This window comes from Astyanax mexicanus, chromosome 13 (assembly GCF_023375975.1).
Source record: "Astyanax mexicanus isolate ESR-SI-001 chromosome 13, AstMex3_surface, whole genome shotgun sequence".
Classification (NCBI taxonomy): Eukaryota; Metazoa; Chordata; class Actinopteri; order Characiformes; family Acestrorhamphidae; genus Astyanax; species Astyanax mexicanus.
The window spans coordinates 21,211,525-21,283,613 of record NC_064420.1 but is presented as its reverse complement, the minus strand read 5'-3'; the positions used below and the strand labels follow the sequence as shown (position 1 = coordinate 21,283,613).

General features: G+C 38.1%; 1 protein-coding gene and 1 pseudogene across 2 annotated transcripts; both read right to left on the bottom strand.

Annotated features, from left to right (window-relative positions):
- Window positions 1–36,595: 36,595 nt before the first annotated feature.
- On the bottom strand, window positions 36,596–49,199 carry LOC103034400 (cytochrome P450 2J4). Of its 2 annotated transcripts, none has more exons than XM_022685732.2 (9): window positions 48,979–49,199; window positions 46,448–46,607; window positions 46,182–46,334; window positions 43,609–43,769; window positions 43,209–43,382; window positions 42,254–42,395; window positions 38,575–38,762; window positions 38,333–38,474; window positions 36,596–36,810 (listed from the first exon to the last, which is right to left on the bottom strand). In XM_022685732.2, exons 1-9 carry the CDS (start codon window positions 49,171–49,173, stop codon window positions 36,620–36,622), a joined length of 1,506 nt encoding a protein of 501 aa, XP_022541453.2. In that variant the 5' UTR covers window positions 49,174–49,199; the 3' UTR covers window positions 36,596–36,619. The 2 variants fall into 2 exon arrangements, with proteins under 2 accessions (XP_022541453.2, XP_022541454.2); XM_022685733.2 differs by lacking the exon at window positions 48,979–49,199 and adding an exon at window positions 48,865–48,951.
- Window positions 49,200–58,870: 9,671 nt separating this feature from the next.
- LOC125780538 (cytochrome P450 2B4-like) lies at window positions 58,871–70,956 on the bottom strand (annotated as a pseudogene).
- Between the last annotated feature and the right edge of the window lie 1,133 nt (window positions 70,957–72,089).

Below are 72,089 nucleotides of genomic sequence, written 5' to 3'. Positions count from 1 at the left end.
TGATAATGACAGAGCTGATGGTGAGATTCTTGCTAATAACTAAATTCAAAGTGTGTCCTCGGTTGTGAGTGGGCTTATTTACACGCTGTGAGAATCCAAAAGTGTCAAGTATTGCTAGAAATTCCTTAGCCAAGCTGTCCTTTGGATTATCTATGTGTATGTTAAAATCCACAGTGATCAGTAGAGATTGTACTAAAAAGTTCAGAAAAGTCACCAATTAAACTTGCCAAGTATTTTGGGGGTCTGTAAATGGTTACTAGAAGTATTTGAGGTGCCCCCTTAAGTAGTGTGCAGAGATATACAAATGAAGAACACTCCCCAAGTGTAACCTGTTTGCACTGAATTTTTTTTCAAGAGAGTAGCGACTCCACCACTCCTTTTCACTCTGGATATATGATAAAACTGAAAGTTAAGAGGAGCTGTTTCAATAAGAACACTTAAAATTCCTCTTCCAGTGGCTTACTCAATTATTTTGTGTAAATGCTATACAATTAACTGTATTTATTTATTTTTATTACAGTTTGGCTCAGAAACTATTCCTAATATAAGGTGTGATGTTTGTGGGCACCATTTAATTAATTTGGAACTATTCTGGGCTTTAAAATTGCCAATAACATTTATTTTAAAACTTTTAACGACACTATTAAAAGTCTGAGCTTTGCAATAGAAAAAACAGCAATTCAATAATGAAACATCTTTGTACTAGAAATGTGTGAATATAAAAAAAACCTTTGCATCAAGCAAAAGGTTGTTTAATTCTTTCTAAATTTCTTCACACTCATACATCTCTCCTACAAACATTTTAGAATAAACAGCATTTGGGTGTTTTTGAGGTCCACTGCGTCATCCGTGTCGCTGGCTTTGAACAGGTTTTTTTTTTTTTGACTTTCATAATAAAGCTTAAGAAACGAGCCAAGGTTTTATACTGTGGAGACAAAACAAGATCACAATTACACAGAAACCATCCCAGTATGTTCACAATAAACATTTCCATACATTAGCTCTATTTCAAGGTTGACATACCTGACAGACAGAGCTAAGTAGGGCTGTAACGATTAGTCGATATAATTGAAAATGTTGATTATTTGAACTTGTCGACTACAAATTTCATTGTCGACTTATGGTTAATTTGTTACAGTAACAGTACCACATTACACAAAGTGCTGGGGACAGAAGCAAAATGGGAGATGGGTAAATGGCTCTCTTACACAGTTTACACTCAATGTAGTCTGTGTCTCCAAAAGTGCCCAAACACAACAGAATACATATTTAATCACTAAATATATCAGAACTTTCAATGTTTAAACAACATTCAGACATTTAAATGCCTTTTAATGTTCAGCTGTTTCTATCATTTTTAGAGATGGAGAACATGGCACAAGTAATAATCATTTACTAATCGACTAATCAAAAAAATAATAATCATATTAGTCGACTAACAAAATAATCTTTAGTTGCAGCCCTAGAGCAAAGTGTTACAAACCTGCATGCACTTTGAGTGGTTGTCACCATAACGAATCCTCGTGGCCATGTGTTCACATGTGTTCTTCAATGTCCATTTTCCACATCCTTTATTATATATAGCTGTAATATTGCTTGCCATATCTTCCCATGATCTGGGCTGAACTACAGGGCCGTGCCTTCCATCTTCCATATAGTTGAAGATCTCGTATTTCTTTTTTAGAGTTCCAAAAACACAGCTTTTTTTTCCTACACACATACATACATACATACATACACACATACACATATAGTTTATTTGTTTACAATATACAATATAAAACAACAACAGGAATGACAATAATTTTAGAAAAACATCTAATTTCATATACAGTTCGCTACTCTGCTGTAACATTTAAATTTTACACCAAAAGAAGCAATAGTAGGCTATAGAAGCAATATTTTACCACCTGTTTAGCTTTTGTTCAACTGCTACTTGTCCAAGACTTCCGAACACCACAATATAGCTAAAATCTGCAGTATACTCTCTCTGGAAGATGCTGAGAAGCTGGTGCATGCATTTAGAACCTCGGCTACTGCAACGCGTTGTTGGCTGGAAGTCCACATAAATTACTCCATAAACTCCAGCTAGTTCAGAATGCAGCCGCGAGAGTGCTTACCAGAGCTAGAAAGTTTGATCATTTTACTCCTATTCTTTCATCCCTACACTGGCTACCTGTTAAATTTCGTATAGATTATAAAATACTTCTCCTGATGTATAAATTCCTCAATGGTCTGGCCCTGTATTATCTAGAGGAACTCCTTACTCCTTACAATCCGCCACATTCACTCCGCTCCCAAGACGCTGGCCTGTTATTAGTCCCGCGTATTAGAAAAAACTTTCTTTTATAAAGCTCCCCAACTTTGGAAAAGCCTCCCTATTAACATACGGGACTCAGACACACTCTCAATCTTTAAATCTAGACTCAAAACATTTCTATTTGCTCAAGCTTTTGAATAATGAATCATCTCAATCTATGTAATTTTTCTCCTACTGTTGTACTTCTAATTATTCCTCTTAAAGCTTATCCTGTATTCCTCTTACAGTTTATCCTTACAGCTGTTTTTACATTGGTTCTGAACCCAACTTTACGCGCCCCACGCATGTGAGTTACAGCAGAACCGAACTTCTGAGGATTAAGGACAGTTTGGTCAGTAAAACAGCAACTATGGACAATAATATCCGAGCTACACTGGGCGAGCTACAGCTACTCCTTGCTCTGGTGTGGGGGAGCGGATCGCTGCAGACAAAGGGCAGGAGGAGGAGGCGGTGCGAGCGGCGTCAGAAGAGAGGCAAACGTGCTGGGGTGCTAGCCAGACTAAAGGCTAATGCTAACCGACCCCTGATTCCATCGCTTTTTCTCTCTAACGTCCGCTCTTTGGATAACAAGCTGGACCTGCTGCGGCTGAGGATGAGTGTTGGTAAACAGCCACTGCTCCGAGGCGACAGAACAGCTGACTGTGAAGTGTCGCCCTCACTATCTGCCTCGTGAGTTTTCGCCGGTGTTCGTGATTGCTGTTTACATAGCACCGGATGCTAATGCTAACAACGTGCTGAATGAGCTTCATGACAACATCAGCTCGCTTCAGAACAAGCATCCGGACGCGCTCTACGTGGTAGCGGGGTATTTTAACCACGTATAACTGAAGAACACACTGCCGAGGTTTTACCAACACGTGAACATCCCAACTCGAGGTAATAACACGCTGGACCGTGGACCGTGAAACACGCTGGACCGTGTTTACTCCTCTGTGAAAGACGCCTACAAAGCCTTCCCCCGCCTCCACCTCGGGCTATCAGACCATCATGATGGTCATGACCTCCATCATGATGGTCCCCGCATACCACCCCCCGTTGCGACGCTCCAAACCCACACAGAAGACCATCACTGTGCTGCAGGAAAGCTACCGGCCCGGACAACATCCCCGGACGGGTGCTAAGAGACTGCGCAGACCAGCTCTCGGACGTCCTGGATGACATTTTCAACGCGTCCTTCACCCAGGCAGCTGTCCCCACTTGCCTGAAGACCGCCACCATCATCCCGGTCCCCAAGAGCGCCACAGTGGCAGGTCTGAATGACTACCAGCCAGTAGCCCTCACTCTGATAGTCGCAAAGTGTTTTGAAAGACTGGTTCAGACCCACATCATAGCCACCATCAATGTCACTGTGTATCCACACCAGTGTGCATACAGGAAGAACCGATCCACAGAGGATGCTATTTCCTCCATGGTCCACACTGCCCTCACCCACCTGGAGCAGAAGTATTCCTACGTTTGGATGCTCTTTGTGGACTTCACATCTGCTTTCAACACCATGATTCCTCAGACACTGATAACCAAACTCTCCTCACTTGGACTGAGCTCCCCTGTGCAACTGGGTCCTAGATTTCCTGACCAACAGGCCGCAGTCTGTGAGGATACACAACATCTCCTCCCCCTCCATAATCCCCAGCACTGGCTCCCCTCAGGGCTGTGTGCTGAGCCCCCTCCTGTTCACACTGCTCACATATGACTGCTCACCTCTCCATCCAGGCTGTCATATTGTGAAGTTTGCGATGACACAGCAGTGGTTGGATGCATCAAGAACAGAGATGAGTCCAGCTACAGGCAGGAGGTGGAACACCTGGAGGATTGGTGCAGAGAAAACAACCTCTGCATCAATGTAAAGAAGACGAAGGAGATGGTTGTGGACTTCAGAACGGGCCAGCATGCCCCCCTCCCCCTGCACATTGGAGGATCTGCGGTGGAAGTGGTTGACAGCTACAGGTACTTGGGTGTGCACCTGACCAGCAACCTCACCTGGAGCAACAACACTTCCACTCTGGTCAGGAAGCACATCAGCGGCTCTACTTCCTCAGGAGGCTGAGAAGAGCTGGACTCGGGAGCGTAGTCCTCACCTCCTTCTACAGATGTGTGGTGGAGAGCGTTGTGTGCTCCAGCATCAATGTGTGGCATGGAAGCTGCTCTGCTGCAGACAGGAAAGCACTGCAGAGGGTTGTGAAGGCTGCACAGAGGATTGTTGGAGTTAGCTTCCCCAGCACCACAGACATCTACACCTCCAGATGCAGGAAAAGGGCCACCTGCATCAGGAAGGATCCCACCCACCCAGCACACGCACTTTTTGTCCCACTCCCCTCAGGCCGGAGGCTGCGGAGCATTAAGTGCAAAACAACCAGACTCAGAAACAGCTTCATTCCGGAAGCTGTAAGACTCTTAAACTCCACTTAAGAACACACTGCACTGACACCAAGGACAAAATACTGTTTACAAACATGGTCACTTTACTTGCACTGAGACACTTTATCTCCACTGCTCTAATTCCATATCATGCTGCTATAGCACATTTGCACTCTGGACTTCATGTTGCTGAACCTTTCTACTCTATTTATTTATTCTATTTATTCTTTTGGGATATTTATCTATCTATTTTGTATATTCTATTTTTTATTGTACTCTTTTTATCTATATATCTATTTAATAACAGCTCTTGGGTGTAAACTGGATCGTGAGAACACAATTTCGTTCCACCTCATGTACCACATGTGATGCGAATGACAATAAAATCTCCTTGAATACAGCAAATATAAACCCTGCCCTAATCATCATACAGCTCACCCAGCAAACATAAACTCTGCCCAAATCATCTGCTTTCTCTCCCCATGTCCTGAGCAGCTGCCTCCAAGTGCCCATCCCACTCCAGCAGAGTTTTAAAAACCATTCTAACCCCTTTCTCTTCCCTCCCCTCTCTGTTCTCTCTCTCTCTCTCTTTCTCACATGTGCTGAGACGCCAGGCCGGCCGGTCTGCCTGGATCTGTCCGTTTGTGGTTCCAGCTTCAGGAATCAGCCCTGTCCTTCTACTCATCTGAATTATTACATTGTTTATCTTCCTTTCCTTTCTGTTTTCTCTATCTATCTCTTTTACATGTATGGAGATGCCCTGTTCCTGATAATCCCAGTCTGGCTCTCACTGCCCGCTGTGTTGTTCTCCGGCTCTGCAGCCCTGCACTGATCAACATTAACACACTCAGTATCTGTTTTGTATTAGCCATAGCTCTATAGTTTGTGCCCATCACATTTTTATATTCATAAATTAGTACCTGTTATATTAGCCATAGTACACATTAATTCTCTGTACTGTTTTGTTCTGTTATTTGTTTGTTGTTTGTTGTTTGTTTGTACTGAGCGGGTCAACCCGAGTAGGATGGGTTACTCTGACTGAGTCTTGGTTCCTTCCAAGGTTTTTTCCTCTTAAAGGAAATTTTCTTGCCACTGTGTCACCATAAAAATTGGCATCTCTGTGGTGCTGCTCATAAGAGGCGTGGACCTGTTTTTCTCTGTAAAGCTGCTTTTTGACAACTTTTGATGTAAAAAGCGCTATATAAATAAAATTTAATTGAATTGAATTGACAGGCAATATTAATTTATACAATATTACTCAAATATTTTATGATAAAAAATGAAAATTTAACATCCTGAAATGTAAATATTTTTAGTTAAAACACACATATTACACTGTCTCAACACATGGATGGAGAGAATACTAAAGGTATGTATTACATACCATCCATGTGTTGAGACAGTGAGACTTGGTCTGTTTACAAAATAAATCTTTGAGATTATGTAAATATTTGAATGTGTGTTTTAACTAAAATTATTTACATTTCAGGAATTATATGTATCATAAATTATTTGAGTAATATTGTATAAATGAAGTAATTATAATTAGGTAATACTGAAGGCAGAATTTAAGTAAAGTTTACTAAAAGAAAGGATTGGTTCAGCAAACATAAATTAAGTAAAGTTTACTAAAAAAAAAGTGTATGTACGCTGCTCAAAAAAAGAAAGGGATCACTTAAACAACACAATGTAACTCCAAGTCAACCACATTTCTGTGAAATCAACCTGTCCAGTTAGGAAGCAACACTGATTGTGAATAAATTTCACCTGCTGTTGTGCAAATGGAACAGAAAACAAATAGAAATGAGAGGCAATTAGTAAGACAACCCATATAAAGAAGAGGTCCTGCAGCTGGAGACCACAGACCTTCTCTCTGTTCTCATTCTTTCTGGCTGATGTTTTGGTCACTTTCACATTTTATCATAGAGGTAGCATGAGACGGTGTCTACAACTGACAGAAGTGTCTCAGGTAGTGCAGCTCATCCAGGATGGCAAATCAATGCGAGCTGTGGCAAGAAGGTTTGCTGAGTCTGTCAGCACAGTGTCCTGAGCATGGAGCAGATACCAGGAGACAGGCCAGTACACCAGGAGACATGGAGGGAGCCATAGGAGGGCAATCAACCCAGCAGCAGGACTGGGACCTACTCCTTTGTCCACTAATATCCATGTTTCTGCTCAAACTGTCAGAAACAGACTACATGAGGGTGGTATGTGGGCCTAACATCCACAAGTGGATGGAAATTGGCATTTGCCAGAGAACATCAAGACTGGCACATTCGTGCTCTGTGCTCTTCACAGGTGAGAGCAGGTTCATACTGAGCACACGTGACAGAGTCTGGAGACGCTGTGGAGAATGTTCTTCTGCCTGCAACATCCTCCAGCATGACCGGTTTGGCAGTGGGTCAGTAATGGTGTGGGGAGGCATTTCTTTGGAGGGCAGTACAGACCTCCATTTGCTAGCCATAGGTAGCCTGACTGCCAATAGATACAGGGATGAGATCCTCAGACCCACTGTGAGACCATATGCAGGTGAAGTGGGTCCTGGGTTCCTTCTAATGCAGGACAGTGCTAGACTTCATGTGGCTGAAGTGTATCAGCAGTTCCTGCATGATGAAGGCATTGATGCTATGGACTGGTCCGCCCCGTTCCCCAGACCTGAATCCAATCCAGCACATCTGGGAAATCATGTCTCGTCACGTCTCGTTGACGCTTTAGTCCAGGTCTGGGAGGAGATTCCTCAGGAGAACATCTGCCGCCCCATCAGGAACAGCCCAGGGATTGTAGGGGAGGGACACTACTGAACCTCATTTTAACTTGTCTTGAGAAATTTCCACTAAAGTTGTCTCAAACTGTCCATTGATTTTCCACTTTGATTTTGAGTATTATATATTACATTGTCCATTTTTTATGTTATTTTGTTCCCAACACATTCCACTATTTAATAAATAACGATTTTGAACTGGAATATTTTATTAATTGAGATTTAGGATGTTATTTTAGTGTTCCCTTATTATTATTATTTTTTTAGCTGTTTATATTTGGTAAACGTTCTGGTCTGTAAATCTAAGCTAAGCTGCTAACGCTGCATTGACTGTGTGTTATAATATCATAATGTTTATTCTATAGCATTCTTAAGTATTGAGTATTACTAGCCTAGGATTGCAGTCTCTTGCTTTTTGAACATCCATGTTTTACCCTGCAGCTGAGAGGAGGTTTTATTAATGTTAACACAAGCCTCAACCACAATTGGTGGATCTTTCACTACTGTTCCAGACAAAAATTACTGATTCAAACAGAACACACAGGTAGGAAGTAATAATAACATAATATTTAAACACTGTAAATTGTAAATGAGTATTGTTATGTATACTGAACAAGTTGATGAACATACTTGTCATTTCAAACGTATCCTGTTCTGCTCTCTTTGCAGGCAGTGCATCATTACACCCTTTTCCGACATACACAGCGTAATGGTTGTAGACAGAACAGTGTCCGGGATATCTGATAATATCACCTCTTTCAAGCTGTAAAAAATAACAAAATAACAAAAAATAAATAAATAACAAAACAACAAATATTCCACAAGTTATTTTTTTGTTGATTTTTATGGAAAAACACAGATGCAGATTCATATATATATATATATATATATATATATATATATATATATATATATATATATATATATATATATATATATATATTAATCTGCATCTAATCTGCATTAAGAAGACCTTTATGGTTGTATATAAGTTACCGACCAAAGCTTTTCATAATTACTTAAGTATTGATTTATAAACACATTATAAACACAATTAGGTAAGCTTCAAATAAAGTTTTAGGGATCCAACCAACAACAAGACTTTAATATTAAAAAATAGACTTTAATACCTTTAATACCTCAACAGAGAAACCGAGAAGTCCAGAGATCAGGACTAACTTTACAATCATCTTCGTCATCTTCCTTACACCTACAAAAACACAAAACTTAAAGACAAACAACGATAACAGAAACAGATATAAACTTATTTAATCGTATAAAAAGCTAATAACTGAATTTAAATCACGGTTTAGAATGGGAACAGAAGTGATCCACTTTTAAACTGTTATTAGGAACAGTGTGAAAGAGTGAACAGTTTATATAGTACTTTATATAAATATAGAGCCCCACTTTATTATAAGTATCACTGATAATTGTGTAGTTACACATTAATAATCCATGTCATACCTGTAATGTAATTACTAGTGAAGGATGCATTGTTATAGATTTATTACAGTTGTACCGGTTATGTAATTACATGTGTGTCAATGGAACAGATATTGTTTTGGTATGTAATTAGAACTGTGATTGTTGTTTAACCCACTGATGTGCAACATGGGTCAAAAGTGACCCGGCTGAGTTTTCATTTTCTATTTCTTTGCAATAAATTGATTCAGTGATTCGGTATTCAAGATATTTCTCAGTTCATGTCACCTGTCAGAAAATCACAAGTCATTTGTATTAGCTTTTAACATTCTATTTTAGTTCTAAATCGACTGGAGTGAACTTACTATTATAGTTAGCTTAGTAGTAGCGGTTAACTACTTAGTTCAGTACATTGATAGGCTGTTTAGCTACAGGGTATTTTTGTGATATCGATATTCCACAAACTGCAAACAAACAATTCATTTTACAAAATATTACAATATGGAATTGTAACCTTTTAAAATAAGCTATCTACTTTGCTAAATAGGCACCAAAGTACTTAGCTAAGTAGCTATAAAGGCATTTTCTCATTTCATCTAAACTACACCTTAGTCATAATATACGTACATCCCCCAGATACTCTATGAAACGTTCAATAACGCCCCTTACTTCCCAACAGTTTACATAATTTAACATAAACTATTTAATCAATGGAACATGAGAGGGAGTGTGTTATCACGAATAACAAATAACCTTGAGTGTTCTATTGCTTTTATACAACAGTTTTTTTTATGAAACGGATAAAGAATTAAGAATAAATATGATTTCATGTGGACTGTGCCTTCCACCAAAAAGTAGTTCCACAACAACTGTAACAGAACTGAAACTTAACTACAAAACGGTGAATAGTTTAATACAGACTAACACCACAAACATTAGCTTGAAATCAAAATTGGGAATAAGCTGAAGATGGTAACGTTAGGAGCGTGAAATAACACTAATACTCTTCTCTCCTGCTCCGTGGAGTCGTCTTCAGGTGAACACTGTGCATTTTTAGAGCATTTCTGCTTGTTTTGCTGGGTGATAGCGTTTAAGCTCAGCATTTACTGGCAGGTTACCAATCTGGCTGTGAGACGGCATTAGCCGAGGGATTTTCTTTCCCTTTTTTACACAAAAGATGAGCCAGCTCTGTGGGCGAGCGTGCCATGGTTGATCGCTAGCCTGTGCTAAGCTGACGCTGCTGCTGGTGGTGCCTCTGGTGATTCAAAACTGTCCTGTGTGAATACGCCGTTACTCGGCAACGCTTTGGCGGAGTGATACAAGTTTAGTGTGAGAAGGCTGTGATGTTATCACAAATATCAGCACAGCTAGAACACTTCTCAACCAATCAGATTGTGAGGTCGGAACTAACTGTTAATAACTGTATAATTACAAATAATGTACTATCCACCAGACCCAGTAGAACTGGACAAACTAACCGAATGGTTAGAAAATATCTTTCAGTGCACTTTAAACAGTGTAGCACCCCTTTAACATAAAATAGACAGACAGAAAAAGCTTGCCCCGATCAAAGTACAACGATCAAACTCATACCCTTTAGGACTTAGTATGAAATTTAAAGGGAAATGGCCATCAACTAAACTGGAAGTTTCCATTAAGAAAGGCAGTGTAGTCAAATCTAAAAAAAAATGTAAAAAAAGCACACTCAGCGTATCTGGCCTCCGCCATTTAAAGATTTAAGAATGTTTGCGGCACAACCAGCAATGTTCTAGAATGTCACCCATATCATCAAAACCTTTCTAGAAAGTCCTCTCTGCTATGTACATTGTTCTAGATTGTCTTTCCAACAATTTAAAATATTTCAGAATGTTTACCACTATCCATGATGAGAGTGGTATCTCTAACATTCAAACGATTGTAGAAAAAGATTACAGAATGTTCTTTCCACCACTTATTGTGTTCTAGAATGCCATCATTCAATTTAGAATAATCTCTCCACTGCTTACTGTGCTCTAGAATGTCCCCCCAATCATTAAAGTAATTATACAATGTTCTCCCTGCCATGCCTACTGTTCTAGATGGTGTTTTTCACACCATTTATGATTCTACTATGTTTTCACCACCAAAAACTGTTTTACAATGTCAGCCCTATCATTCAAAAATTCTAGATTGTTCTCTACACCACTAGCTGTTCTAGAATGTCACCCCAATCATTCAAATAGTTCTAGAATGTTCTCCCTGACATGCACACTGTTTTAAAGATTTCACCATTTAAAAAAAATAAGAATGCTCTCTCCACCACTAACTGTGTTCTAGAATGACACCTCCAGTTCTGGACTGTTCTTTGCACCCTTCACTGTGTTCTCGAATGTCACCTCTATCATTTAAACAGTTTTAGAAAGTAATTTAATCACAGCAATTTACACCCAAGTAGATTGATAGTTTGATAGAATGTTCTTCTCATCACTCACACTGTTCTAGAATGTTTTCACCACCATTCATACTGTTCTACAACGTCTTCATCAACATTCCGAATATTTTTAAATATTACCTGTACTGTTCTACTCTTCTACTCTCAAAATTCTCACTGCTTTCCTGGCGCGCTGTCGGGTTCGGCTGAAGAAAATGGTCTGTGACGTGACATAGAACTATTTCAGTGTAACAAATTACACTGTGACTTTTGTGCTGATCCAAAACTTACAGCTAATCCGTGCGTTTAATGCTCTGCAGGTACATTAATGGGTGCGCATCTCGCGGGGATTTGGCGCTTCTTCTACTGCTTACGGGCTGCGTGACGTTCAGTCTCTCAGCCTGCCAGTCGGACTACAGTGTCAGCATATAAATGAGATGCGTTTTCCTACAGGACAAACTATTCAAACATGCGGATGAGCTCTCCGCACCGATTAAAAAAATCACACAGTGTCTGTCTGGCATAAAATAGTTAGATACAGCTATTAAATTAATAAATCAACATTCATTGAAAAGATCAGTGAGATGTTCTCTATGCTAAATAACAAAGAAGGCAGCAACAAGCTAGAAGCTAAAAAGCTCATCACAACATTTAATAAAAACAGAAAAATAGATATGAAATAGGAAAATAACTAACTAAACTAAGCTCAAAATGCTAAAAGAAATATAATCTAACAAATTCTAAAAGATCAAAACGAAATAGTGAACACACACGTACAAAAATATTAAAGTAAGATTACAAAAAAAACGCAAATATTCCAAAGTAAATAAACTGCGTCTGGGTGACGAAACCAAACAAAGAAATAACAAAATAAAACAACGAAAGGAACAAAAACAACAATTTAAGAGCCACTAAAGTTGTACTAATCTCAAAGCAGTAGCTTAACAGCGCTATGTGACGCAACACCTAAAGAACCAGAAGGAGCAGCGGCAGCGTGACGGTTCTAGTGAAATAACTAAAATGTAAAAATACACAACAGACTACATAAAATCGGTCCAAGGTCCCACATTTAAAAGTTTCCTCAGCAAAAATAGAAAATCATGATTGTTCACGAGTCTCAAAACACGAGTCCGAGTTGGAAGTCTTTTGTGCAAGAGTCCGAGTCAAGTCTGAAGTCTCTGTGTCTGCGACTTAGGTGCGACTCCAGTTCGAGTCAGAAACTCATGTCCCCATCTCTGACTCACAGCAACTTTTATTTTAAAGAAAGTCATTGAGATTATGTGAGCTACTCTGAAGTACAAAGTTTAGTTTCAGAATTGCCCCAGCAAGCACCACAGAGTTAATAACCAGGTGTTGATATGATGAGTACTATAAATAATGGTAGACTCATATGACAAGAACTAAATTGTTCTGGTTGTTCTAAATATACAGCCTCAAGCACAGCCTTACATGACTCTAATCATTTTGTTTTATTAAGAAAATAATGCAGTTTATTTAGTTTAATAAATGCTAACACAAAAAACAGTATGAACTCCATCTATGGTTCTGACATGCTCAGTTAATCTGTAAAACTGTTATTCCCACTTACTTGTCCTGCTCACTGTTCTTCAGTAATGGGATCCTTTCAGTAACGCTGTGTCTGGATGAAATGTCTGAAATTTGTGTGTGTGTGTGTCAGTGTTGGTTTAGGAGAATTTATAGGTTTGACCTGATGTTTGTAACCAATCAAACATTTTATTTTATCTTTAATCAGATTGGGTGGGTGGAAACTTCAGTGAAGAGAGATGGTGATAGATTTCACTCCCAGTATGAGCTGAAGAGGGCTGTGATCAGGAGATAAGAAAATGTTTGGTGGTGTTTTGATGTGTATGTGTGATGTGTCTGGGTTAAAGTGCATTTGTGCATCAATTTCATATCTGCTATGCTACAGTCTCTCAGTATCTACTCAGATATCATAAAAATAATACCCAGAAGGAAAAAAATAATATCTCATATGAAATTTCTAAAAGCATTAATATCAAGAATAAAGCTGTAATGTTACAGCCACAAGTTAGTAAAGAGTCATTGTCACATTAGTGTATTTAGAGAGTCTGGTCCTTTGTAATGTGTGCACCATTTGATTTTGCAATGTTTTGTTGAAAAATGCATATCCCTGGAAAGTTGTCATCTTAAAAATACAGTGGCATGGAAAGGTATTTGCTCCCTAACAGATTATTATTATTATTATTTATTTATTTTTTTTGCATTTTTGTCATACTTACATTTTTCAGATTATCAAACAAACTTTAATATCAGATAAATATAACCTGAGGGAATATAAAACCTTTTAAATTATGATTTCATTGATTAAACCAATCTAACCCTTTGTGAAAAAGTGTTTGCTGTTTGAATTATAATTAACTGTAATTAATCACACTTTTAGAAAACTGAGTTAAATTTCAGTAACCAACATAAGGCCTGATTACTGCCAGACCTGTAGAATCAAGAAATCACTTAAATAGAACCTGTCTGACAACATGAAGCGGCTAAAAGATCTAAAATGAAAGAAAAAGCAGTACATTATGTCCCAATCTGAAAAAAATAAAAAGTCATTAACATCTCTCAGTCTGGAAAAGGTAAAAAAAATAATAATTTCTAGGACTTTGAGATTCCAGAAGTGACCGGCCTGCCAAAATTACTCCAAAAGGGCATGGACAACCCATCAGGAGGTCTGAATGTTTGTTCTTTTTTCAGTCAAGGACTGATTGAGATGATGTGTCATGATCTTTAACAGGCTGTTTATGCTGAAAAACCCTCCTGTCTATCTGAATTAAAACCATTCTAAAGAGTGGACCAAAATTTCACAGAAATGTAAAATTTGTCAGTTATCGGTAAAGCTTGGGTGGCACAACCAAGTTATTAGGTTTAGGAGGCAAACACTTATTCACACAGAGCTAGATTTGTTTGTACTTTAATAATAATTAAACTTAAAAAGTGCTTTTTATATTTACTCAGGGTATCTTTTTGTGGTATTAAAGTTTGTTTGATAATCAGAATAAATGTTTTATGACAAAAAACAAAAACATATTTTACACCACTGTATGTTGCTTCAAGATCTCAGTCTACTTTCTGCATAAATGCTACTGCTGCTGCTGCTAATAAGGAGGTAGGGAGGGGGCATATCTGGGCTAACTAGTTAGCTTAGCTTAGCGAGAGAGTAAAAGTACAAAATCGTCAACCAGCCGCACGATTACTGAGCCGAGGAAGCTAATGCTAGCAAGAAAGTTACATTAGCTACTGAATAGCCCCACTGAGTACAAAAGACACTTACTAGGGAGTGGTCCTGTATCTCTTTCACAGTGATATTTAAGAAGTGAAGATTAGGCCCAATCCCATTTCACCCCTTGGCCCTACCCCTTACCCCTACCCCTCTATTTTGCGTATGCACACAAGGGGTAGGGGTGTCCAGATTCTTGTTGGGCTGGAGGAGGAACATTCCCGTTCCACCTTAAATGGTGCAACAAACGGCAGAAGTTGCAGCATTTAATGCAGAATTAAAAAAAAAAAAGATAAAAGCTTATTAAAGATAATTTCAGGTATTAAGGAATGGACAATAATAATTAATTGCTCCACCACCTCCCCCCTTTCTGAAGACATACAATAAAGCCCTAAAGTTAACTAGCAGCAGCTAGGTTACTGAACTTTAGCGCTCCTCATGACATATCGGGTGCTTGAAGGGTCGTCCCAATTCTTAGGGTGGAGGATCTCACCCCTTCCCCTTGTAACTTACAGTGCCAAAGGGTGCAATGGGATTGGGCCTTTACAGAAAGTGTCAGTTTCAGCTGTTAGTTTCCACTGTGAGGAATACAGTGAGGAAATGGAAGACCACAGACACAGTTCAACTTAAGGTCCCAAGAGGCAGAACAAGAAAATATCAGATAATCTGGGGAGAAGGATGGTGAGAACAATCATAGTTAACACACAGAGCAGCTCCAGCGTTTACATAATCATCTTACTGCAGATGGAGTCACTGTGCATCGTTCAACTATTCAGCACACTTTACACAAGGAGAGGCTAAATGGGAAAGTCATGCAGAAGAAGCCTTTTCAGAGCACACGCCACAAACAGAGTCGCTTGAGGTACGCTAAAGTACATTTGGACAAGCTAGCTTCATTTAGGAATAAGGTGCTGTAGACTGATAAATCTAACTGATGAAACTTTAAAATTTAGTTATATGAAGGGTGGTAAGCATGGCAGAAAAAAATCACAACATTCCAAGACAAACACTTGTAAACCCACAGTAAAATTTGGTGGTGGTTCCATCATGCTGTGGGGCTGTGTGGCCAGTGCAGGTACTGGGAATCTTGCCTAGAAACCATCAAACCTTATTGAACTGGAGATGTTTTGTAAAGAAGAATAGTCCAAAATACCTTCAAACAGAAGCCAGACTCTCATTGGAAGCTAAAGGAAGTGTTTAGAGGCTGTTATTTCTTTAAAAGGAGGATCTACTAAATATTGATGTAATTTTTCTGTTGGGGTGTCCACATTTATGCACCTGCCTAATTTTGTTTAAAGAATTATCGCACACTTTCTGTAAATTCTACAAACTTCATTTCACCTCTTAAATACTGCTGTGTTCCTCTGCTATATGATATATTTAACTAAAACTGCCAATCCAAACAACCAATGATTTATAAAGGGAAATCATTAAAATGATCAGGGGTGCTCAAACTTTTTCATACCATTGTAGATGTTTTTTTGACCACAGTATCAAAACATCTTTGCAGACAAAATGAAACCCTGACAACACCTTCTTTCAGCTCACACTGGGTGTGAGATCTCTCACCATCTAGATTCTCTGAAGTTTCACCCACACATATAATTAAATTATCTTAAGATTGTGATTGGTTAAAAACATCATGCCACCTTTAAACACACAAACACACACACACACACACACACACACACACACACACACATTTTATTCTTCTCTTTACAGTTGAACCATCATCCTCAAGCATTTTAGTGTCTAGCTTTCTTTGGAAACCCATAAAGAATGCTGTGATGATGTCAGGGCCCTGAACACATCACCATCCACCAAGAACCCCTTATATACATTTCATTAAATACAATAAAGACACTAACAAAGTACTTACCTGGCTCCATTAAAAAGGGTGGCATGTGAGCCATCCAAACACTTAAGGTCTAGGTAGAGACCAAGGTTTATCCTGGGGCAGGAGGGCCTGGGGTTCCTGTGGAGAAAAGAAAAAGATTAAAATATTGTGTAAATGAGTCACTATTGTACTTATGTATCTACTTAACTGGATGTCTGTCGTTGCATGCATGCCTGTAAAATCAGTTGTTTATTTGTCCTGTAAATATTATATGTGTGTCTGCAAGTCCACCTGCTTGTAATTTAATTTATCTGATGGTATAGGAGGGCTATAGGGTATTTAAGGCAGGTGAGCTAACTAACTGGGACTCTGATGTTAACACGGGAACAGGTCGCTGGAGTTGTGTGTAGCCTGAAACACTTTGCTACTGAGAGTATTGTCCAGACGTGGAAGCAGCCTCCCACCTTGTACTTCCCTGCCAGTGTAAATAGTGTGTATAGTGTACAGTTTGTTTCTTTGTGATTTCGGAGGGGGCATATCTGGGCTAAATGGGAAAGTCATGCAGAAGAAGCCTTTTCTGAGCACACGCCACAAACAGAGTCGCTTGAGGTATGCTCATTTGGACAAGCTAGCTTCATTTAGGAATAAGGTACTGTAGACTGATAAATCTAACTGATGAAACTAAAATTTAGTTATATGAAGGGTGGTAAGCATGGCAGAAAAAAATCACAACATTCCAAGACAAACACTTGCAACCCACAGTAAAAAAGCGCATACTTCCGGCGCCGACGCGAGTGGCTGCCTGTTCCAGTAGCTCCGTCTCTTTGTGTGTTTTTCTGAGTTTTTTTACATTTATTTATCGTCTCTGTGCTACTACACACGTCTAGTGTGCATCTTATTTATATCCTAAGGATATTTTTTGTGTAAATATGCGGGGCAGCGAGGAATACCGTGTTTATTCCCGGGAAGAACTGCTAGCCCTCCGACCCGCGGGACGTGGGGGCATTGTCCATACAATACCGGATGATTTGAGAAGGAGGTACCGAGGTTGCAGGGCCGGCGCTATGCTAAAGGCTAAGCTAAAGGCTAAGAAGTCGGAGCAGCGCTGGAGGTACAAACCCTCAGTTCCGTCGGTGGTTATGGGGAATGTTAACTCACTGACCAACAAAACCGACGAGCTAGCCTGTCTGGTGAAGAATCAGAAGCTCTACAGGGAGTGTAGCGTGCTGTGTTTCACCGAGACCTGGCTCACCCCCGACACGCCGGATGCTAACGTGGAGCTACCCGGCTTTTCTTCAGTGAGGGCGGATCGGGACCCGGTGCTTTGCGGGAAGCGGAAAGGTGGAGGAATCGCGCTGTTTATTAACAACAGATGGTGCAACCCTGGACATGTAAACGTGAAGTAAACGTGAAGGAGGTGATCTGCTGTCGGGATATTGAACTGTTAGCGGTGAGTCTCCGACCTTATTACATGCCGCGGGAGCTCTCTCATGCGATCCTCGTCTGTGTTTACATCCAGCCGAGAGCGGACGTGCAGGCGGCGTGTGACGTCATCCACTCCACCGTCGCAGCGCTGCAGACACAGCACCCTGACGCCTTCTATGTGATCACTGGTGACTTTAATCACGTAACGCTGGACTCTACCCTGCCTGCCTTTTTCCAGTTTGTGGACTGTCCCACCAGGAAAAACAGGACCATAGACTTGCTGTATGCTAATGTGAAGGATGCATACAGGGCTATTCCACTACCACCGCTGGGGAAATCAGATCACAATCTGGTGTTCCTGCAGCCTCAGTACAAACCACTGGTACTGAGGCAGCCCACTACCACACGCTCATTCAGAGTCTGGTCTCCTGAAGCAGAGGAAGCCCTAAGGGACTGCTATGACACCACTGACTGGAGCGTGCTGCTGCACCCACATGGCGAGGACATTGAGGGGGTGACTCACTGTGTTACAGACTACTTGAATTTCTGTATGGATGTTGCTGTTCCCACAAAGACTGTACGCTGCTTTCCAAACAACAAACCCTGGATTACCAGCTCCGTCAAGGACCTCCTCAACCAAAAGAAGAGGGCGTTCAAAGACGGAAACTTGGTAGAGCTGAAGCGCGTACAGGGGGAACTCAAGGTACGTCTTAAAGAGGCCAAGGAGTCTTACAGGAAGAAGGTGGAAAGAAAGCTGCAAGACAACAACATGAAGGAAGTCTGGGGTGCAATGAAAACCATCACTGGGTGCAAGAACAACAACGGCAACCCAGTAGATGGCGGTGTGGACAGAGCAAACCAGTTCAACAACTTTTACAACAGGTTTGACTGTCCTGCTCCTGCTGCCCCCTCCTCCTACCCTCCTGCAGCATCATCAACATCTTCTCCATCTCTACCATCATCACCACCATCTCCATCACCTTCAACTCCAACTCCACCATCTTCATCACCACCACCATTACCCTCACCTCCATCTTCATCAACATCATCACCGTCATCATCATCACCACCACCCTCACCTCCATCATCATCTTCATCACCATCAGCACAATCACCCTCACCTCCACCATCTTCATCAGCACCATCATCACCCTCACCTCCACCATCTTCATCATCACCACCATCAACACTATCAACTGGCAGACAAATCATCTCCTCCAGTCCACCAACCTTTACTGCTGACCAGGTCAGGAGACAGCTGAGGAGACTTCACCCCAGGAAGGCAGCTGGCCCGGACAGAGTGTGCCCCAGAATGCTCAAGGCATGTGCTGTTCAACTGGGTGAGCCCCTCCAACATGTTTTTAACCTGAGTCTGCGTATAGGGAGAGTTCCTGCCACGTGGAAGACAACCTGTCTCATTCCTGTTCCCAAGAAGGCACACCCGAAGGAGCTGAATGACTACAGGCCTGTTGCTTTGACATCTCATGTGATGAAGACCATGGAGCGACTGCTGCTGGACCAACTCAGACCTCAGGTCCACCATGCTGAGGACCCACTGCAGTTTGCGTACCGGGAAAAGGTGGGAGTGGAAGATGCCATCCTCTATCTCCTGCACAGAGCTCACTCTCATCTGGACAAGGGGGGAGGTGCTGTGAGGGTCATGTTCTTCGACTTCTCCAGTGCCTTCAACACCATCCAGCCCCTACTACTGAGAGACAAGCTGATGGATATGCACCTGGTCACCTGGATCACTGATTACCTTACTGGGAGACCACAACATGTCAGGATCAGGGACTGCTCCTCTGACACAGTGATCAGCAGCACAGGAGCACCACAGGGGACTGTTCTCTCTCCAGTCCTGTTCACACTGTACACATCAGACTTCAAATACCACTCGGAGTCATGCCACATGCAGAAGTTCTCTGACGACACTGCAATTGTGGGGTGTGTGCGTAATGATGATGAGAGGGAGTACAGAAGCCTGGTTGAGGAATTTGTGATGTGGTGCAAGATGAACCATCTGCAGCTGAACATCTCCAAAACCAAGGAGATGTGCATAGACTTCAGGAGGTCCAGGCCCTCTGCTCAGCAGCCAATCTCCATCGAGGGGGTTGACGTGGAGGTGGTCAAATCCTACAAATACCTTGGTGTGCACCTGGACGACAGGCTGGACTGGTCAGTGAACACTGACTCCCTCTACAGGAAGGCTCAGAGCAGACTGTACTTCCTCAGAAGGCTCAGGGCTTTCAACATCTGCCAGAAACTCCTCCTGATGTTCTACCAGTCTGTGGTAGCCAGCGTCCTCTTTTACACTGTTGTGTGTTGGGGAGGCAGCATCAGCAAGAGGGATGCTGGACGACTGGACAGACTGGTGAGGAAAGCTGGTTCTGTGTTGGGACTAGAGCTGGAGTCCTTAACACCACTGGCAGAGAGGAGAGCCCTCAGCAAGCTGCTGAACATCATGGACAATGTTCACCACCCTCTGCACAGCACCATCACCAGGCAGAGGAGCTCATTCAGCGGCAGACTGCTGTCCCAGTCCTGCTCCACAGACAGACTCCGAAAGTCTTTTGTTCCTCAGGCCATAAGACTGTTCAACTCCTCTCAGCACAGCAAACTAAAGACTCTGTGAAACTTTTTCATTCCGGCCACTCTGGCCACACCATGGACACACCCCCAGCTATGGACACACTCTCAGACTCGCTGATGCCTAGAACACTTTTTATAGTTCTACCATATTTTGCACTAGTAGTTCATTCACTAGTTAATTCATCTACTGTTTATGTATCTTTTGCACTGCTTAATTTAAATTATTATATAACTGTGTATTTGCACTTTCTGTTTGGCTGACATCAGTTATCCTCACTTTATGCACATCAACTGGTGTTCACTGTCTATTGTGTTCAACTGCACTACCTCCATTCTCCATTACACACACACACACGAAGACTGTACATTTACACTGTATATTCTATTTCTTATTTGATTGTATTTATATGTATCTTTATATTTTATATTTTATCTTTTTTAACTTTGTGTATTGTGTAACCTGCTGCTGGATGCCAAGAATTTCCCCCCGGGGATCAATAAAGTATCTATCTGTCTGTCTGTCTGTCTGTCTGTCTGTCTGTCTGTCTATCTATCTATCTATCTATCTATCTATCTATCTATCTATCTATCTATCTATCTATCTATCTATCTATCTATCTATCTATCTATCTATCTATCTATCTATCTATCTATCTATCTATCTATCTATCTATCTATCTATCTAAAATTTGGTGGTGGTTCCATCATGCTGTGGGGCTGTGTGGCCAGTGCAGGTACTGGGAATCTTGCCTAGAAACCATCAAACCTTATTGAACTGGAGATGTTTTGTAAAGAACAATGGTCCAAAATACCTTCAAACAGAAGCCAGACTCTCATTGGAAGCTAAAGGAAGGGTTTAGAGGCTGTTATTTCTTTAAAAGGAGGATCTACTAAATATTGATGTAATTTTTCTGTTGGGGTGTCCACATTTATGCACCTGCCTAATTTTGTTTAAAGAATTATCGCACACTTTCTGTAAATTCTACAAACTTCATTTCACCTCTTAAATACTGCTGTGTTCCTCTGCTATATGATATATTTAACTAAAACTGCCAATCCAAACAACCAATGATTTATAAAGGGAAATCATTAAAATGATCAGGGGTGCTCAAACTTTTTCATACCATTGTAGATGTTTTTTTGACCACAGTATCAAAACATCTTTGCAGACAAAATGAAACCCTGACATCAACACCTTCTTTCAGCTCACACTGGGTGTGAGATCTCTCACCATCTAGAATCTCTCCATCTAGTTTCACCCACAGATATAATTAAATTATCTTAAGATTGTGATTGGTTAAAACATCATGCCACCTTTAAACACACAAACACACACACACACACACACACACACACACACACATTTTATTCTTCTCTTTACAGTTGAACCATCATCCTCAAGCATTTTAGTGTCTAGCTTTCTTTGGAAACCCATAAAGAATGCTGTGATGATGTCAGGGCCCTGAACACATCACCATCCACCAAGAACCCCTTATATACATTTCATTAAATACAATAATGTCAGGTCTTTAGTCTGTCTGCTTCTTATGTCTGTGTTATTCTCAGGTCTGTGTTTCATTCCCAGTGTTTTTCCACTCACCTGTGTTCATTTGTAGCTCCGCCCCTTCGTCCCAGGTGTTTCCTGTTCCCTGTGTGTGTGCACCTCTATTTAAGGTCCGTGTTCCTTTTCCCCGGGGTCGATCCTTGTACGTTTATCGTCTGTCAGTGCTCCATGTTTTCCCCAGTTTCCTCAGTCCTGTTTTCAGTAAATCCATGTGTATTTTGTATTTGTTTTCGTTAATAAATCCCTTTTTGTTTGCATTTGCGTCCACCTCCGCGTCCTCCCTGCACCCGCACCTGACAAATAAAGACACTAACAAAGTACTTACCTGGCTCCATTAAAAAGGGTGGCATGTGAGCCATCCAAACACTTAAGGTCTAGGTAGAGACCAAGGTTTATCCTGGGGCAGGAGGGCCTGGGGTACCTGTGGAGAAAAGAAAAAGATTAAAATATTGTGTAAATGAGTCACTATTGTACTTATGTATCTACTTAACTGGATGTCTGTCGTAAAATCAGTTGTTTATTTGTCCTGTAAATATTATATGTGTGTCTGCAAGTCCACCTGCTTGTAATTTAATTTATCTGATGGTATAGGAGGGCTATAGGGTATTTAAGGCAGGTGAGCTAACTAACTGGGACTCTGATGTTAACACGGGAACAGGTCGCTGGAGTTGTGTGTAGCCTGAAACACTTTGCTACTGAGAGTATTGTCCAGACGTGGAGGCAGCCTCCCACCTTGTACTTCCCTACCAGTGTAAATAGTGTGTATAGTGTACAGTTCGTTTCTTTGTGATTTCGCTTTTGATTTCGACACCCCTGGAATCCTTTTGACCTCTCATCCCCACACTTTCAAACCCACTTATATAATGTACTATAATTGAATGTGTAGTTTAAGTTATGTGTGTATTTTATAATTTTCTATTGTTATTGTTGGGAAAACCGCACTACCCTCTGCGCCGTCTCCAGTGCGTTCCCCTGGATTCTTTTGATGGAAGCCCGAAGTAGAGATAAGTTAAAGAGAAACAGGATACGTGATCTTCAGCAAAATAACAATTTATTAAAACAGAGCTCTGGGAACCACTTCTACTCACAAGGAGTTATTGATTATAGTAGAAATTTAAAAGCATATTTATAACATTATGTATTGTGTTTTTTTGCAACTAAGCTATCACTCATCTGTACACCTGGATTATTGTGATGTGACAATAAATTATTTGATTGGTTTGGAACAGATTTGTGGGAGACTGTTTGTTTTGATTTTTTGTGTGTTTTTATTACAGTTTTTACCAGTTACTAAAACACAATTTTGTATATCAGGCTAGTTTTATCACAATACTTAAGTTAAACTGCCCAAACTGCAAAACTCCTCATATATCCTACAAAATAAATCACTGAAACCCATATTACATATAGCATTATCAGAATTAAACTATTACACCCAATAGCACACATTTCATTCACATTACCAGATTTCTCTCTGATCAACTACAGACTGCTGCTCATAATGAAAACCATTTAGTAAGCTTTGTCTTAATACTAAAATCCAACTGTAAAAAAACTCTTCAGATTGTTCACATGCACAGATACACACACATGCTGTTGTATTTTTTATTGTTAACCAAACAAATCAGTTTGGTTAACAAATTCCAGCTTGTCGCTGGAGCTGTACCTTATATTGAGGTACAAAAAAAGTACCTTTCGGTGAAAGTCCTTTTTTTGTACTGAAGAGTAACTGTTTATTTTACCTTGGGTGTATCGACAAATATCTTTCAATTATGATTACTTATCTTAGTATCTATAATTACATAATCATTGTGTGAAACCTTGTATTTTATATGCATTAACCAATACTCACATTGTATTTGATCATTTTTATTACTCACAGTGTATTTTATACGCATTTAATATAGAAGATTAACCAATAACCACAATATATATTCTTTACACATATAGTAAAACATTGTTTGATCAGGCATGTGGGCATGTGACTAACACAGACTTTATTATGACAAATTAACCCACATGATACATAAGGCATTTACTAACACATAGGATCTATTATATGGCGGACTAACCACGCGCTACCAACACATTAACATATAACATATGAAATCTATTGTGTGACTTGCGTAGCTCATGCTTGAAACATTTCGTTCACTGCATGTCTCTGACTAACGGCCATCAATCATCGGCTGGTACACTCTGTACGAACTGAATTGATACAAAGGAGACTTCGGGACGAACAGTGCGGCCTTTCTCTCTCTGTGCGTGCAAAGTTCTTCACCTACCAAAGCGGGAGGAGGACGCGCGCACATAGGGAGGGCGGCACTGTCTAATTGCTGAAACAATATCACACTGTCTGACTGGACCCAGTCAATTCTTGAAACAATACCACACTGTCCGGCTGGATACAGTCAAGGCCAAACACTAGTGGTCCGGTCAGACCTGTGAAACTTGAGTACTAACACGTGAGATTATGCATGCTAACATGAGATGATTTTAGCAACGCCTCATCAGCAGGTTTCACGTCATTTGGGGTATAAACATGGAGTCAGATCAGAGGGGGGTCAGAACTTATGTTGGGACGGCTGTTAGACGGTCTTTCATGTGTGGGTTCTCCTGAATATTCAGTACTTTGTAATAAATACTTGGTTTGCTTTCAACTTCACTCCACCTGTCTGCGACTCTCTATCAAACGAACACGTAGGGGAGTTGTACCCCGGACGAGAGGTGGGTGTTGACCCACCTTTCATTTTCTTTTCTACAACAATTTGGTGACCCCGACCTCGGAGGTCCTGACGGAGGACAGCATCCGGCACGGATCCACTCACGGCCGAACTTAAAAAAACAGGTAAGCAGAGCCGGTTTAATCAAATTCTGCATATTGGCTATTTCAAATTTGAGTGGAGCAGCGGTCTGGCTGCTGTCCGGAGTGGGGCAAGAAGCGTGCCAGAGTATTTATTTAATACAGTTGAGGCGGGGGTCTCCTGGCCCTATTACAGGGTTTCGTTTTTATTTAATACAGTTGAGACGGGGGTCTCCTGGCCCTATTACAGGGTTTCGTTTTTATTTAATACAGTTGAGACGGGGGTCTCCTGGCCCTATTACAGGGTTTCGTTTTTATTTAATACAGTTGAGACGGGGGTCTCCTGGCCCTATTACAGGGTTTCGTTTTTATTTAATACAGTTGAGACGGGGGTCTCCTGGCCCTATTACAGGGTTTCGTTTTTATTTAATACAGTTGAGGCGTGGGTCTCCTGGCCCTATTACCAGTGTTGGGAAGTAACGGATTACATGTAACGGCGTTACGTAATCAGATTACAAATTATAAGTAACTGTAATCCGTTACAGTTACTGCTTCAATAAATGGTAATCAGATTACAGTTACTCTGCTAAAATTAAAGGATTACATTGCGGTACTTTCCTATTTTTGCTCTTCCAACACTGACAAAACGCAAATAACATTTTGCGGTGAAATCGCTCTGATATGACAGGGAACTGTCTGCCCCTCGTCCCATCTCTCTGCACACACACACACAGGGAGGAGGGGCAGACAGCGGCTCCGCACACACAACGAGACGAAATTAACTGACATTTTGGTCAACGAATAAAAACGAGACGAAAATGTTTGGCAGGGACGAAGAGTTAGGAAGAGATCCAATCACTGCTACTTTAGCGAAGGTGGAGAGGCGGGGCAAGTGGGGTACTCATCCAATCAGTACCTGTTTTTCCTGCAGTAGCGCCGCGCGCTCAGTTACAAACCTGGGAATTAAACTGTCGTTACGGAGCTCGACTGGAAGTTAACTCGACAGTGTTCAGCAGGGAGAGAGAGAGAGGGGCGATATATTTCTCCTTTGACGTCGCGAAAAACAAAGATAACGTGTAAACCGCGTGGAGCGACTCCATCTCCGGTAAAAACACCACTAATCTTTCAGCTTCTGCAGACCAGAGTCACACAGATCTCCATGCAGAGACCCGCGTTTTAATGCTGATGTTATTTCATGAGCTGATGGTGTGTTTAACTCGGCAGTGCACTAAAACACAGAACTGATACAGAACTCACTCATTAAGATCAGATCATCTGTTTAGTCTCACAGTGGGAAAGATATAGCTAGTGTTAAAGCAGGAACAGGTCAGAAAGAAACTCAATAATATAACGAAAATAAAACAATAAAATAAGTGAATCTATGAACCCAAAAGTCTGTGTAAATTCCTTACAGCACTTTCTCATAAGTTTCTCACTTTAACTCATGAAGTCTCTCAGTATATCCTGAGAGCATCTCTACAGCACAGTGTGTGAATGTGTGTTTCTGATCTCATTTATAGACTGTAGCTCCAGTAGGTGTGCTGGGTTAGTGCTGGAGATAAAACTAGATCATTTAAAAGCTGTTTTTGCATCTACAGTTCTGTTTAAACTATAATTTAACTATTCAGTTGTTTTATGACCTGATTTCTAGAGCAAAAATTTAAATGTAAAATATATATAGTCACACACCTATAATAATAATAATAATAATAATAATAATAATAATAATAATAATAATATACATTAAATCATATATAAATATATTTCACATTCAAACATTAACAATATTACTCAATTGGTTATTAAACGTTTCATTTCGTATACGTGTATAGTTAATAATTCAAGGGAACTGATGAAAAAAGCATTTACGTTTACACCCTTTACATTTTAGTCGACTAAATTTACTGTAATTTTAGTAGACTATATTCTTATGACATTAAGTCGACTAAAACTAAGTCGACTAAATTACTGAATTGTGACTAAAACTAAATGCTATTTTCGTCACAAAACTATGACTAAGACTAAATCATAATTTGTTGTCAAAATTAACACTGGTGGCAAACCTGCAAGTAGATAGCTTACAGTTGTTGTTACATTGTTTGGTTTTAAATTGTTTTATTATCAATTTATAGAAGTGTTTCATAAAATTGTTTGATGAAATGGTTTCATAAGTATTTTTATAGAGTGATTGAAAAGGCTTTTTTATTTGTTTATCTATTTGTTAACTGGAAAGAAAAATAAAAGGATAATATGCAATATGTGGTTGCTACATTCATTCAGGCTTAAAAAAATGACAATATTGTAAGTAATCCAAAGTAATCAGATTACGTTACTCACTTGAAGTAATGTAACTGATTACGTTACAAATTACATTTTGAGTGATGTAATCAGTAATCTGTAAGGGATTCCATTTTAAAAGTAACCTTCCCAACACTGCCTATTACAGGGTTTCGTTTTTATTTAATACAGTTGAGACGGGGGTCTCCTGGCCCTATTACAGGGTTTCGTTTTTAAGGATTGGAAGCTGGCGTGTCCCCCCGGCTTCTGACGAGATGTTCGGATAACGGCTAGGTGTAAGCCTCACCTCGAGATTGATCCGCTCGTGAACAGGTTCAGAAAATAACAAAAATAAATAAAAAACAAATAAAATAAAAAAAAATAAAAATAAAAATAATAATAAACATAAAAAGAATAGAAGCAGACTCTGTTCCTGCTCTAGACATTTGGTAAAATTAGTAGGCGCTGTACCTACTATGTAGTACTAAGACAGAGTGCGTGAAACAGAAGTGTGTGCGTATGTGTTGGAGTGTGTGTGAAACTGTGTGTGAGCGGGGCTCCTGTGAGCGGTGTGATTGGTTGAGTGTACGAAGTTGTGAGTGACAACAAAATAGGAATGGATGAGTCCCACTGCAGGGGAGGAGTCCAAGGTGAAGTAGGTGGAGTTGGTCCAGCCTATTGGTTTTAGACTGAGAGGTTGGTTTTATTTGTGAATTAACGCTTGTGAGATATCATAGAAAATAGAACATCAGTTCAGTAGGGAAATAGAGTAATACACAGTGAAAAGGGGGGACAGAGGTGAACAAGGGGAAAAGGCTTTTGTATGGGTAGACAAGATATATATATATATATAAGAAAATATAAGGATATAAAAAACCTAACTATACAAGGTAAGGATCTATCTGTAAACGGAGCGGTGCAGTAGATGTTACTAATGGTCATAAATAATTCAATAAATAAAAGAGTAAAGTGCAATGACATCGATTACGAAAGTAACTGATGTGACATAGAAATATAATATAATACATATGCATACGCTATAAGACAGTTCTAAAAATAAATGTGAAAATGTGAATACCCAATCATGAGTAAAGTGTACTTTAATGTAAGCGAGGTTGGGGAAGTGTTAATATAAATAATTAAGTTGTTGAATAATGTCAGAGAGGTGTGTGACTGGATAGATAATTAGAGAATTTAGAGAATCTAATAAAGGGATTATGGAGACAGAATTGAGGAAAATAATTAGCTTAATTTTGGGTATTGGACTATATCTTGGGGGCCCTAACCTAACAGGGACATATGTCCAACTCTATATTCTATAAGCAAATCTAATAATGGAAATAATGAATGTGTGTGGCTGTTTCGGAATCGTTTCCTATTGCAGAAATACTAAGCAATTTGGATTGGCCATTTTTGCAATGCTTTGTAAAAACTGAGCAGTACATTTTTTCCCCATATAGTTCACTATTAATTACATTATATTTTAATAATATTGTACAGAAGATGTATGCTAGAAATTCCAAAATATACTATGCCATGCAGTACTGCTGTATAAGATGTCCTCAGAGCAGGACAAATAAACATGGTTTATTATTTGATTTTTAAATAATCAGTTCAATAAATAGAAAATGCTACATAGTGAATAGTGAATAAGTTAATGAGTGAGCCATTCCAAACACAGCTTTTGTTTATCTTCCTTCTCTCTTTCTATTTATGTCTTATTTAGACTGACCTGAGTTCAGTCTCAGCTGAATGAGATCTATATAAGATACATGTAATATCTCATTTCTCTATGTTCTCATGTATCTCAGTCTATGCTGATATTTTGATTATCTTAAAAGCGATAGTAGATTTCAGAAACCAGTGAGGAAAGACCTTATTTTTTACTTTTTATTTATATATATATTTTTTTTTTGAAAAGGAAACTCAGTGTTGCATCTATTTCAAGCTACAGGGAATTGGGTCTCTTTCTGAAAGGGGACATGATCAAATGTATTAAAAAAAATTGAGCTTTCTATTTTGCTTTCAATATGCTTTACTTTCTGCAATGAAGAACTTGCTTTACTTTATTTCTTTATAGTATTAAATTAGACTAGAAAGAGATCTGGAAAACAGCATAAATTTAGTTGTCATGCTTATACAATGCCACCTATAAAGCAAATGCATTCGGAAATTTTCTGTCTGCAGCATGAACAAAATCAGCTAAGCAATATAAAATTGTTTCATCTGCATAATGGTAAAGTTTGCAGTCTGAGAAGCAGAGCCAGCAATATAATTTATGTATATATTAAATAAAACTGGACCAAAACTTAACCTTGTGGTACACCTTTAAGGTACAGATGCAAAATCTGAATAATTATTCATTGACATGCACTGTTTTCTATCAGTGAAGGAGTTTTGGGTCTATTTTAGAGCAGTGTCATCAAAGCAAATAATTTAAGCTAAATTCAGTGGAAGAGAAAAGGTGATAATGATGGTAATAAATAAAATATGTATACAATAATAACAAATAATAAACCATGGGTACTTGATGCCTTGCACGGGCTTTCACGGTCAACACCAGAGTGTGAGTTTATGACAGTACGACATACCTGGGGTTGCGCTCCCTAACTGTACCCTGCAGGAACACTACGGCACTGAATGTTGATAAAACTGTGCTGCTACGCTGTGTGTGGTTCAGTGGGCTAGGCTGGTTGGCCAAAGACGGGTAAGATCCCAACGTATTACACAGGGACAACCTAAGACAGGCACAGTCTCGATCTGACCACCACATGCATTTCAACAGACCACGGAGAAATATCTCTGAAGAGTTAGAGGAGGGGAAGCGCAGCCCAGGCGAGAGTGAGTGGATGAATGAAGTGATGGGGTGTGTGTCAGTGGAGGCCTGGGCAGGGTAGACCAGCCCAATGGACAGTCAGAGGGTGAAGCAATTTTGTGTTAATTTTTTTGAAACAGAAATTCTGTTTCGGAAAAAGGGGGAGATGTAAATAGATAATCATTATTTCCACCATTATTTGCCCAATAATTATTTTATACTTTTTTATCTTTTTTAAAACCTATTACTTTTTTTTATCTCTCACCACTATTACTAAAAAAAATTGACCAATCATTATTTTACACATATAGAGCATTGTTCAACTTTTAGTTTATTTATGTATCTATTTATTTTTAACTTTTGGTTTTAAAACCACCACTATGCAGATGAGCAATTACTTTCAGCAAAAAAAGGAAAAGTCTTAGCTTTCAAGACACACTCAATCCTAATTTTAAAATATGAAATGTAGACACTTTAGAATTCACAAAATTAAACTTTCACTATTCAACATGTAAGCCATTTTTTTTAACAAGAGGAACAATGTGTGAGGCTTGATAAAATGTTTAAGGAAATAGATGTATAGTTGATAATTGTGAAAAGCAGTCTGCTGTGCATTGCATATGCATACATACATATTGAACATATTGATCAGTAAATGAAAAGCATTGTTCGGATTTTATTTGCTATAATAACAAGAACAAAGCAAAGCATAAAATTGTTTATTGATATTGCTAATATTATTGTCTGTAATGGAACGATTGATACAGAGAAAAATAATCACTTTCCACTATCCCAATTCTTAAAGCACTTAATAAAATCAACTAAATCTAGAAATCAAGTCTTTATAAAATCTTGGGAACTGAATAAAGTCAGAAACATAATTTCTTAGTAAAATAGCACACCGCAGAAAACAAAGTGGCAGGTAAAATAATATAGCCACAAGCAGTGATTCTAAAGTCCAAGCAAGAGTAACCCAAGAAAGCCCAATACATCAATATGGAACCATTCCTGACACAGAAGCCACACAGAAGCCACATTATGTGTAGTTTGTGCTGAGTTTAAAACTTTGGGCCCTGATATTGTATAAATCAGCGTGGAGATGAAGGGGAGAATAGAGCAGCTGATCATTAAAACTTTGCATGGAGCAATAATAGTAAACATGATTCAGATATATTTCCAAATGTTTGTTCCTTATTTATTATCTATGTAGTATTATCAATACAATATAAGAGGATATGCAGGAAGCATTCAGTGGGAGGTTTAACAGCAGGTGCGTTTAAAGCAGCAGTTTTGTGCTATGAAGCAGTAAAATATGGTCTGTACAATGATGGAACTCCAGAGCTGGGTTGTTTTAGTGTCTAGTGCTGATCTTTAACTTTGGTAGGGTCTTTGAGAGTGGAAGTAGAAGTGTTTGAGTTTGTGTGTGTGCGCATGAGCGTGTGTGCATGCATGAGAGATAGTGTGTGTCTGGTGGTAAACTTGGTCGTGCAAATTGGAAGTGTTTGTAAGATCTAATTTGGATATAAGAGATTAGTTAGAGCAACAGGGAAGCAGTTACACTAAAAGGGAAAGGGATGTGAACAAAAGTAAGGTAAAAGCCAGTAATTAATGGTGATGATAATTAAATGTTGCAATTTAAAATGGAAAATTACTAAATGTTACGGATTGAACGCACATTTGACAGTAAAGATCATGATTGATCATAACTGAAAATCAGGACAACTGAAGAAGGTAAGAAAACAAAAATTGGGCTGAAGTCTGTGCACAGACAAAATTTAAATATTAAATAATTAACTTCCAAGGGGAAATCAGAGCTCAAGTTAAGTGTGATAAATGTATTTTAACCATGTATTTTAACTTGCAGGAAGGAGACACGGAGGGCGCCTTAAAAGACTTCCAAAATGAATAGAGAACCTTAAACATGATTATAACGAATACAAAAGTCTCGTTTCAGATCTGTTTACACAGGGGGGAGAAGGAGAACGTGGTGCAAAGGTGGACCAGTCCGGACACAGAGTGAGGGCTCCTCCGCCATTGCGCACGAAAGAGGAACGAGCATGGCTGGATTAAGCCTTTCCAGGTTACTGAGAGAACAATGTACGCAGATCAACTGAAAGGCGAGGGTTCGACATGGTGCAACTGGAGCCAGTGTGCAGCCACACAGCCCAGAGATCGCTAACTGAAAGCAGGAGGAGACGAGACAGCAGCAGCTGAAAAGTCTGACCCTGCCGCAGCAGCAGGCCCGCAGCAGGAAGGAGGGGCAGCAGAACCCCCGCAGCACGGGCCTGGCCTGGCCACAGCAGAGAAAAGAGTTTCTCAGAGCGCAGCAGCAGCAGCACACAGCCTGGCTGTGACCGAGGAGAGGAAGTGAGGGAGTGACTCATTCAGCAATGTTTCGATTGCGTCAAAGTACACTACATACAGAGACTCTTAAACACATCTCATTAAAGAACACACATAGTCTTATCACACACCAACTCATACTTTTCATTCACTGATATTGCAGACATCAAGAGCCAGAATAAAGCTCTTTGTACGTGGGGCTGAGGTAGTCTACCTTCAGAACCCTGAAGCAAGAAGAAAGAAGAAAAGAAAAACACACATTGTAACTTTAACATTTACACATATAAGGTTATAAACTGTGATTTGCTAAATTAGGGGGGAACACATTATTTTTTCCTTTACAGGTTGTCCTGGACATTGCTTTCCTTTACAGGTTGCCTTGGACTCTTCAGAAAACGGAATTGTAAAAAAAAAAAAAAACACTCTGTAACCTTAACACTTACACATATAGGGCTATAGATAACAGTTTACTAAATAGTGGGAAACTTAGAGGGACAACACATTTATTGTGTAATAATGGTTTGATACGTCAAAAGGGGGTGGAACAGGGCAAAGTACGGACACCATAACGAACCAGCACTCCCTCCAGTTATTCCAATATGGCTACAGGTAATAATAACCATTACTCTAATGGGTATAATGATAATAAAGACTGTACACCACCATGTATTTTACCTATACTGGAGTGTGAGGAAGAGCAAGAGTAACTGCTGTAAACCAACCAGTCTTGGGGATGACTTTAGGGCAATGATGTCACTTCCTCCATTGATAGGGTTAAACTTGGCCGCCTGGGGCAGAAGGGGCTGTGGGAGAATTTTTCCTGTCAAAAATTGGTTGGTAGGCTGCCGGACAGGTTTTCGCTCTCACTTGTTAGTAAAATGTTCACTCACATGTTTATCAAGTGTTGAACATATGTAAATACATATTTGGAGGAATTACTATGTGTTGACGTATCTTGTTGATATGTCAAAAGGGGGAATTGAAGAGTAACTGTTTATTTTACCTTGGGTGTATCGACAAATATCTTTCAATTATGATTACTTATCTTAGTATCTATAATTACATAATCATTGTGTGAAACCTTGTATTTTATATGCATTAACCAATACTCACATTGTATCTGATCATTTTTATTACTCACAGTGTATTTTACACGCATTTATATAGAAGATTAACCAATAACCACAATATATATTCTTTACACATATAGTAAAACATTGTTTGATCAGGCATGTGGGCATGTGACTAACACAGACTTTATTATGACAAATTAACCCACATGATACATAAGGCATTTACTAACACATAGGATCTATTATATGGCGGACTAACCACGCGCTACCAACACATTAACATATAACATATGAAATCTATTGTGTGACTTGCGTAGCTCATGCTTGAAACATTTCGTTCACTGCATGTCTCTGACTAACGGCCATCAATCATCGGCTAGTGCACTCTGTATGAACTGAATTGATACAAAGGAGACTTCGGGACGAACAGTGCGGCCTTTCTCTCTGTGCGTGCAAAGTCCTTCACCTACCAAAGCGGGAGGAGGACGCGCGCACATAGGGAGGGCGGCACTGTCTAATTACTGAAACAATACCACACTGTCTGACTGGACCCAGTCAATTCTTGAAACAATACCACACTGTCCGGCTGGACACAGTCAAGGCCAAACACTAGTGGTCCGGTCAGACCTGCGAAACTTGAGTACTAACACGTGAGATTATGCATGCTAACATGAGATGATTTTAGCAACGCCTCATCAGCAGGTTTCACGTCATTTGGGGTATAAACATGGAGTCAGATCAGAGGGGGGTCAGAACTTATGCTGGGACGGCTGTTAGACGGTCTTTCATGTGTGGGTTCTCCTGAATATTCAGTGCTTTGTAATAAATACTTGGTTTGCTTTCAACTTCACTCCACCTGTCTGCGACTCTCTATCAAGCGAACACGTAGGGGAGTTGTACCCCGGATGAGGAGTGGGTGTGGACCCATCTTTCATTTTCTTTTCTACAACACTATATTATTACTACTAATATTACTGTCATTAAACTGATACTGGGTTGTATAGAAATGTATAATAAAGAAGTAGAACAATATCACCACTCTTCTTAAGTACTATACTGTTGTATCTGTGATGGGATTGAATGTGATGAGGTTGAATGTGAGGGGGTTAAGAGGGATGGGGTTGAATGTGATGGAATTGAATGTGACTGGATTAAATGGGATGGGGCAAATGTAATGGGGTTGAAAGTGATGGGGTTGAATGTGATGAGGTTGAATGTGATGGGACTGAATTGGACAGGGTTGAATGTGATGGGGTTGAATGTGATGAGGTTGAATGTGATGAGGTTGAATGTGATGGGGTTGAATGTGATGAGGTTGAATTGGACAGGGTTGAAAGTGATGGGGTTGAATGTGATGAGGTTGAATGTGATGGGACTGAATTGGACAGGGTTGAATGTGATGGGGTTGAATGTAATGCGGTTAAATGTGTCAGAATTGTATGTGACGAAGCTGAATGTGATTGTAATGGGCTTGAATGTGATGGGGTTGAATGTAATGCGGTTAAATGTGTCAGAATTGTATGTGACGAAGCTGAATGTGATTGTAATGGGCTTGAATGTGATGGGGTTGAATGTAACGGGGTTAAAAGTGATGAGGTTGAATGTGAATGGGTTGAATATGATGGAATTGATTGTGACGGGGTTGAATGTGATGTGATTGAATGTGATGGAATTGAATGTGATGGGATTGAATGTGATGGGATTGAATGTGATAGGGTTGAAAGTGTTATGAGGTTGAATGTGACGGGGAATGTGATATGTGTTTTGCTGATGTTTAGTCTCAAAACAAAGCAGTAAAATTTCTGGGAAACGTTTTAAACCTAACCACCCATTTTGCCCTCAAATGTTATTGTTTTATATATACAGGTGGCAGGTGTTTTCATAAAGCATCACAAGATGTATTACATTCTACAGTTTTACAACAGAACATCTGTAAAGTTATTTAGTGTCTGAATTTACTATAAAAATATTTGGTTTAAGTGTAGTGTTGGTGTAGTTTGAAGTTACAGCATGTATTACAGTAAAAAACTTTTTTTACAATAAATCACTGTAAAACATGTTACTCTATGATCAAATTACATAGTTCTACAGAATTAATACAATAAAACACTGTAATTATTTTTTACAATAATCATGTTATGTTAGAAATGTCCAGGACATTTAGTTTCCAGTAAATAGTGTAAAATTATAGACATACTTTGTATAGAATGACTGTAAATGAACCGTAAAATATTGGCAGTATAAACGCTGCAAAGTTACTGCGCTGCAGTTCTCAGCCAATGAGGCTTTGCTGTAAATAAAACGGCAACTTGCACAAATGTCTCTTCTGAACAAAAGTTTTGTCACCATTTCATTTTTAGACTTTCAAAAAACAAGTAATCAATTGTTTTTTCACATTAAAAGCAGCACATCTATTTAAAAAAACATGTAAATTGACATTCATATTGTCATTTCATATCAAATTGAAATTCACATTCATATTTGACACTAAAAAACATTACTATTTTCTTAAAACCACTTGTATTTTTCTTTTGAAAAAGTTTTATTGTCATCATTTCATTTTAAAACCAAGTGATCATTTTTTTCCACATTAAAATCCAATACACATATAAAACCAACATGTTAGAAACATTTTTTGTCACTTAAAATTAAAATTATTATTTTTTCCCTAAACCCCTTCTATAAAATATAATTCATTAATAAAATTAATTAACATTTTACACCCTTTTAATACACAACATTATTTTTTGGTGTGGATAACTTTATGCAAAAAAGGTAAAGGATGTCAGGAGGCAATAGGAAACAAAAAGGAAACTTTTGTTTAATGAAGAAAACTTTTTGGTTCCCAAGAGCTTTAAATAAGAACAATATTTAGATGCTAACTGTCAACAGGTGTGGCTGATTATACAAATAAAAAAATAAAAATAAAAAAATCCTGTCATTTTGTGTATATTTGTATTAATGACAGCACCAATAATAGAGAGAACACATGCTTTAATAGAAAGACATATAAAAATATCTTAATACACTTGAAAATGTATTATTTACTATACATATTGTAATTAGTGTATATGTTAAGTTAGTAATTGATGTAGTTTTATAAAATATACAAATAAAGGATGGGCATAGATGAAAGAAATTTATAATTAGTATTCAATTGGGATGCACCCATAGTGAAAATTTGGAGAGCTTGCTAGTTGGCTCACCAGCTTGCCAGTTCCGGTTGCTCAGACTGGAAGAGAGGGTCGAGTGGGAATAAACTACTGTTAAGATTTAATTTTAATATTTAAATATAAATCTGATAATGTTCTTCAGGAATGGTGCTGCTCTCTCTCATACAGAAGCTGGTCTTGGTGGTCTAATTCAGTGGGTGGTCTCCCTGCTGCTGCAGATTGTATTATAGGGGAACGGAGAGCGGATCATGCCCAAGACGCCGTCCATGTTTGGACGAGGTTCTCCAGGAGGCCATGAGAACTTCAGCCGCTGGATCAGAGAGGTGAAGAAGATGAAGAGCTCTGTCCTCGCCAGACTCTCACCCAGACACACCCTCGGACCTGCAGTAATATATATATAAATATACACACACTTTCTTAGCTTGTTAAAGATGTGGCTTGTTCACAGAATTCATTAAGAAAGTCCAGGTGATGCAAATTTCAAACCCTCATAAGAACTTGATAAGAACCTTGTCTCAGCAGCTAATCTAATCGTGTACATGGCCAAAAATAGGTCAATTATTCGATTACATTTAAGATAATACTAGGCTAGGCATGTACTAATGGGTGGGGAAAAAATACAGGCACAATTTTAATAGCAATTTTAACAAAGTTATATTCAAACTAACCTGGACGAACCTGCACGTCTAAAATTTGTGCCCAAAAACATCACTAAGGGCGTTTTTACACTTGTAATTTCTCTGGTCTGAATCAGTTGATGAGTTTGATTTTATCTGGAGCATTCCTTGGTTTGCTCCTCTGATTGGTTAGAGCTGTCTGGCACATGAGCAAGAACATAAATACAGCAAGAAGGTCCAGCATCTATATCTGTGCAGTGTAAATCGGTCTTGGCATGCGATTACTGATTTCACACCTGCAGAAATGAACCACACTAAAAGTGCAAACAAACCAGAGTCTGTTTTAATCAGAGCAGTCCTCTCTCCTTTCTTGCAAACTTAAGTAATCTGAGCCTCATTTATTTGGAACACGTTCTGTACTGTGGTATTTAGCCTTTTAGCTGGCTTAGCTATCTTATCCCAGACATGGGAGAAACTGTCATATTTAGGGACCTATTTTAGTTACGTGAAGGCAAGCCATTACCCATGCACTGCGCAGCATGATTTAGGGCATATCAGAGTGTCTTTGCTATTGTAACATCAGGAAAAGTACACCTTGCATGGCTGGAAACGCACAAAAGGCATGTACTAATCCTCTTAATTAATCATGGGGTGATTAAGGTGTAACGTGAAGTAAACCAATCAGCGTGTCACTTGCCCCCACATTCCCTTTAAGAGCCATTTGCGATCTGAATTTGGCAGACTGCTTTAAAGGTGCGCAAGAAGGTAATTTAACACTAACAAAATTAATTTGACAATGACCTAAAGTTTGTTGTTATTTTATCTTATGTTGTAGTCTGGTGCTGCCGTGTGTACATGTATGCACGACATGTGTGTTGCATGCACAATTCACTGCCAAGATAGCAATAATCATCTGACTGAAGATTTCTGCCTAGGTTCACTTCAGTCAGTGGCGTACCTGTGTTTTCCTTTGCCAAGATAGCAATACACCAGAAATTTACCTGAACACATCTAATTTCGAGTAAATCTTGTATTGGCTCCTGGCATAATTTATTCGCATAATAGATGTGCCCCCCCAACCTTCACTTGCCATCAGTGTGGAGTCTTGCCCACCAGTGCTACCTTTATATATTTTTTACCTGCCTGGTTACAGTGTTGTAGGTCATAAGAGCAAGTTAACGTTTACTGTACTACAAAGTGTAACTTAATGTTGGTTAATTTTCCCATGCAAATGCCTATAATGACTAGGGAAGATGTATCCTTGTTTACGCACTGCAGACACTCACCCATAGAAAATGGCAGAAAGAAGTCATTTTTACAGAACTGTCCTTTCTCATCTAGGAAGTTCTCCGGGTTAAACACATCTGGGTGCTTACAGTGGTTTCTGTCACTCATGATGGCTGTAGAATTAGCCAAAACCTGTGTTCCCTGCCATGGGAGAGAAAAAAACACTCCACACAATTAGTCAGTCAATTAATCTACATTTATAACTCTCTTATAACATTAAACTACAATTCTTCATCAGTACCGCTGGGATGTGGTATCCATGCAGCTGTGTTGGTTGTGTGGTCTCATGGACTACACCAAAAGGGGAGATGTTGGAACAGCGCAGAATTTCCTGAACAGTGGCGTGAGTGTAGGGGAGCTGTGCACGATCGTCCATGCAGGGAGAACGATCAAAACCCAGCACCTGAACTATCTCCTCGTGACAGCGCTCTGAGACGTGGAAAACCAGGAACACAAACATAAGAGAACATGATATAGTTATAGCATGAGCAGAAATAGTGCCAGCTTCGTCATTTGTACTTGTTAAAATGCAGTTAAAAGATCAATGATCTTTTTCAATGATAATCAATGTTCTTCTCATTACTCACACTGATTGCTCTCACTACCATTTATATAGTTCTAGAATGCTTTCACTACCATTCTCACTATTTTACAATATTTTTTTCTTAGCATTCATACTAATCTGTAATGTTTTCATCACTGTTCATCCTGTTCTAGAACGTCGTTTTTAACATTTACCATATTTTAAAATATTATCTGTTCTAGAATATTTAACTTTCCTTAACTCACCCTTCTAGAATGTCTTCCCTGCTATGCACACTATTCTATAATACTATCCTCATCATTCACACTGTTCAACAATGTTTTCCTAACCATCCACACTGTTCTACAACACTGTTTTCTCAGCATTGCCATAGTTCTGGAATGTTTTCCTTAGCATTCACACTTTTCTAGAATGTATCCTTGCCCTTAAGTCTCTTCTACAATGTTTTCCTAAGCATGCACACTGTTCCAGAACATCTTCAACGTTCACAGTATTTTAGAATATTAGCTGTACTCTTCACTCTGATCTAGAATATTTACCTCACCATCAACTCTGTTCTAGAATATTTACCTCACCATCCGCTCTATTCTTGAACATCTTCAACATTCACAGTATTTTAGAATAAGACCTGTACAGTTCACTCTGTTCTAGAATATTTACCTCACCATCGACTCTGTTCTAGAATATTCACCTCACCAACAACTCTGTTCTAGAATATTTACCTCACCATCAACACTGTTCCAGAATATTTAACTCACCATCAACACTGTTCTAGAATATTTACCTCACCAACAACTCTGTTCTAGAATATTTACCTCACCAACAACTCTGTTCTAGAATATTTACCTCACCAACAACTCTGTTCTAGAATATTTACCTCACCAACAACTCTGTTCTAGAATATTTAACTCACCAATTACTCTGTTATAGAATATTTACCTCACCATCAACTCTGTTCTAGAATATTTAACTCACCAACAACTCTGTTCTAGAATATTTACCTCACCAACAACTCTGTTCTAGAATATTTGACTCACCATCAACACTGTTCTAGAATATTTACCTCACAAACAACTCTGTTCTAGAATATTTACCTCACCAACAACTCTGTTCTAGAATATTTACCTCACCAACAACTCTGTTTTAGAATATATACCTCACCATCAACTCTGTTCTAGAATATTTAACTCACCAACAACTCTGTTCTAGAATATTTACCTCACCAACAACTCTGTTCTAGAATATTTGACTCACCATCAACACTGTTCTAGAATATTTACCTCACAAACAACTCTGTTCTAGAATATTTACCTCACCAACAACTCTGTTCTAGAATATTTACCTAACCAACAACTCTGTTTTAGAATATATACCTCACCATCAACTCTGTTCTAGAATATTTAACTCACCAACAACTCTGTTCTACAATATTTACCTCACCAACAACTCTGTTCTAGAATATTTACCTCACCATCGACACTGTTCTAGAATATTTACCTCACCAACAACTCTGTTCTAGAATATTTACCTCACCAACAACTCTGTTCTAGAATATTTACCTCACCAACAACTCTGTTCTAGAATATTTACCTCACCAATTACTCTGTTATAGAATATTTACTTCACCATCAACTCTGTTCTAGAATATTTACCTCACCAATTACTCTGTTCTAGAATATTTACCTCACCATCAACTCTGTTCTAGAATATTTACCTCACCAACAACTCTGTTTTAGAATATATACCTCACCATCAACTCTGTTCTAGAATATTTAACTCACCAACAACTCTGTTCTAGAATATTTACCTCACCAACAACTCTGTTCTAGAATATTTACCTCACCAACAACTCTGTTTTAGAATATATACCTCACCATCAACTCTGTTCTAGAATATTTAACTCACCAACAACTCTGTTCTAGAATATTTACCTCACCAACAACTCTGTTCTAGAATATTTGACTCACCATCAACACTGTTCTAGAATATTTACCTCACAAACAACTCTGTTCTAGAATATTTACCTCACCAACAACTCTGTTCTAGAATATTTACCTCACCAACAACTCTGTTTTAGAATATATACCTCACCATCAACTCTGTTCTAGAATATTTACCTCACCATCGACACTGTTCTAGAATATTTAACACACCAACAACTCTGTTATAGAATATTTATCTCACCATCGACACTGTTCTAGAATATTTACCTCACCAACAACTCTGTTCTAGATTATTACCTCACCATCGACACTGTTCTAGAATATTTACCTCACCATCGACTCTGTTCTAGAATATATACCTCACCAACAACTCTGTTCTAGAATATATACCTCACCATCAACTCTGTTCTAGAATATTTAACTCACCAACAACTCTGTTCTAGAATATTTACCTCACCAATTACTCTGTTCTAGAATATTTACCTCACCATCAACTCTGTTCTAGAATATTTACCTCACCAATTACTCTGTTCTAGAATATTTACCTCACCAACAACTCTGTTCTAGAATATTTACCTCACCAATTACTCTGTTCTAGAATATTTACCTCACCATCAACTCTGTTCTAGAATATTTACCTCACCAACAACTCTGTTCTAGAATATTTACCTCACCAACAACTCTGTTCTAGAATATTTACCTCACCATCGACACTGTTCTAGAATATTTACCTCACCAACAACTCTGTTCTAGAATATTACCTCACCATCGACACTGTTCTAGAATATTTACCTCACCAACAACTCTGTTCTAGAATATATACCTCACCAACAACTCTGTTCTAGAATATATACCTCACCATCAACTCTGTTCTAGAATATTTAACTCACCAACAACTCTGTTCTAGAATATATACCTCACCAACAACTCTGTTCTAGCATTCACACTGTTCTAGAATTTTACCTCCACCTATCACATTGTTCTCTTCAGCATTCACACTGTTCTACAATTTCCCCTCCACCATTCACACTGTTCTACAATGTCTTCTTCAACATTCACAGTATTCTTTATTGTCTCTATATTGTCTATACCATTTTAGACTGGTTCACCCAACCATTTACATTATTCTACAATGTTTTCTATAATTATGTCTTTTTGTTTACATACTTCTGGAATACTCTCAACCATGTACACTGTTCTAGGATGTTTGACATTGAGGAACCTTTTTATTTTTTGGGGGGTTGGAGGTGATTTCTCCACAATTTAGAACTGTTTTAGAACTAGAACATAATACTGTTCTAGAGTATGTTCCCCACAGTCCACACTGTTCTGGAAAGTATTTCTCGCCATTTAAACTGTGCTAAAAAAACATTTTTCTATCCACTGTTCACTTTTCTATTATAATATTGATTATTGTGGATCTGTAACAGTACCTTGCACATCAGGGTGGTCCATTATGTAAATGAGGCCCCATCTAAGAGTGGTAGCTGTGGTGTCGGTCCCGGCAAGAAAAAGGTCAGAGGTGGATATAATCATGTTCTCTTCATGGAATGTAGATTCTTCCTTTGCCTCTTGCTGCTCAAAACAAGAAGAGGATGTTTAGAAAACGCTAAATGACTCATGGCTTGCTACTTGCACTTTAACGCGGCCCCTGTTGAAGACCAACCTTCTGCATCTTGCCACTATCAGAGGCACACTGCTCAGCCCAATCAGCTCTCCCTTCTGCCCTGCCTCTAAACCCAAACATCACCCATTGCCTTTCCCAAAATACTTCTCCCATTTTGTACCATTTGTTAAATTTGATTGAGATAAAATCAGGCGGCATAATTACCCTTTAAAAAGATTCTTGTTCAGTCATTAATGCTTAATGCATTAGCACTTTCCACTTACAAGATACAACAAATTGCTTGTTCAGAAGCTACAACTGAAGATATGTGATGGATTGAAGTGTGCAAACACATAGAGACCAATCACAATAGAGAACAGAGTCAGAATCCTAAGCGAACATTAAACTTAGTCTTAAACTACATGTGCCTTTTAGTAGCGAATTACTATTTAGCATTCTTAATTCCATTCTGAATGAATTCTTATTTGTATAGATTAGCAAAGAAACTTTTATCTGAGAAATTCCTTTCATGACAAGTATGTGGTTTTGATACCTAGCTATGTTTGGAGGGCCTCTGAGCAAGGTCCTTAACCTTAACTGCAACAGCTGCCCACCACTCCAGGCACGTGGTCTCAAAAAATCACCTTGGGGAGTGGCCAAATTTCACTTGTGCCCAGCACAAGTATTGTAAATATATGCATATTATTGCCATCGACGATCCTTATATGTTTTATTTTTCTCTGCATTTGATTTCTGATAATATTTTGTCCTAATGTTTTCACCTTGGTCATCTCCACCAGGTACGCATCAATGAAGTCCCGCAGGTTTTCTGGGTCCAGAGTCTTCCTGTGTTCCTCTACAACCTCACGAATGAAGCCTTTCAAAGAACAGGCATTTCTCCAGATCTTCTGGTGAGGCCCCGGAAAGTGTTTTATGAAGGGAACCAAGTTGAAGACCTACAGGACCAAAAAAAATCCACATTTCTAGTTAATTTTGTGATGAATGGACCAATAGAAATTCTCCACAATTAATACAATAAAAGTTAATTTATTACTAATTAACAGTTACGTTAATTTATGCTTTAAGGTGTCATATTTAAAAGATACGAAGTCCATGAAAGGTCTAGTCAACATTATATTAAATAGCTGAATGCTTAGCAGCTGAGATCTTGTTGGTTGTTACCTGTGCTACCATTGATCCAGCAAGCCAAATGTTCTCATTTATAAGTTTCAGCAGATGAGCGAAGCGCTTGTCTTCATAATCAAAGCGGTCTCCAAAGACGATGGAGCAGATGATGTTGGAGACTGAGTTCATAATAGGATGGATAGGAAAAAAAGCCTTCCCTTCAAGACAAGTGGAAAAGGCATAGACTAGATTAGAAAGAATACACTGACAGAACACTTTTTGTATTTTATAGAGACAGTTCCAACCAGACTATGAATAAAATCACTTGAGAATACTTTTAAACTTTTTTAAGTTTGTGAAAGTATTTTGTCCTTATGTAGTTAAGTAGTTCTTGCTATAATATGAAATAGAACATTACACAAAAAAAATAAAAACTGATGCTCTCAGACACATTTAGAGCCCTATTTTTTTAATCAATTGCAGATCGCACAGCTGGATTTAGTTGGTGTGTCTTTTAGTCAACATTTTAGTCTAGTTTTAGTCTAATATCTTTTAGTCAAATAAATTGTGTGTATTATGTATTTTTATTGTGTTACTATTTTAAATGTAAATTTACATTGTGTTACTATTTTTAAATGTAAATTTGTACGATTTATTACTGCTAAAACTAGTGAACTGTAAAGATGATACAAATAAAGCCAAGTTTCTCAAATTACACACTTACTGAAATAGAGATTTATAGTAATATTACTGGCTTTCAGTAGACTGCACTTACATTATTTAACAAGTGTATTTAAAACTCATGCAGTCCAGTAACATTGAGCGTTAGGAAAAAGACAGGAAGAGCTGCTTTTCGATGAGTTTACTGGTGACCGCTAGAGTCTGAGTCAAGACCAAAACTGGAAAAAAATGAGCCTAAAAACAAATTAGGATTTAAAAATAAAAACATTAAAGTATCTTTCCTATTTATCAATATTATTCTTAATCTGTCTCTTCTCAAACTTAATCAGAAGTCACCACATGAAGTCAACTGAATCAAATTGTATTTATTTTTATTATAAAATATAAAAACCGATCACAATTTGCCCTCAAACAACTTGTTACTAAGGTTGACTAGCTTGTACTCTCCCACGTAACATTAGTATTTAAGCTAGCTCATCACTAAGGTTAGCTAGCTTGTCACTAAGGTTAGCTAGCTCATCACTAAGGTTAGCTAGCTTGTCGCTGAGGTTAGCTAGCTCGTCACTAATGTTAGCTAGCTTGTCGCTAAGGTTAATTAGCTCGTCATTAGCTTTAGTACTCTCCCAGGTAACATTAGTATTTTAGCTAGCTCGTCACTTAGGTTAGCTAGCTTGTCGCTAAGGTTAGCTAGCTCGTCATTAGCTTTAGTACTCTCCCAGATAACATTAGTATTTCAGCTAGCTCATCACTAATGTTAGCTAGCTTGTCGCTAAGGTTAGTTAGCTCGTCATTAGATTTACTACTCTCCCACGTAACATTAGTATTTTAGCTAGCTCGTCACTAAGGTTAACTAGCTCATAACTAAGGTTAGCTAGCTCGTCACTAAGGTTAGCTAGCTTGTCGCTAAGTTTAGCTAGCTTGTCACTAAGGTTAGCTAGCTCGTCATTAGCTTTCTACTCTCCCATGTAACATTAGTATTTTAGCTAGCTTGTCACTAAGGTTAGCTAGCTCATCACTAAGGTTAGCTAGCTTGTCGCTAAGGTTAGCTAGCTCGTCATTAGCTTTAGTACTCTTCCAGGTAACATTAGTATTTTAGCTAGCTTGTCACTAAGGTTAGCTAGCTCGTCATTAGCTTTGGTACTCTTCCAGGTAACATTAGTATTTTAGCTAGCTTGTCACTAAGGTTAGCTAGCTTGTCGCTAAGGTTAGCTAGCTTGTCACTAAGGTTAGCTAGTTCGTCATTAGCTTTAGTACTCTTCCAGGTAACATTAGTATTTTAGCTAGCTCGTCACTAAGGTTAGCTAGCTTGTCGCTAAGGTTAGCTAGCTTGTCACTAAGGTTAGCTAGCTTGTCGCTAAGGTTAGCTAGCTCGTCATTATCTTTAGTACTTCCCCAGGTAACAATAGTATTTTAGCTAGCTCGTCACCCTTTTAGGCATTAAACATCGCTAAAACTAAACCGAAGACATATTAAACAAGCCATGTTACACGGGTTATCTGCCTCCAGAAATCTGAACCAGCTTACCTTTCTAAATATCTTGGTGACGAGTAATATGCCACAAAATGTTTTTATTCCTCATATTTTGCGTGGGAGAAGATCCGCTGTATGAATGAGTGAGTAAAGGGGTTTAGGGGAACCAGTCATAATGTTATAGTCATAGTCAGTCATAGTTCTCCATTTACTGCTCAAAAATATTATTTATTACAAATAATTTCCCCATTTGTCAGTCTTCGACATTTTCGTTTAGTTTTTATTAGTTAACTAAAAAGCCATTCCAGTTGACTCTACCTCATAAAGCTGACTGAGAAAATAATGCCAGGATCTGCAACGCTGTCATCTAAGCAATAGGTGCTACTTTGAAGAATCTAAAAATATTTTTAAAAATTTCTCCTGTTAAAAATTAATCCCCTATCCACAGGAATGTATCACAATAGCTAATCTTAAACTACCTTCATGCTTTAGCATCTCTTCAACAAGGTATCGTGCCTCCTCAGCCACGCGCTCCTCCACACTTTTCTTCCCCAGACCAAAATCACGCAGAGTGTGCAGAGCAAACCGGCGCTGCTGTTTCCAAGCATTACCATAAGGGGCCATCACAATACCTGAGAAAAGCAGAAGAGGATGGAGATATAGAGACATATGTAGGATTTTACAGAGTGGTAGAGACTTAAGAATGTTTATTGTAAGAGAAGATACTGATTCATTTTTTACTGACCCAACCCTTCAGTGATCCAGTCCATTATTGGCACATGTGGTCTTCCAGAAAACACAGATCCATTATGAACGAAAGCCTCCTTCACAATCTCCATCTTATTTAGCACAATTATTGGTCTTCCACCCAGGTATAGACAGGACATCTCACCATAGGTCTCCATCTGAAAGAGACATGAAACCTTTACTATAGGAAAAGTTTGTCCATTAAGCAAATTTTGTAAATCTTAAAACACCACTAGACTGAACTGATCAAAGGTTTCATAGCAAATATATGACCTAAGACTGAACAAAAAATCCTGATGACTGCCAGTTTCATCATAATGTTTTTGATGGTCTTTCACTTGAGTGTAGAACTTCGTACTTTTTTTCAAATTGACTGACCATCAGGTCTTCCAGTATTTTTTCCCCTTCATAGTCATAGTCAAGAACTATAAATCTTGCCATAATATGGATTAGAACATTACTCAAATACTGTAGAGCTATTCATTGTACAACAACACACACAAATTATGCTTTAAAACACATTAAGCGAATTCTGTAGATCTTAAAACACCACCAAACTGAACTGATCAGGCTTCATAGCGAATATAAGACTTAAGTTTGAATAGAAAACATATTTACAAAGCTTAATCATTTTTATTTATTTTTATTTCATTTCCTTGTATGACTTTGGGTTGTATCAAAATTTTACCACATCACAGTGAACAGTTTAAGCTTTACACCCAACTAAGTATGCAGACAATATGAGAAATATTAAGAGGGAAATTAATATCAATTATTGATAAACATGAACAGCAGCAAGGGTCCTTAGTCCCTTTGAATATAAAACAATAGTATGAAGGTTGTGATTTCACTGATGTCAAATATTACTTCCTTAGAGGGGCGGAGTTATCCGAAGATGATTGCGTGAACAGGGAACTCCTGGATATGTTTAAATAGCTTAATATCTCTATGGAAATATCTAAATGAATATTTAAAATGCCTAAAAATTAAGGACTGATTAGTTAAACTAAGGTTTGGAGGAGAACTGGAAATATGGAACCTTATTAAGAACAGGGTTGGCAAAGACTTGAATAAGATAATTTCCTCAAAATTATAAGGGGCAGTTTCCAAGACAGGGATTAAGCCTAGTCTATAGACACTGTGCAGCTTGAATTTGTCACGTTTTTGTCCTGTCTTCTGTGCCCTCCCTGCTGCATCCCTGACAGATTTTGGAAGTGTCAGTGTGTCTTTGCTATCGTAATGACGAGGAAAGTACTCCTTGCACGACTTGAAACATGAAAACGACATGTACTAATTCTCTTAATTAATCATGGTTGTATTTTTGGCTCAACATGCAATAAATCAGTCAGTGTGTCAATTGCCCCCACATTCCCTTTAACCTTTTATCGCAGATTCAATTTTATGCAATTTTTTTAGCTGATTTGCACTACTACTCTATATCTTAAGTTTTACTTATAGCACAATGACCATTCAGGGCTTAAAGTAGACAATTGGATCAAAACAATAATTCCCTTTTAGACTTTTATATCCATTACTTAGGTTCCATTTGAGAACATCAAATGCAGAAGAAAATGTAAAAAAATAAAAAATAAAAAAAACTGCTATTATTTTCAGTTTTTACAATGTGTGTATAAATGTTACCTGTCACGCTCTACATTTCCTGATTCAGTAGGGTCTTGACAAACAAATTACAAAACATTAAAAAAGATACAAGAAAGCATTGATAAGCTACAGAGCATTATATTAGATGTCCACTAGGCATCTTCAAACGGTTCAAAACCTCTCCAGAGTGTCCCCAACCTCTCCAAATACACAGAAGAAATCTGTCACTATACAAAAAAAATATTTTTTTTATTGTTTGTGATAGAACAAACTAATGTAAGTCAATATTAATATATTTTTTTGATGAAATGACACACAAAGTCACATGTGTGCACTTTGTGTGCTCCCTGGAGTTTATAGTTGTGATTGTATTTTTTCTGATGACTGCGCACTGGCTCTGTGTTCTTGTGTGTGGGTAAAAAGCAGTGGTGTACAAACAATTAGCGTGCGAGGTGCACCTTCAGATTAGCAATCTTAGACATCTGATCAATATCAGTATAAACATTGTTGCTGGTGTCTGCAAATCCAAGGCATGAAGCATGCGTGGAATAGTTACGTAATTCTTGGAAGAGTATCTGGCAGCGTTCCAGTGGAACACGTGACAAGAGTTACAAACTTACAGCAAGAGTAAACATGCCCCTGTAGGAAGGAGCTGTTTTCCTGACATGCATATCATCGCTGTTCAGTGGAAAAACAAGTATCTCCATTTTTTGTAGAGTTTAATTTGCTAAATAATTTGAACACAAAGACTGTCCCTTACTCTGTATCAAATCTTCTTGATGAATGGACCAAAAATAAATTCTCCAAAATTACCTGATGGTTTCATCTCTCTCCTGGAAAGTTGCTGCTTTGAAGATACATGTTTTTCATTGGACACTGACGATATACACAGTTATGCACTGCTCCATAGAAAAACAGGAAACTGACCGATCTGACGAGGTCCATTGGGTTCTGAAAGAGCTGCATCAGGTTTCCCACAAAGGGTAGAGGTTTGGGTCCGGGGGGGAAGCGTCTCCTGGAGGAGTTTAACCTGAAAATCTCCAGCAGAACCAGAGAGAGAAGACCACCCAGCAGGGCCAAGCCCACAGACGTCCAGTCCAGATATCTCAGCACAGACTCCATTCTGAGAGAAGTGCTGAAGAGTTCAGCAGTTCAGAGCTTTATACAGGAAAAACTGGTAGAGGGAGGGGGAAAAGAAAGAGAGTGAGGGAGAGAGAGAGAGGTCGCTTTGCTTTAAAAAAAACTCGACAGACAAGTTTCTAGGAATTCACACACACACACACACTTCTGAAAAAGAAAACGCCTAAAGAGAAAGCCAAGTTTAATGAAGTACAGAAATCTGTGGCATGTAAAAAGTACAAGCAATACAAGTAATTGAGGAATGCTGCACTTTTTAATGATGCAATCTCGTATCAGCTTTCAGAATTTCACATTGTAAAGGAAGGTGTGGCTTCCTGAGCTGCTTCTATTGTTTAGGTTGAGGCTAATGGTCTGTAATCTTTGGCCAACAGCATGAAATCCATGTGCACTTTTCTGTTCCATCGAGATTACATTATCTGCCCAGGGTTCAATTTAATTCATTCCAAATGATCTCTACTGTCATTATACTGATACTGGATTGTACACAGAGATGAATAGTAAAGAATTACTACACTACTGTTTTTAGTACTTAAATACTGTATCTGTACCTACTAGAGTATTATTTTTCCTTACACTTTTACTTAACTACATATTTGGATGAGAATACTTTTACTCTGCATTATGTAGCATATGTGCTGCATCATTACTGGTTACAATCATCTGCGATCTGCCTTTTGCTCTGCTGCCTACCTGCAATATGCTATTCAAGTACAAGCAGCACGTGTGTGATCAAGGTAGAGTTATTACTGACTGTAGAGAATATGTAGTCAGTGATATGAATGTGATGGGGGGTGAATGTAATGAGGTTGAATGTGATGGGATTGAAAGTGACAGGGTTGAATGTAATGAGGTTAGATGTTTTGTTGTACTTTATTAGCAGTTAAATACGCCAAATATGTGTAACTTTTATGGTTATTGTAAAGCTTCTTTATAGAATTATAATATTTTTATATCAAAACTTATTTTTTCTGAAGTTTGTTTTAGTGCTGAAAGTTAGACAACATGTGGATTTTACTCAATTCTCCTTCCATTTGTTTACTCAGTTATTATGTGTAACTGCTACAAAATCCAGCAGTTTAATCTTTTGTAAGGTTCTTCACACTTATACATCTCTCCTACAAACATGTTTCATTAGAACTAAAATGATTTTTCTTCTTTTTACCTCTGAACCTTCATTTGTACAATAAAAGTGACGGTTGCTGTGTTCTATTACTGTAATACTTTAGAGAAAATTACAGATTGCTAGGTGTTATGGTTGGGGTAGGTGTTGGATCCAAGTGCAGAGCAGATAGGAAGATTTATATAATACATATATAAAATGAATATATTTATGTATTTATTATTTAATTAAAATGGATATAGTACTATTATTGATCAGTCAGTTCTATTTATAGTTTTGAAATAATGTCGTATGAAATGTGTCACGAAGGAGACTGGAGAACAAAAACTCACTAGAAGTGTAGGAAAAAAGGCGGGAAACAGAACGAAGAAAACACTGCAAATGGTGTGTACAAACAAAAGACAGCTTTCAGCTTCAAATAAACCAAACTAAAACACAACCAAAATTCTTTTTTTTGTGGCTTTCTTTTCAGATCTCTTTGCTTTTTTTGTGAGCATTTTGCTTTTTTTAAAAAACTTATTTTCTTTTCCTCTCTGTTACTGGTCACCCCTCTACAAAGGTGCGACAGTGATGTCTGGTTTGACTGAGGTTTATATAGCGTGCTGTACAGGTGCAGCTGCTTGATGCTAATCACCGACAGGGATTCTGGGATTTGGAGTATTGAGATCCAACTCAGTCATTTCTTCCCCGTGTCTACCAGCCCCCCTGCTGGCAGTCTGTGGTGCCTTACTGCCCTTCACACTAGATGCTACGGTTGTAGCTGTATGATTTGAATGAAGTACAGGAGACGTATTGCATGCTGTTAAGTTTATTTAAATGTAATTAACAGTGAAAGACAAGTGAGGCTAAACTGCAGGATAAACAACAGCCGGGTGTCTGCATCACTCGGTTTGAACAGGTCTGGTTCTTCTTTTTCCTTTCTCAATAGCGTAGCAAAGTGGATGAGCTATGGTTTTATACTGTGGAGACAGAACAAGATCACAATTACACAGAAACAATCACAATCTGTTCACAATAAACTATTTCCATAAATTAGCTCTCCTCTAAAATCTAAAGTGTTACAAACCTGATTGCACTCAGAATGGCCGTCACCATAACGTATCTTTGTAGCGATGTGTTCACATGTGTTTGAAAATTTCCAGGTTCCACATCTTTTATACATATTTGTAATACTTCTCGCCATCTCATCCCATGATCTGGGCTTAACTACAGGGCCGTTTGTTCTATTTTCCATATAGTTGAAGACCTCATAGGGATCTCTTAGATTTCCAAAAACACAGCCATTTTCTCCTACACACACACACACACACACACACACACACACACACACACACACACATTAACAGAAATCAGAATATTTTTAAGAGAAACTCTATAGATGTAATCTTTCATTTGTTTTCTCCCAAAATTTAGAGATACAAAAACATCACCTTTGATTGATAAGATTTAACAATAATCACCACCTGTTTAGCTTTTGTTCTACTCGGGCCCCCAAGACCAATCCACATACTGCTACTCTGTGCACATGACTTCCGAACACCAGCACTATTTTACACCAGCTGCTGGATTTCCAATAATAAGAGTAGATTTTGAAATATACGACTCCAAATACAAATCAAATGCACATTATATTGCATATAGCACAGCTTTCTTCTGATTGGGAAACACAAACAATATCCTGTAAATTGTCAGTTCTAGAAACAACTTGAAAAAAACAATTTATCCATTGAATGTGGAAGATGAGCAGCTATTTAGCTAATTAGTTTAAACTTCAGTTAATTAAGTATGTTTCTCCTTTTAGTTTCTCCTTTCTTTATTTATTTTTATTTCTTTCATTATTTTATTTTTAATTGTTTTGTATTGTTATGTTTAACTTATTTAAATTTCTTTTTTCTATTTTATATTCTTTTCTACATGTTTTCTATATATTCTTCTTCTTATTATTATTAGTACTATTTTTATTATTTTTATCTATTTTTATAATTATTATTATTAATATTATTTATTGTACTATGTAAAAGTTGTTTTAGCTTGTTTTTCTATTTTATTTTATCTTCTTCTTATCTTTATTTTAATTTCTTGTCAGTTAAAGCTCAAGCTTGATTTTTTAAATCTATTTTATCTTTTATTCATTGTTATTTTTTTTTTTTTTTTTTTCATAGTTAGTAGTTTTCATTGTCAATCCCTGTTTTTGTAAACATTAGGCTACATTGAAAATGAGAGTTGACTTCAATGTACTTCCGAGTCAAAATAAAGGTTGATTGATTGACTGTTTAATGAAAAGTTAAATATATTAGAATGCCAGAGGCTGTAAAACTCTCCATAGACTATGTGCTATAATGTTCAAACTATAGAATTTAAAGTATTTTAGTTTAATTAGTTCAAAATAAAGACTAAATACAAATATGTATTTTATTTACCTGACCAAAACATTTGAAATGAAAATAACTGATGTGACAAAAACCTTAAAACATTAAATTGATTTACAATTTAGTCATAACAACTTCAAATCCTCACAGAATTTAATTAGTAACACTTTAAAATGAGGGTCACAAATAACAGTACTTGTGACAGTAATAAACATTGTTAAATATAATTAATCATAAATTGATACTAGTTAAGACATTATTAAACAGTACTATATTTTAATGCTTAGTAATATTATATATGATCATATTCATCATTTGAGACATTAATTAAATGATTCTGTAATAATTGATAATGTCTTAACTAATGTCAATTAATTATTTGAGACATTCTGTAATAAGTACTGTCAATTAATGTACCTTTATTGTAAAGTGTTCCATTTAATTTGATTTAATTCAGCGTATCCAGGCTTACAGTGTATGAGACACTGAGTGCTCAGCAAATAACAGTTTGGCTACAGCTTTCTCTACAACTTCAAACTAGACCAGTGTTGCAGCTGCTTTGTTTTTTAAACATCCATATTTAATGTTAACACAAGCCACAACCACAACCGATGACATAATATTATAACACTGTGAATTACAGATGATTTATTGTCATGTATACTGAACAGGTTGATGCACATACTTGTCATTTCAAACGTATCCTGTTCTGCTGTCTTATTAGGCAGTGCATTATTTAGCCCTTCTCCGACATACACGGCGTAATGGTTGTAGAAATAACAGTGTCCGGGATATCTGATAATATCACCTCTTTCAACCTGTAAAAAATAACAAAACAACAGTGATTATAGAAAATACAACAGAAATGTGTCCTGTAAATGCTTAACCCTTTGATGAGCAACGTACTCAAAAGTGACCCGGCTGAGATTTAATTTTCTATATATCTGCAATAAATTACTGAATTATTTAGTATTCAATGTATTCCATGAATTGACTTGTTTTGGTCATCATACATCCTTACTTTTTGTATCACTACTCCTCTAACGCATTCATTTTCTATGCCAATTAATGTATGGCTGAAGGTTTCTTTTACACAAATCTTAATTTTTTTTATTATTTACTACTTTATAAAGAAACACACAGTTCAGACATGATCCACAATTACCATTTCTCTCACCTTCATTTAAAAACTGCATTTTGTTTTTATTTGATGATCTGAAACATTTAAGAGTGACAAACATGCAAAAAAAAAATTCACATCTATATTCTAGTTTAATTAGTTCAAAATAAAGACAAAATACAAAAATATTTTGTTCACCTGATCACATAAATTGAATTACAGTTTAGGCATAACAACTTTAAATATTCAGTATTCAACGTATTCCTTGAAGTAACTTGTTTTTGGTCATTATACAGCCTTTTTTACTTCTTTTTTACTGTTTGAATAAAGGCCCTTTTTGTATCACTACTCCTCTAATGTACACATGTGTCAAACATGACCCCCTTATTAATTTTCTATGCTAACGGTTTCTTTAGCACAAATCTTAATTTTTATTATACTTTATTACTTTATAAAGAAGAAGCTTCTGTATTTCTACATCAAGTTTACACACACGCTTTAGACACGACCCACATTTACCATTTCTCACTTAATACAAATAATAAAAACCTTAACCATTAAAAATCTGCATTTTGTGTTAACTTGTGTTGTCTTTGACTAATATTTCAATTTATTTGATAATCTGAAACATTTAAGAGTGACAAACATGCAAAAAAAGAAATCAAAAAAAGAAGGGCAAACAGTTTTTCACATCACTGTAAGCTACTGATCAAAGCTATTCATTATTACTCAATATAGATTTATAAACACATTATCATGATTGTGAGTGTTTTCCAAGTAATTAAGCTTTAAATAAAGTATAACTGACCAAACTAACAATGAGATTATTAATAATAGACTTAATATTAAAATCATACCTCAACGGAGAACCCGAGAAGTGCAGAGATCAGGACTAACTTTAGAATCATCTTCACAACCACCATCTTCACTAGACCTTCACTAAAACACAAAACTAAAGACAAACAACAAAAATAACAGAAACAGATATGAAATTATTGTATTGATTAAAAAAAGCTAATATTTGAATTCACTTGAAGGTTTAGAATGGGATCATAATGGATCCACTTTTTTAAACTCTTATAATGAAAAGTGCAAATCTGTAAAACTCAGAGTGTACAGTTTATATACTGTAGTAATTTATATAAATATAGAGCCCCACTTTCTAATCAGTGTCTGTAGTAAGTGTGTAGTTACTGTAGTGTAATTACTGGTGAAGGACGCATTGTTAAAGATTTATTACAGTTGTACAGCTCAGTACAGCTCCCGTCACACAACTAACTCAGTACAGTTATTAATAGTTTTAACATTATTTTTCTCTGCAGCCCCTTATAAGGGTGCTTAGCGTGGCAGCATCCCAATCCACTAGCCAGTTCGGCGGTAGAGCATTGGGCCGCAATGGCCCGGGTTTGATTCCCCTTGGGGTAAAGGTTCAGTAATAATAATGAATGGAAGTTGAAGATTTGTGCTAAAGAAATTCTCAGCCATACATTAATTAACACAGAAAATGAATGTGGGTCATTTTAAACAACGTGTGTTAATTAGATGTAGTGATATAAAAACTATTTTCTTTTAGAAAGTATTAGTGAAAAAGTGAAATTAAAATAATGATCAGCGTTGATCACAAACAAGATATGTAAAGAAAACTTGCACTTCTAATAATAAAATAAACTGATTTCCTGCATCCCTTGTAGCCTGCATTAAATAACCTGGGAAATGAATGCAGGTCATGTTTGACCCGTGCATCTGATACACATGTGAACTTAAATTATAACATGTACAGCTGTAATTAATCTTTAACAAATTTAACAAAGGCTAATAGTGACACTTTTATGACATCATTGTTAAAGTGTAAATATACAGTTATTATATCAAATATGATTCATTCATGATCATAGCCCACAATTTAAACAAAATGAAATAGAGAAGATTCAGTTCTTCAATAGCCAGTCTTCTCCTAAATTAAAACTAAAATGATATGGTCACTAAATAATGACAAACAGAAAGAAGAGAGTTCTAGGCTTACCTGTTGAGCAGATCAGGAGCAGATGCTGAAGACTGAATTCTGAGAGGGACTTAAATACTGTTGCCCTCTGACCAATCTAAGAACATTCATCACATCTAAGAGGATATTTCCACTGGAGTCAATGAGCTTCAGTTTTACATTGACCAGTGTTTTGCATAATTACAGATATGAAGACTGAATTCCATAACAGTAGTGAAGATAATCTCATGCTGTGGTCACATTTGCACACAGAGTGCACGATACTATGTGTGCAGACTTCCTATCACAGGTGATATGGGTTCCTCATGCAAAACGTCCTAACAAATACCAGTTACAGATGCAAAACATGAGTTTTATTGTTACTATGAAGGTCCCGGGACAGTTATTGACTGTTTGTAAAACATTTACTGCTCAGTAGGTGTGCAGTACATACAGTAATTTACTATTCTATACTACTGCAGAACTGTAGAACCCTGTGGTGCAAAGTAGAAATTAAAGACTATTAAGGCTTTTTTAAATGCACTTTAATATGAAAAATAATTAAAATGTTAAGGAATAAAGGCCAAGTTTTAAGGAAAACCACAGACTGTTGTACAAATTCAAACACTTTACTTTTTTTTACATGTATAAAAGCTTTGTTGTTGTTTTAAGTTGTGAGAAGTATGTACTATAAGTTAACCATTCTTTAAGATCAACTTCAGGTCAATGACATGCTTTACATAGTTCCCAACAGCTTTAAATAAGAACCACTGTTAGTTTCTTACTGCCAACAGGTGTGGCAGATATCTAAAAAATACATTTAATGTTCAGTATATGTGCATAAATAAGAGAAAACACATACAAAACTCCATATTTAATAGGGGTTTCACGATTTCGATATTTCATCGAAATCGATCAAGATTTTGTCATGGTCTGGAGCCTCGGATTCAAAAAAAAGAATTGACAATCCCTCCCTCTAAGTTATGCAAGCGAGCACTACGCAAATGGTGCAGCACGCTATGAAAATGGCGCAGCACACTGTAGCCGACGCCGGGAAAGCAGCCCTTTCTCCAGAGAATGTGGAGATTCTCATCTTCTTAAAGAAAAACTTGAAAATGTAAAAATAACAGTCGTTTTGTCTAGCCTCAAATATGTTAATAGTTTTGGTACCGTAAGGAGCATTTTTCTCTCAGATAAAGTTAATAATATATCTTTATTAAAAAAAAGTCTTAAAGTCTTATTTTTCATGTTTAACTGTTATAGTAGGATAGAGTTCAGTTTGTTAGGGCTCTAATTTTTCTATTATTTTGTACATGACTGTTCCTGTATTTTTTTGGTAATTATTTTGTTATGTTGCACATTGCTGTTTTAATAGTGCACACTGCTGTTACCAAAAAAAGCCAGTAGATGGCATTACATATATCTTAATTAAATTATTTAAATTTGACCATTAGTGCCTAATGTGGTGTATTACAGATCACATTGCATCACTTATATCAAGCCCACCTTTTGAAATAAGATATTGTAAATTTGATGAATCAAACCAATGACTGACCATAGACTAATCTAAAACTGGCATAGGCCTCTCTGCTGTAAAAAAAAAATAAAGAAAATCGAGAATCGGATCGAATCGAATCGTGACCCTAAAATCGGAAATAAAATCGAATCAAGGATTTAGAGAATCGTGACACCCTTAGTAATTAACATCTAAATTATATATTTTGTTTCCTGTAGTTGCAGATCAGACCTACACCAGCTCAGGAGGAATTTTGGACCTTTTCTCTTCACAAAACTGTTTCAGTTCAGCAATATTCTTGGTATATCTGGTGTGAATCGCTCTCTTGAGGTCATGAGGCCACGGTATCTCAATTGGGTTGAGGTCAGGACTCTCCAGTAGGGGTATTTTCTTCTGTTGAAGCCATTCGATTGTTGATTTACTTCTATGTTTTGGGTCGTTGTCCTGTTGCATCATCCATCCTCTGTTGAGCTTTAGTTGGTGAACAGATGGTCTTAAGTTTTCCTGCAAAATGTCTTGGTAAACTTGGGAATTCATTTTTCCGTTGATGATGGCAATCCGTCCAGACCCTGAGGCAGCAAATCAGCCCCAAACCATGATGCACCTCCACCATATTTCACAGTTGAGTTAATTGGTTTTGTTTATCCACACATAGCATTGTGTGATCTTCCAAACAACTTAATTTTGGTTTCATCTGTCCACAGTATATGTTGCCAGTAGTGCAGGTGCTCTTTTGCACACTTCAAATGTGCAGCAATGTTTTATTTTTTTGGACAGCAGTGGCTTCCTCCATGGTGTCCTCCCATGATCTCTATTCTTGTTTAAAGTTTTCCTTATTGTAGATTTGTCAAAAAAATGTTAGCATGTGCCAGAGATTTCGGTAAGTCTTTAGCTGACACACTTGTAGACCGTCTGTCTTACTGTGGACACATGAACATCAAGGCTTTTACAGATATTTTTGTAACCCTTTCCAGCTTCATGTCAACAGGGTTCACATCAAGCAATGCTTCTTAAGAACAGCAAACTCAAAACTGGTGTGTGTTTTCTATAGGACAGGGCAGCTTTAAGCAACACATCCAATATCCTCCCATTGATTAGACTTCAGGTTGGCTGACTCCTGGCTCCAATTAGCTTTTAGAAAAGTCATAAGCCTAGGGGTTCACATATTTTTTCCACGCTGCACTGTGAATGTTAACATGTTGTGTTCAATAAAACCATGCAAACATATATTTGTGTGTGGTATTACTGTGTTTGTCTATTGTTGTGACTAGATGAAGATCAGAACACATTTATTGACCAATTTACGCAGAAATCCAAGTCATCCCAAAGGGTTTACTTACTTTTTCTTGCAACTGTATACATGACAGAATTCATTCACTATATAGTGCTCTCTCTTTCTCTCTCTCTCTCTCTTATGATATGTATATACATATATAGACCGTTACCATTCAAAATTAATATTTAAATGAACACTACATAAGTATAACAAGTATTTTAGGTTAGTCTTGATATAAAGCTGATAAAGTTCTTCAGGAATGGTGTTGCTCTGTCACGCTGGCCAGACACTCGCAGATACAAAACACAGAGTTTATTTGAGGGATTAGGCTTCAAGGAACAGTGAGGGACAGGCAAGGTCGACAACAAAATGGCAGCATACACAAACAACATACCAAGGGTAGTCAGGCGGTCCAGGGTCATACACAGTTAAATCCAAAGTACAGAGGAGAAGGCAAAAACGAAGTAAAAAACAAAACGGATGGCAACAGGCAATCAATACAACGGGCAAGGCAAAAGTCCAGGTCGGAAAAAAAAGTCAATACACAATGAGGTGTCAATACTAAGTGAGGGGTATATATACACATGTGACCAGGTGGAAACAATTAGTTTCCACCTGGAAACAATTAAACAACTCAGTGGGTTGTCTCCCTGCTGCTGCAGATTGTATTATAGGGGAAGGGAGAGCGGACCAAGCCCAAGGCGCCGTTCATGTTTGGACGTGGTTCTCCAGGAGGCCATGAGAACTTCAGCCGCTGGATCAGAGAGGAGAAGAAGATAAAGAGCTCTGTCCTTGCCAGACTCTCACCCAGACACACCCTCGGACCTGCAGTAAAAAACACACACACAGTAATGAGTTTATACATACTTCCTAAATTAGTTTGTAGTTCATAAGAACTTCATAAGAATCTTGTCTCAGCAATCAGCAGACATAGAGTCCTCTAAGCAGCTGCCCAGAACTATGCACATTAAAATATGATGTCCAAGAGATCTTGATTTAATCTAATCTAATGTAATCTAAAAATCTAATACACAGCCAAAATAGCTCATTTATTCTTTCTAGTAGCAATTTTAGCAACATGCTACATTCAAACTAATGGGGACAAGCAACCCTGGATGAACTTGTACAGAATATGTGCACCAAAACAGTCAAAAATATCACTAAGAGAGTTTACTCAATTATGTGCTCTTAGGGTTAAAGCTTTATCTTGTAACCTTGAGTGATTGGCCTGTACTACGCTGCTTAGCCTTTTAGCTAGCCTAGCTATCTTGCGTAAGACAAGCTGGCTGGCTATGAGTCAAGAAACTGTGAAACTGTCACATGTAGGGCCCTATAATACACCCTGCTCAAAGTGCGTCACAATGGCCATTGCTATCTTACACCCCTCCCACAGTCTATTTTCAGGCCTTGCACTGGTGTCATTTAACTGGCAATAGCAGTGCTTGTGAATATATCTACGCAGCGAGATGTGTCTGTCTTGAAATAAGGTGTGTTTAGGTAATTTTTTGGCGTATTGCTATCTTGGCAACGAAAAACTTAGGTGTGTCATTGACTGAATTCAACCTAGACAGACACCAGACAGAACAGTCAGAAGTTCATTGCTATCTTGGCAAAGAATTGTCAATACAGATGCGACCCTAATACACATACACATGTACACCCCTGCTTGTTAAGCACACATGCAGCAGTGCAAAACCTCATAGCACGTGCCAGCTGGCAGCTATGCAAACGTTTACATCAACAATAAAAAGAATGCAGAATAAAATAACATTATTCTACATCATTACGTCAGTGTCATTTCTTAGTGTTTGCTAATTGTTGAATGGAATGGAATGGTAAATGATATTCGCTAATTGGTTGAGCAATTGCGTCAATATCCAAAAAACGATTCCCGTAAATGACCTGCTCATCTGCTGAAAAGCGTTGGACATGTCCAGGTAGCTGAGCCCCTGAAATAGCAATCCGCCAAAGTCAAGAGAGCACCTGGCTCTTAAAGGGAAAGGCAAGTGACACACTGATTGGTTTATTTCATGTTGCGGCCAAAACACACCCATGATTATTTAAGAGTATTAGTACATGCACAGTTCGGTTGCCTGGGAGGGAGGATGAGTGTAAATCCAACCCTCAAACAACACTGCTTGGTCTATTGAGCACAAGGTGAGACCAATCAGAATCTGTGTCACTCGCTCTGCATCTGCACTGAGCTGCAACTCATAGTGTAAAAAACATTCCACAGGGTTAAGAAAATGTTAAGAGGTCAAATTAATTGAGGAGGATTTAAACAATTAAATATTAGAAATCATTGTGCACCTTATGTACTGAAAATAAATAAGTAAAATAAACTAATTCAACCAATATTTTGTAAAAAAAGAAAAAAAAAGAAAAAGAAAATAGTAACTACACTAAACAGCTGAGACACAGTAATAAAATAACGTAACATCTACCTAACATTTCTTAGTACATAACACAAAACATCAATATTTCCTATTGGTTCCGGAAATAATTTATTTGCATGATGTGTGTGTGTGTTTGTCCAACGTTCACTTGTCATCAGTGTGGAGTCCTGCCCACCAGTGCTACCTTAATGTAATGTTTACCTGCCTGGGCACAGTGTTATAGGTCATAAGAGCAAGTTACTGTTTACTTTACTACAAAGTGTGACTTAAAGCTGGTTTTAAGACTACACACAGATGAATTATTCACAAAAATGAATAACGCCTGGAATAATGAGAGAAGATGTATCCTTGTTTACGCACTGCAGACACTCACCCATAGAAAATGGCAGGAAGAAGTCATTTTTACAGAACTGTCCTTTCTCATCTAGGAAGTTCTCCGGGTTAAACACATCTGGATACTTCCAGTAGTTTCTATTACTCATGATGGCTGTAAAATTGGCCAAAACCTGTGTTCCCTGCCATGAGACACAAAAAACACAGTAAATCATTCCCACACAATTAGTCAGTCAATGAATCTACATGTATAACTCCTCTATTTCTCCATCAGTACCGCTGGGATGTGGTATCCATGCAGCTGTGTTGGTTGTGTGGTCTCATGGCCTACGCCAAGAGGAACGATGTTGGAACAGCGCAGGATCTCGTGAACAGTGGCGTGAGTGTAGGGGAGCTGTGCACGATCATCCATGCAGGGAGAGCGGTCAAAACCCAGCACCCGAACTATCTCGTTGTGACAGCGCTCTGAGACGTGGTAAATCGGGAACACAAACATAGGAGAACATGATATTATAGTTAAAGCATTAACAGAAATCAGTTGTACAGGGTGCTTTCACTGAGTCATTTCCACAGGTGGTCAAATGGAAAAGGTATTCCAAGTGTATCACAGCTATTTCAGTGGTGTGCAGTGAGGCCCTTCTAACCCTACAGAGAAGGGGTGACAATAAGTGCATGTAAAACATTACATAATATTTAATCAGGAAATATTTATTATAGTTATCGCAAATTGTAAACATATATTTTATAAATTAACAAAAATAAAAAAGCAACTAATTTAAAGCATTATTCTGCGTTTTTCAGTAGCTAGAGGACTCTTATCTGGCTGTTCTAACCAATCAAAGCTTTTAAAAATGGCTTCTGCCCTGCTTGTGTCTGCGTGGACCCTTCTCGTGATTTTGAGAAGGGTGTAGTAATGAGTATATTAGCAAAGTCGTAGGACGATCTAACCAATCAGATTCATGATTTTCACTGTGAGGGCGGGGCCATGGCTGTCTAACCCCTTCTCAGAGCTCTGATGAAGGGGCTACGCATTGGTTAGTCATAAAATGCTGGCTTATAGTTAGCTAACTATCATGGATTTGCGACTGCAAATGAGACAAATATTGTGTCGTATCTAATTAAAAAGACTTTTTAAAGGCTGTTCTTCAATGTGAAACTAATTCACAATAATAGGCCATCTGACTGGTGAGTTTTTGGGTGTACTTAATGTTTTGGCTGCCCTGGAAAACTGTAGAAGTGATCTTGAACGATTGTATTTGTAGTCAAATTAAGCATTGATTTTTGTGATCTACTGTACATGGTACTTTTGTAGTTTGTAGTTGTATTTGTGGGCTGTTGATGTGTATTAAGTTCATATATCTAAGTCAAGAAGAGAATACTGTATGTAGTTATTGTAATATTCATCTATGTGTAGGTCGGCGGGGGTGGGGTGTTGCAGAAGGGATAGTACTGTTCTAGAATGTTTTCGCCATCATACATACTGTTCTACAGCGTCTTCTTCAACATTCACTGTGCTGGTATAACTTCAAATGAGAGACTTGAGGCACATTACATGGTTCTAACACCCCCTAATGGCTTAGAAACAGCATAGCCTCAATGCAAACTGGTTTAGCTGTTAACTGCCCATTCAGCAGTGCAGTCAGTCATTGTTTTCCCTTGGTGAAATCTTGGCCCACATAGGCCTGTAAGTTGCTAATTTTTATGTTTTAATTATATTGTTTTGGTGAGTTGAATATATCTTGTTTTTAGTTAGTTTGATAGACCAAACAAGCTGTTAAATATTTGAAATCTAAGCTAACTGTATTAGCATGTATGCTAGTGTGTTTACATGGAGGTAACTAGCTCTGAAAAAATGTAGATAGAGCTGTGTGTACATGTATCTGAGATTAGTTAATAATGTTAATATTGTAGTAACTATCTCAGTAATGTTAGACTGCAACCAATGTATATTTGGTGGTTTAGAAACTGATATTTTCCCTTGTTTATTTCAGTTTTACAAAGAGATAAGAGAGAAGAAATAAAGACTTTGAGTTTGAACTCTCTACTGTATGCTGTCTGTCTAACTGGATAGCTCTAGCCAGTTTCACGTTCAGTTGGGACAGAACATTCACAATATTTTAAAATATTACCTGAGCTGTTTATACTGTTCTAGAATGTTTTCATAAAAATACAGACCATTCTACAATGTTTTTCTTATCAATTAAACTGTTCTAGAATTTTCTTTTTACTGTTGTCACTGGTCTAGAAGGTTTTCCGAACCATTTACGCAATTCTACAATATTTTCCCACCATTAACAATGTTTTAAAATTATTTCTTGACATTTACACTGCTCTAAAGGGTCTTCTCCACCAAAAAAAACTGTTCTGTAATGTTCTCTTTACCGTTTACACTGTACAGTGAATATTCATCACTCTTCAATTATAATATTTACCTCACTGAATGGTCATTGGGGATCTGTAACAGTACCTTGTACATCAGGGTGGTCCATTATGTAAATGATGCCCCATCTAAGAGTGGAAGCTGTGGTGTCGGTCCCGGCGAGAAAAAGGTCAGCAGTGGATATAATCATGTTCTCTTCATGGAATGTAGATTCTTCCATTGCCTCTTGCTGCTCAAAACAAACGTGGATAATTTTGTAGAATTTCAATAAGGAATTTCCATTTGTATAGGAAAATAAAAATTTCTATTTAGAATTTCAGTGGAAATATTTTATTCTTATTTTTTATTTAGAATTTATTTTATCTGAGACATAAGAGATTTTTTTTTTTTATCAGAGGATCCTATTTTAGCGATCTATAGCTTAAAATGTGCAAAAGGCATGAACTAATTCTCTTATGGGTGTGTGTTGGGTGTAGTGTGAAATAAACCAATCAGCGTTTCACTTGCCATTCCCTTTAAGAGGCAGGTGCACTCTGACTTTGGCGCCTTCTTATCTTAACAGCTCTGCACTTTGCACGTCTCAACAGAGGATACTGACCTAAGCACTCGCTCTGTGAAGGTACGCCAGCAGCTCATTTTTATTGTTAAGCTAAAAGTCAGGTTTGTGATCTGCAGTGATTTCGCGTGTGTGTGTGTGTGTGATGAGTGGAGGTGTACACCTATAGAAATAACTTTTGACTATCGTGTAGCATAATTTCTCTGCTTTTGATTTCTGGTCAATTTTTGTCCTGATGTTTTCACCTTGGTCATCTCCACCAGGTAGGCATCAATGAAGTCCCGCAGGTTTTCTGGGTCCAGAGTCTTCCTGTGTTCCTCTACAACCTCACGAATGAAGCCTTTCAGAGAATTGGCATTTCTCAAGACCTTCTGGTGAGGCCCCGGAAAGTGTTTTATAAAGGGAACCAAGTTGAAAACCTGTAGGACAAACCAAAAGAATTCCACATTTCTAGTTAATTCAACAGAAATTCTCCAAAACTAATACAATGAAAGTTAATCTATTGATAATTAAAAGTTATGTTCTTTTATTCTATAAAGGTGTCATATTTTGAAGATATGAAGTCCATGAAAAGTCTAGTCAACATTATATTGAATAGCTAAATGTTGGTTGTTACCTGTCCTATCATTGATCCAGCAAATCGAATGTTCTCAGTTCGAGTTTCAGCAGATGAGCGAAGCGCTTGTCTTCATAATCATAGCGGTCTCCAAAGACGATGGAGCAGATGATGTTGGAGACTGAGTTCATAATAGGATGGATAGGAAAAAAAGCCTTCCCTTCAAGACAAGTGAAAAAGGAAAAGACTGGATTAGAAAGTATACGATGGACAGAGCACTTTGTGACAAGTGAGAGATAACCAACACAAAAAGCATTTTTTCTGTCATTTTATAAGTAGAGTACCAGTGAAAAGCTGTCATCTAAGCAGGAGGTACTACGTTGAATAATCTAAAATAGAAAACGTATTCCGGTTTGTTTAACACCTTTTTGTTTACTAAATTGTGTCATATGTTTGAATGACTAGTATTAGTGTACAATGCAGAAAAAAACACTGAATTTGATGTGTGTCTAAACTATTGACTGGTACTGTACATTTCATAGGGTGGAGAGGAGTTTACTGTGTAGTTTCAATGTTTTAAAACAATTTTCACTTGATAATATTTTGTCTCAGTAGCTAGCTAGCTAATTTTCCTGTTCCACCTTAAATGATGGAACTGATGGTAGAGGCTAAGGGATTTAAGGAACGAAAAATAAAATAAAAGCTAATAAATGCTAATTTAATTGCTGCAGCACATGCCCCCTTTCTGTTCTGAATGTTACTAGTTAACCAGCAGCTATCAGACGAGCACTATGGACTGATTAGCCAAGCTGGGCAGATTTAAAGGCTGCCTCAGCCGTCACACGAGAGAGGACTGACTTCTTATTTCTCCAGTTTTGGGGTTAACTTTGTGGTGGAGGGCAAAATTATGTTAATTAAAACAAATTGTCTGGAGTTCACTTAAAGGAGAACTCCGGTGTAAAATGGACTTTTGGTGTAGTACAACATGATAAAAAGTACTTATATTTGATGAATAGCACACCTATGTTCTCCCACAGTGTTCCGAGATCCAGTAATTTTAACAGTTTGTCCAAACACCCTTCAGACTGGGTGACATGGGGCATAATTTGCCCCGATAAGCGTTTCCAACGTTATCAAGCTTAAAGTAGCTCCACACCTCTTTGCTAGAATCCGGAGAGCCCTGACATTTAAAACGAAGCAATAATAACTTAAAAAGTGCACAAGAACCTTATTAAAAACACTGTTTACATCCCATAATGCTAGCTTCTATGTCATTATCAGTACCATGGAAAAAGCAATTTATCGGGGCACATTATGCTGTTAAAATTTCTGTATCTCGGAACACTGTGGGAGAACAAAGGTGTGCTATTCATCAAAGGTAAGAACTTTTTATCATGTTTTACTAAACCACCTAACTTACTGACAGACCACAGTAGGCACGACTTTATCCCCAGGGACGTGTCACAATAGCTTATCTTCAACTACATTATATTACATTACATTTGGCAGATGTAGTTTTGAGGTTTTCACATCAGCAAGGATCTGACCTGGACAGAACACACCACACGGGTGGTGAAGAAGTCACAACAATGCCTGTACTTCCTCAGACGGCTGAGGAGGTTTGGTCTGAATCCCAGCATCCTCAGGACTTTCTACACCTGCACTGTGGAAAGCATTCTGACTGGCAGCATCACCACCTGGTATGGGAACTGTACTGCTCTGGAGAGGAAATCCCTGCAGAGTATATCACTGGGTTTCAGCTCCCAAACCTTTTGAATTCATACACCAACCGCTGCCTGAGGAAATCCAGAAGGATTATGAAGGACCCGTCCCATCCAAACCACTCCCTGTTCTCACAGCTGCCGAGTGGAATGAGACTCAGAAGCTTGAAGAACAGAACCAGCCGGTTCCAGGACAGCTTCTTCCCCCAGGCGACCAGGCTGTGGAACAGCCAGTAGAACAGTGTTCTCCCCAACCCACTCCACTGACACCCATACAACTCTGCACCGTGCACTTTACTTTACACTGCATCTATCAGACTTTCCCATATTATACAGCGTTCTGCCTCTTGTACTTCCCACTTAACTCATTCCTTACCCGCACTTACTCATAGTTAATCTGTCACCTACTGGACTATTTCCTCACTTCCACACACACACACACACACACACACACACTCTTGATATCTGCATATCTACATCTGTGCAATATTTGTCTATAGTGTAAGTTATTATGTGTATTGTTATTGAGTGTATTGTGTATAGTGTTTATACCGTAAAGCTATCTGTATGTCTTATTTTATATTATATTTTATTTTATTATTCTTCTTGTAAATATTATTCTCTATACATTGGTGGGAATCTGCACCCAAGTTTTTCACTCACATGTACACCTGTACTCTGTGATGTGACAATAAAAATCTTGAATCTTGAATGCTTTTGTACAAAGCGTCAATAATATATAGTAATAGAAGTTCAATGTTAAACTACCTTCATGCTTTAGCATCTCTTCAACAAGGTATCGTGCCTCCTCAGTCACACGCTCCTCCACACTTTTCTTCCCCAGACCAAAATCACGCAGAGTGTGCAGAGCAAACCGGCGCTGCTGTCTCCAAGCATTACCATAAGTGACCATTATGATACCTGAGAAAAGAAGAAAAAGATGTTTTTTGCCCGATTATGGATTTCTTTTGTTTTTGGATTTTTGACACACTTACATTTTCTTTAATATCAGACAAAAATAACCTGAGTAAATATAAAAATCAGTAATTAAATGATTTTAATCACGCACCATGTGGCCTCGGTTGCTTGGTCCTGCCGCTTTGCGCTCTATAACATCCGAAAAATTAGACCGTTCTTGACGCAACAGGCCACCCAACTCCTGGTGCAAGCGGTCGTCATCTCACGCCTCGACTACTGCAACGCCCTGCTAACTGGCCTCCCGGCCTGTGTAGTAAAACCACTCCAGATGATCCAGAACACAGCAGCACGTCTGGTCTTCAACCAGCCAAAACGGGCACATGTCACCCCGCTGCTCATTGAGCTCCATTGGCTACCAGTTGATGCTCGCATCAAATTCAAAGCTCTTACAATCGCCTACAAGGTGATGACAGAACAGGCTCCTTCCTACCTGCACTCGCTCCTGAAGGCTTACGCTACCTCCCGGCCGCTGCGCTCCTCCAGTGAACGTCGCCTCGCTTTGCCAAAAACTCACACAAAGCAATCCAGACTGTTCTCATACAGAGTTCCCCAATGGTGGAACAAACTACCTTCCACTACCAGATCAGGAGAATCTCTCGCTATCTTTAAGAAACTCCTGAAGACAGAGCTCTTCAAAGAGCTCTTACTCTCCTAACACCTCTAACACACTAACTACTTCTAACCTCATTTCCTTCTTCCTCTCCTTCACTCCTCTATCCTATTATTCCCCTTTGTCCTCCTTTTATCCCTATCCAAAGATGTTTTACCTTGAAACTTATTTTACATTGTACTTGACTATTGTAAGTCGCTTTGGACAAAAGCGTCTGCCAAATGTAATGTAATGTAATGTAATGTAATGTAATTTTAGGAATTAGCTATTATTAACCATATGAGTTAAGCTGAGTTCAATTTCACAACAAGGCCTGATTACTGCCAGACCTGTAGAATCAAGAAAGAAGCAGCTAAAAGATCTCAAAAAGCATCACATTATGTCCTGATTTGAAGAAATTCAAATTCAAAACAAAATAGGGCATTTGTACAGTTGCAGGAAAAGTATGTGAAAGTGTGTTAAATGTGTTCTAATCTTTATCTAAGTCACAACAATAGACAGTACACAATACACAGTCTGCTTAAACTAGAACCACACAAAAAATTATATGTTTGCATGGTTTTATTGAACACAACATGTTAACATTCACAGTGGGGGGGGGGGGGGGGGTATGTGAACCCCTAGGCTAATGACTTTTCTACGAGCTATTAGAGCCAGGATGTGATGAGATTGGATGTGTTGGTTAAAGCTGCCCTGCCCTAAAAAAACACAGCAGTTTAGAATTTGCTGTGTTTAAGAAGCGTTGTGTTGATGTGAATCATGCTTCACACAAAAGAGCTCTCAATAAACCTACGTTCAAGAATTGTTGGCTTGCATGAAGCTGGAAAGCGTTACTAAAGTATCTCTAAAAGTCTTGATGTTCCTGTGTCCAGTCCCTGCACTGTGAATGTTAAAATGTTGTGTTCAATAAAACCATGCAAACATATACTTTATGTTTATTGTGTGGTATTAGTTTAAGCAGACTGTGTTTGTCTATTGTTGTGACTTAGATGAAGATCTGAACACATTTAAGGACCAATTTATGCAGAAATCCAAGTAATCCCAAAGGGTTCACATAATTTTTTTGCAACTGAACTTTTAAACAGCACTGTAAGTATGATATGACAGAATGGTAGAGACTAAAGACTGCAGATTGTTTATAGTAAAAGAAGATACTGATTCATTTGTTACTGACCCAAACCCTCAGTGATCCAGTCTATTATTGGCACTCTTGGTCTTCCAGAAAACACAGATCCATTATGAACAAAAGCCTCCTTTACAATCTCCATCTTATTCAGCACAATCATTGGTCTCCCACCCAGGTACAGACATAGTTCTCCAACTGAAAGAGACATAAAATATTTATACTGGGATGGAAAGGTGTAGCATCTGATGCAACAGCTTTAGTATCAAGTTTGTTCATTAAGCAAATTCTGTAATCTTGAAACAACACCACACTGAACTGATTCAATACTTCATAGGTTCATTATTGGAAAGCTTTTTTATAATTATCAATTTTTTGTTTGTTTGTTTTGATCATTTATCATATTTATAACTACACAGAAATCATATTTTCTAAGCTTAATCATTTTTATTTTTCAAACATTTTATTTCCTTGTATGACTTTGGTCAAAGGTTTTACCACATCTGGGTTGTCAGCTTATTAAGTATGGACACAATATGAGAAATATTAAGTATTATTAATATTATTCATTGCTGAATCTGCAGTCCATTGAAAATAAAAGTTACTTTGTAACTTCAATCCAAAACCTAATCCTGTTAGAATTAGAGAGAGAGAGAGATCTCTGACTGGGTTGGAGCTGGAAGTCTGAACCGGAGTGTTACTGCTGGACACAGTAAGAGCGTGCGGTTCAATCATTCAGGCAGAAAACTATCAGTACGTCGGACGGGGGCGGGGCAGATTACAGCGGAAGTAGGGGTCAAACTTGGTGCCTTAATTAACTTGCGTTAAAAAACAGTAATGCATTACTGATTTCAAATTAACAGCGCGCTTTAACGTTGACAGTCCTATCAAAAACCCAATCCTTACTATCTACCTGGCCCAAATCCTAACCTTAAACATGAAATAAAAAATAACCTCAGCCTAATTCATCAGCCCATCATCCTGGGCCTGGTCCAAAACTCCACCTTAACACAAACCTAATCCTAACCCTCATTTTGGCCCAATAAATGCCAAATAAAAAAAAAAAGTTCTAACAGAGTTTTAAACAGTACTGTATGTTCAGCTTAGAAGATTTTAGCAGTCTTATTAGTACTAAACCAAGGCATGAAGCATGCATGACATGCATTCTTGGAAGGGTATCTGGCAGCGTTCCAGTGGAACACGTGACAAGAGTCGTGCAAACTTACAGCAAGAGTAAACATGCCCTTATAGGAAGAAGCTGTTTTCCTGACATGCATATCATCGCTGTCCAGTGGAAAAAACAAGTATCTCAGTTTTTGTAGGGTTTTAGTTTGCTACATAATTTAAACACAATAGAAATTCTCCAAAATTACCTGTAATAAATGATTATTATTGAATTCCATTAAAAGTAAAGATGGTTGGAGGATGGATGGATGGATGTTTTTCATTGGACAGCAACAATATACAGTTATATACATAGAAAAACAGGAAACTGACCGATCTGACGAGGGCCATTGGGTCCTTTAATAGCTGCATGGTGTTTCCCACAAAGGGTAGAGGTTTGGGTCCGGGGGGAAAGCGTCTCCTGGAGGAGTTTAACCTGAAAATCTCAAGCAGAATTAGAGAGAAAAGACCTCCCAGCAGGGCCAAGCCCACAGACGTCCAGTCCAGATATCTCAGTACAGACTCCATTCTGAGAGAAGTGCTGGAGAGTTCAGCAGTTCAGAGCTTTATACAGGAAAACAGGTAGAGGGAGGAGGGGGAAGAGAGAGAGAGAGAGAGAGAGAGAGAGAGAGAGAGAGGTCGCCTCGCTTTAAAAACGTGACGGACAAGTTTCTAGGAATTCAGACACACACACACACACACACACACACACACACACACACACACACACACACAGAAAAAGAAAAGGTCTGAAGAGAAGGTTCAGTTTAATGAAACATTACAAGCAATAAAAGTAACTGAGGAATGCTGCAGCTTTTAAAGATGAAAGCTCCTGTCAATGTTCAGAATTTTACATTGTTTTAACATATAGAGTGTAATTAGTGTAATAGTAAAGGAGGGTGTGGTTTCTTGAGCTGCTTCCTGTAATTAGGCAGAGGTTAATCTATAGCCAACAGCATGAAATCCCTGTACGATACTCTGCTACAGTTGCAAGAAAAAGTATGTGAACCCTTTTGGATGACTTGGATTTCTGCATAAATTGCTCATTAAATGTGTTCTGCATCTAAGTCATAACAATAGTCAAACACAGTCTGCTTAAATTAATACCACACAAATAATTATATGTTTGCATGGTTTTATTGAACACAACATGTTAACATTTACAGTGAGTGGGGAAAAAGTATGTGAACCTTTGGTTTAATAACTGGCTGACCCTCCTTTAGTAGCAATAACCTCAACCAAACGTTTCCTTTGTAGTTGCAGATCAGACCTCCACAACAGTCAGGAGGAATTTTGGATCATTCCTCTTCACAAAACTGTTTCAGTTCAGCAATATTCTTGGGATATCCGGTGTGAATGTGGGTATTTTCTTCTGTTGAAGCCATTCGGTTGTGAATTTACTTCTATGTTTTGGGTCGTTGTCCTGTTGCATCATCCATCCTCTGTTGAGCTTCAGCTGGTGGACAGATGATCTTAGGTTTTCCTGCAAAATGTCTTGGTAAATTTGGGAATTCATTTTTTCCGTTGATGATGGCAATCTGTCCAGACCCTGAGGCAGCAAAGCAGCCCCAAACCATGATGCCCCCTCCACCATGTTTCACAGTTGGGATGAGGTTTTGATGATGGTGTGCTGTGCCTTTTTTCTCCACACATAGCGTTGTGTGTTCCTTCCAAACAACTCAATTTTGGTTTCATCTGT

Excerpts from the sequence above, each read along its gene's own strand:
- LOC103034400 (XM_022685732.2), bottom strand. The coding sequence starts at position 49,173 with ATGGAGTCTGTGCTGAGATATCTGGACTGGACGTCTGTGGGCTTGGCC. Across the intron at positions 42,396-43,208 it reads ACCTGGTGGAGATGACCAAG|CAAGAGGCAAAGGAAGAATC; the intron begins GTGAAAACATTA and ends TGTTTTGAGCAG. Across the intron at positions 38,763-42,253 it reads GGACCACCCTGATGTGCAAG|AGCGCTGTCACGAGGAGATA; the intron begins GTACTGTTACAG and ends TCCACGTCTCAG.